Raw genomic sequence first — 72089 nt, 5'->3', positions numbered from 1 at the left:
CAGTTTTTTAAAGGTGGCTTACTATTTTTTTAGTTCGATTATTTTTTCATATTTATGATTTTAAAAAAAAGGAGAAGGTGATACCATTGCGAATTTTATTTATTTATTTATTATTTAGCCCATTCGCCTTTTAATGTTTTTGTAATTAAGTTTTTTTTATTTTTTTAATTTACCCTTTTATTTATTTTAAATTCCAATTTGATCCATTTGAACGGCGCCGTTTTAGAGGAGAAGGGAAAATTTTCCTTCCAGCCCCTCTATGTAATTCGCGCGTTCAAATTAGTCCTTTTACTTTTATTTATTTGCGGATTTACCCATATTTTTTAATTGCAATTCAATTTAGTTTTTTTATGTTCTTTTATTTATTTTATTAATTAATAGTGTAATTATTATTTTTATTTTCATTTTTTAAAATCTATATATGTATATTTTATGAACATACTTCTTTTTTCAGCTAATATTTTTCTCATATTTATATATATATATGTATATATACGTATATTTATTTTTTTAAATTAATTTTGATAATGTACTCATTATTTAATTTTTTTATCTATGTATATTCCTTTTATATGTACATGTATATTTTTTTAATCTAATATTTTCCTATATTTTTTAAAGAATATTTTCATATTTATATGTATATATTTACATTTTTTAAATGATTAAATACTCACTTTTTCTTTTTTAAAATATACCTATTTTTTATTATTTTATATATGTACGTATAATTATATTTTTTTCTTTATTTGCATAAGTATATTATGTATTGTATTTATATATAAATTCTATAACCTAAAATTTTATTTGTAAATTATATATATATATATATTTTAATCTTCATAATTTTCATGTGTATATTATATGTCTTCGATCTTTATTTATTTTGTTTGCTTTCCCATTCGTTGTATAATTGTATTTACATTTAATATTTTGCATGTCATGGATTACTATTTTTTATTTCGTTTATTCATTTGTTTACATTATTTTTATGTCATTAATGTATTTATTATTGTTGTTATTATTATTATAGCATTTGTATGTATAAAATCACATTACATCATTTTTTACTCAAATTTAAAGATAGAAAATTTTTTAAAATTGAGATAATGTTCGTATTTAGGATTTTCAAGGGAATTGAGCCCTAACGTATTGGGTTTCGATTTTCTTCGTTAAATCCGACAATCGAGCATTTCTCTTCAATCAAAAAAAAACTCATTATTGGGAATTCAACACGTTGTGTCCTAACGTATTGGATGTGACGCATTGATTTCTCGAAATGAAGATTTTTTAAAAAAATAATAAAGGAAATATTCCGAGTTTGGGATTTTAAAGGAATTGTGCCCTAACGTATTGGGTGTGATTTCTTAAATCTTGGATAAGTGAATGTTCTTTTAAAGTAAAGGAAATATTCCGAGTTTGGGATTCTAGAGGAATCGTGCCCTAACGTATTGGGTGTGATTTCTTAAATCTTGGATAAGTGGATGTTCTTTTAAAGTTTTATTGTACAAGTATTTTGGCCCAATTCATTTTGGGGAAAATTAGAATGCTGTGCCCTAACGCATTGGGTGTGGTATCTTCTTTCTCTGAAATAATAAGGGTCTTAATACGTAACCTTTTAAGTTTTGCTAAGGATTACGTTTTTTTCCAAATTCTCGACCTTAAGATACTAATTAATTAACTAGGTACCAATTTTGGGCGTTACGAGGGTGCTAATCCTTCCTCGTACGTAACTGACTCCCGGATCCGTTTTTCTAAAACTCGTAGACCAAAGCCGTTTTTTAGGTGATCCAATCACACCTCAATAAAAGATTGGTGGCGACTCCTAAATTTTCATTTTTTTAGAGTCGACAACCTAAAACTTTTATTTTTCAAAAAGATGGTTTCGACAGCTTGGCGACTCCACTGGGGAAATTTTTTTAAAAAAAGAAGAGAGTCGAACTTCATATAATGGGTGAGAATGGAGGAATCTGCTGGTTCGAGTACCTTTACCCTAGAAGCCAAACTTCATATAATGAACCTTAGGAGTCCACCCTAGGTAGAACTATACTGAACCCTAGTAGACATCCGATTAGGTGTTTTACTGTTTCTTGATTATTATATGACACTGACCTTTTGTGTTTTATTTTGTTTGCATGACATAGCATTTCATCATAAAAGGCGTCAGTTCAGATTCGGTTGCTAGATAGAAAGCTTGATATGGAAAAAGGGTTTCTTGATAAAGTGGAGGACAATGCGGCTGTCCGAACTTGGTCTGAAACAATGCAACAAGAAAAGGGTGATAGCCTGGCCGATGGGTATGTATCGGAATTATGGGATTTTACTCGCATCAGTGTAACTCAAAACAATTTGCAGGAGTTGAAAGAAATTTGGAATCAATGGAATAATGAGGCTAGGCAGTTATTTTACGAAAATTATGGGGACTTGCCTTATTTGCTTGATGTGAAGGTAGACAAACATTTGTTTCGAGCCCTCGCCTAGTTTTGGAATCCTGCTTACAGTTGCTTCACGTTTGGGAATGTCGATTTGGTACCTACGATAGAAAAATATGTGGCTTTACTCTGATGTTCAAAGTTTCAAGTGGATAGAGTTTACTCGAGAGCGGTAAATGTGCCAACCTTTTCAAAGAAGCTGATAGGTATAACAGGGATGAGTGAGTAGTGGGTCGCTGCACGAGTTAAGCAAAAGAGGGACAGCAAGTGCATTCCTTGGAAGAGCTAGAAACGGTGCTGCAAAATTGTGAGATCCAGATCAAGCACTTGAACGCAAAACGAAAGTAGTAATAATGAATGACTCCACCACTTTCAGAGTCAAGTTAGGAACAGAGATCATCTTATGAAAGAAGCTGTGGTCTAGATTCAAGAAGTAGCTGATTACGTACAGATTTTAGTAGTACAGGCTGACATGCTGAGTATGAAGTATGAATTAGAATCGGATCGGGGGCAAGAATTAGTTTTGTTACTTAGGAAGATCAGAGTTCTGGGTACTAGGGCAAAGTCTTATTTTTAATTCGCTTTATGTAAAGAAATTTACTTTCTAGTAAGGTTTTCTTATATGGAATTGAATCAAAATTGACGTCTTTTTGCATTCATGCATTGCATTACTTCATATGCATTTAAAAACATTAAAAAATTCTAATTAATTTACATCATTCCTCAGTTAATCTGGAAACCAACCAATCAACCGAACACCGTTATAGTACCCGAGCAAAGTCAGGAGGCATGGACCAAAGATTAGAGAGAATAGAGAAAATGCAAATACAGATGCAAGAGCAATTGACTGAATTTCAACAAGAAATGAGGAATCAGATGCTAGAATTCCAAATAAATATGAGCCAGCTAACCCAGTTATTGGGTAAAGGGAAAAGCCCAGCGGCTCACTTTGGGGATGATAATGAGGACCCTATATATTCTCCAGATTTTACCTTGATAAATGTCCAGGCCCAACCAGACGCATGTCCACAAGAGGCACTCTTTACTATTAGATCCCGACAATATCTGACTGGTACATCGACACCAGTATATCACCTGACAAACTCAAAATCCAATTCTGTTGCTCTTGACAATTCATCAGAAATAAAACAGGTGAAGGTAGAGCACCCAGATACTATAAAAGCCTCAAGGAAGAAAGGGAATAAGGGGAAAAATGAAGGCAGATATAACAAGGGCCACTCAAGACCAATCGCTGTGGGCCGATTAAAGACAGAAACCACCAGCCATCAGGTTTCTTTAAAGCAAGAATCATATGTGAAGCCAGGTACTGAAAAGCTCCAGTTCACGCCAATTTCAATATCGTACAAGGAGCTGTATCAAAGCTTATTCAATGCGCATGTTGTTGCTCCTTTACATGTGAAACCTCCACAGCTCCCGTATCCCAAATGGTACGACACAGGTGCACAATGCGATTATCATGCGGGAATTACGGGGCACTCAATAGAGAATTGCATTGCCTTCAAAAAGCTAGTTGAAAAATTCATCAACATGGGTATTGTCAAGTTGGATGACTCATCTAATGTAGGAAATTCGCTACCCAATCATGATTGATAATGGTATGAATGCAATATATGAAGAGGTGTTGAGAAGTGTTCACATACGGAGACATAATTGAAAAGGGACATTGTTAGATGTCTGCCCTTATAAAATTTGGGAGTGTTCTAAGTAATTGGATTGCGGAAGAAATCTCTGTAGTCTTTAGAGCTTGTTTAGAGTAATGTTCAGAACATTCTTGTTGCTTTTAGCCTAAAAACGATAGGGATTCCTTTGTGAAATAGGCTCATGTCTGAACATCATTATTCTAATAACATACATCTTTGCATTTGAGCCAATATTTTTTCATTCTTTGCGAGTAATTATTCTTTCATTCTTTTGGATTTTCTTCCACATCATTCTTTCGTTCATAATTATATTGTATAAATAATCATTCGTAAATTCACACATTCTTTTGTATATTCTTTTGCAATTACTATGGGTCCTCAGATATCAATGACATGAGTGACGCTGCTACTGACTCAGAATCTCCTTCTGAGCAAGACATGTGTTTAGAGGGATCTCATAACTTTGAAGATGTCATAGATCGTAACCTATTTCGAGTCATAGGATGGTAGAACAAGTCGGAAAATGGATCTCACCTTACAAAGAATTATCAGGGTACATGACTTCTCCTTATGTGGGGCATGGAGGTCATTTGGTCGATCTCGCCAAAAGAGTCTGACGGTCATCAATTCATCTTTGTGATCGTCAATTACTTTACTAAATGTGTGGAAGCTGCTTCGTATGTCAATTCTTGAAGAATCATATGGAACGCCAAAAGGATCATATCTGACAATGTACTAAATTTGAACAACAGCACAATATCAAAAGTTTACAATCTGTTCACGATTAATGCCATATTGCCCAAAGAAAAGATGACAAAAAAAAACTACTCTGCTGGGGCAATGACTTTCTCTTGGGCCCATCGTGGTTTTACCTATTGAAGACAAGATTCTGTCACTCTGAGTTTTTAGATCTAATTGAAGAGGAATGTTCAAAGTTGTCCATCATGGTCAAATGCGCCAAAAGAAAATGATGCGAGCTCACAAAAAAGGTTCACCCTAGAGAACTCCTTGAGAGGGACCTGGTATTGAAGGGGATCTTTCCCATACAAAAAGAATTTTATCCAAGATGGGAAGGGCCTTATGTTGAAGGCCTTATCTAAAAAAGTGTTGATTTTGATCAGAAGGGATAACAAGGACGTGCCTAATCCTATGAGTTTAGATTCAATCAAAATTATTTCGAAAAAAAAGAAAAGAAGAAAGAAAATGGAGAGGCCAAGGTGAAAACCCGCAAAGGGCGCCTTGAGACCAAAGGGGATTTGAGTTGAAAACCCGAAAAGGGCGGCTCAAATATTGATTAAAATGGGGCAAGAGGTGATCAGAGCAGTTCAAATTTTGACCAGATGGGGGCATGTGGTGATCTTGTTATACCTGAATTATCAGGAAAAGGTAGGCAACATCTTGGGGCATTGGCAGAGTATTGTGGATCTCTTAAACACATGTCAAACTCAGAAGGATCTTTAAAAAGTTTGTACAGAAAAGTTCAAGCTGCGATATCTGGGGCAGCCTATATTCATACTAAATTTGTTATTCTTGGAATACTTAATTCTTTTCCAATATACACATTCCCAATCAATTTCTTTGCTATCCTTGTTTACTATTTTTGATAATCTATTCCTTTCGAGCTATGCTCAGAACCAATTGTATTCTCATCCATTGTTATACCCTTTTTGCAAGCATGTTGCATTAAAATAATGATTAATGGACTAATAAAACTTTCACGAAGGAAGTTTTGCATATTACTCTATAAGTTTCTAAATAATACAGGAGCCTGAAACAGGACTATTATTTAGAACGCACCAAGTTTAAAGGTTGGAAATCTGAGAAGGAAGAGTCTAAATGAAGACTATCTCTTTGGATTTTGTTGTCAAAAATATTGATCAAACAAAATGACAGGATGTCAGATGGGTGACAAAGTTTAAATCACCAAACAATAAGAAGGGGTTTCCTTGGAGAAGAGAATCCTTCATTTGTGCGTGATCATTTGATATGACACCCTAGGAATGGTATAGGAAACCAAAGAGTTTCGCATTCTGTATCTTCGAATTGTGATAGCAGAGGATTGAGAAAAGGCCAGATATTTTTACCCTTGGGTCACAGTAGAAGAAAGAGGGTACAAATTTTGCATCCCAATGGATTAAACTCGGAGGTTCACAGTGGGGGACAGCCTGGCTAAATGTTTCTTCAGAAAAGCCAGTGAAGCAAGAAGGCGTTGTAGCACGTCAGTCACAAAGCCTTAATAAACTTCGAGTAATGACAACCTAAGAAGGATCATTCTCGGAAAAATAAATTTTACATTCATGCAAAATTCACACATGTCTAGTTAGGAGCATTTGATGCATTTTGATTATGCCATCCTAATCATTAGGCATAGTTAGGCTTATTATACAGGTCATGTTCCACAGAGAATAGATCAGTGAAAGAGTAGATCTTGCCTTCCTGCATTGACAGTGGAGCAGATCGAAGACGGCAAATCTTATCTTTCCAAGATAGTGGGAAGCAGATTTAAGCCACCAAGACTTGTCTCCTGAGCGGCGGAGAAGGTTGAAGATTGTAGATCTTATCTCCTAAGCGATAGAGTGGAGCAGATCGAAGACGGCGAATCTTATCTTTCCAAGATAGTGGGAAGCAGATTTAAGCCACCAAGCCTTGTCTCCCTCAGCAGCAGCGGAGAAGGTTGAAGATTGTAGATCTTATCTCCCTAAGCAGTAGTGGAGCAGATCGAAGACGGCGAATCTTATCTTTCCAAGATAGTGGGAAGTAGATTTAAGCCACCAAGCCTTGTCTCCCTCAGCAGTAGCGGAGAAGGTTGAAAATTGTAGATCTTATCTCCCTAAGCAGTAGTGGAGCAAATCGAAGACGGTGAATCTTATCTTTCCAAGATAATGGGAAGCAGATTTAAGCCACCAAGCCTTGTCTCCCTGAGCAGCAGCGGAGAAGTTTGAAGATTGTAAATCCTATCTCCCTGAAGTTGCAGTGGAGCGGATTAAAACCCCAGATCTTATCTCTCTGAAGTTGCAGAAAGCAGATCGCATCTAGTCTTATCTCCCTGAAGTTGCAGTGGAGCAGACTAAGTAAGCAAGTCCTATCCTCCTGAAGTTGCAGTAAGGCGATGAAATTGGCAAGTCTTATCTCCTGAAGTTGCAAAGTGGAGCAGACTAAAATTGGCAAGTCTTATCCCCAAGTTGCAATGAAGCGGACTAAATAAGCAAGTCTTATCCTCCGAAGTTGCGGTGAGGCGATCAAGATGGCACTAATTCCTATACTTCTGAAGATGTACCAAGGTTCAGCATGACCGGACAAAATCGGGCATTTTTAAAGTCTTTGCTTCGTCCTTGTTACACAGGAACGAGCAAAGAGGGACAGCTGTAATACCCAATTTTAGCCCGGGCTCACATATGGAAACATAATTTTTGAGGATATGCAATCTTAGATATGATATGCAATCCAAGATATGATATATGCAATCTTAGATATGATATGCAATCTTAGATATGATATATAATCTTAGATATGATATGCAATCTTAGAATATATGATTTTGTAATCTTAAAGATTTAATTTGTAGATACCCTTTAATCTCAGCCGTTGATGTAACTGATTTGTACCGTTGGATTTGGGGAGGCTCAGCTATAAATAGAGGCCTCTCCCTTCATTGTGAAAAAAAGAAAAAAGAGGAAAGGGAGGAATAAAAAAAGAGAACGATTGGCAGTTTTTTAAAGGTAGCTTACTATTTTTTTCGTTCGATTATTTTTTACTTATTTACGATTTAAAAAAAAAAGGAGAAGGTGATACCACTGCGAATTTTATTTATTTATTTATTATTTAGCCCCTTCGCCTTTTAATGTTTTTGTAATTAAGTTTTTTTTATTTTTTTAATTTACCCTTTTATTTATTTTAAATTCCAATTTGATCCATTTGAACGGCGCCGCCTTAGAGGAGAAGGGAAAATTTCCCTTCCAGCCCCTCTATGTAATTCGCGCGTTCAAATTAGTCCTTTTACTTTTATTTATTTGCGGATTTACCCCATATTTTTTAATTGCAATTCAATTTAGTTTTTTTATGTTCTTTTTATTTATTTTATTAATTAATAGTGTAATTATTATTTTTATTTTCATTTTTAAAAAAATCTATATATGTATATTTTATGAACATACTTATTTTTTCAGCTAATATTTTTCTCATATTTATATATATATATATGTATATATACGTATATTTATTTTTAAAATTAATTTTGATAATGTACTCATTATTTAATTTTTTTATCTATGTATATTCCTATTATATGTACATGTATATTTTTTAACTAATATTTTCCTATATTTTTTAAAGAATATTTTCATATTTATATGTATATATTTACGTTTTTTAAATGATTAAATACTCACTTTTTCTTTTTAAAATATACCTATTTTTTATTATATTATATATGTACGTATAATTATATTTTTCTTTATTTACATAAGTATATTATGTATTGTATTTATATATAAATTCTATAACCTAAAATTTTATTTGTAAATTATATATATATATTTTTTAATCTTCATAATTTTCATGTGTATATTATATGTCTTCTGATCTTTATTTATTTTGTTTGCTTTCCCATTCGTTGTATAATTGTATTTACATTTAATATTTTGCATGTCATGGATTACTGTTTTTTATTTCGTTTATTCATTTGTTTACATTATTTTTATGTCATTAATGTATTTATTATTGTTGTTATTATTATTATAGCATTTGTATGTATAAAATCACATTACATCATTTTTACTCAAATTTAAAGATAGAAAATTTTTAAAATTGAGATAATGTTCGATTTAGGATTTTCAAGGGAATTGAGCCCTAACGTATTGGGTTTCGATTTTCTTCGTTAAATCCGACAATCGAGCATTTCTTTTCAATCAAAAAATAAAAACTCATTATTGAGAATTCAACACGTTGTGTCCTAACGTATTGGATGTGACGCATTGATTTCTCGAAATGAAGATTTTTTGAAAAAATAATAAAGGAAATATTCCGAGTTTGGGATTTTAAAGGAATTGTGCCCTAACGTATTGGGTGTGATTTCTTAAATCTTGGATAAGTGGATGTTTTTTTAAAGTAAAGGAAATATTCCGAGTTTGGGATTCTAGAGGAATCGTGCCCTAACGTATTGGGTGTGATTTCTTAAATCTTGGATAAGTGGATGTTCTTTTAAAGTTTTATTGTACAAGTATTTTGGCCCAATTCATTTTGGGGAAAATTAGAATGCTGTGCCCTAACGCATTGGGTGTGGTATCTTCTTTCTCTGAAATAATAAGGGTCTTAATACGTAACCTTTTAAGTTTTGCTAAGGATTACGTTTTTTTCCAAATTCTCGACCTTAAGACACTAATTAATTAACTAGGTACCAATTTTGGGCGTTACGCGGGTGCTAATCCTTCCTCGTACGTAATTGACTCCCGGATCCGTTTTTCTAAGACTCGTAGACCAAAGCCGTTTTTTAGGTGATCCAATCACACCTCAATAAAAGATTGGTGGAGACTCCCAAATTTTCATTTTTTTAGAGTCGACAACCTAAAATTTTTATTTTTCAAAAAGACGGTTTCGACACACTAGTATCAATACATATATTTCTTAATTTTATTATTGATATTTTAATGTAATTGATTTTTCAATATCGCTTTTATTATTAATGAGTATCTAATAATAATAATAATAATAAAATTATTTATTTAAAACATACTTAACCCTAAATTTATAATAAAAATAATTAAATAAAATAACAATTTTTATAAACATAATAAGAAATTAACAATGTACTAATATTATTGTATTTTATTTTTAGTAACGTCACAAAATTACTTATTAAAAGAAATAAATTAGTTTAAATTAACTTTTGTGAATCAAGTTTCCTATAATAATGTGTAACACTGAAATATTTATGCATAACAAAATAAAATTTATAAATAATAAATAAAAATACATTTATGTACAAATTTAATATAATTGTCAAACAACCCCATATATATTAATAATGAATAAGAAAAAGTTACAGCTATTTTGTACTAAATATAAAAATATTTATAGTAATATGCAATTTATCCTTTCTAATTGACCAATAAAAGTTGGAATATTCTACACAAAATTTCGTTTATTTTCTTACTATTTTTTCATAATAACATTTAATTACATGTGTTCAATTTAAAAAAAACTCAATTCAATTTAACTTTATCTAATATTTATATTTCTATAATATTAAACTACTTTATAATAATGCTATGGGATTAGTTTTGATAAACAAATTAATTTAAAATAATAAAGTGTAAATTAATCATCTCAAAATGTTTTTATAATATTTTTATTTAACATATATAATGATTAAAAAATTATTTATAAAAACATTATTTAAAAATACAAAAGTTTACCCTGCAAGGTTACATTCCTAGTAATTTATGATTTTGGACGCTACCTGGTTATGGAATACTCCCACTTTAACTAGGATTTCCTAGGAACAAAATCATTATTGTAAAAAAATATTTTTTTACTACATTTTTCTTAAATTTTAGTTTTATTCCTTTATTATACTTAAATTTGAGATTTAATCTCTATTTTTAACTTCTAACCTAATTTAATTAATTCAAATAATTAATATCATTATTTTTTATTAAAATATTTCATGATTATATATAATTTGAATGTCCTAAGAGTATTAGAAACTAACATATGACTTCTCAATTCCTTTAGGTTTTTCATTGTTTTTCTTTTTAACAATATAAGTCAAAGATCAAATTTCAATTATGGTCTCTAAAGTATGTTGGAACTTGAGATTTAATCTAATCTATATACTTAAAATTTTTACATAATCTGGTCAATTTGCTTTTATAATGTCATTAGTTAGTCTAAATAACTAATATTGTTAACTATTTTAATCAAAACGCTAAGGTCAAAACACTATTCCAACAAAAAGACTATTTTATCAATACAATTTGAATGGATGTTTTAAGAAAAAAAATCCTAATCAATATTTCCAACGTTATTTTTATTGTTACATGACTATGTAGTGATTTTTTCTAATTTTAAAATTTCATATCGATAATTTAAATGAAGAATTTTTACAATATTAACAATTGAACTTAAATTTTTAAATGTTATAAAGTACATAAAAACATAAAATATATTTTTTAAAATTTTAATACAGATATAAAAGCTAAGAGTGTGAACCAACCATACTAAACTTATATAATTTTAGTAATTAAAATTTTGAATTAATCTTTTCTTTTATACAAGTAAAGTATTTTTGTCTATTTTAAGATTCCTACAATATTATGGTTGGTCAATTTCTTTTCATCAAACAAATAATTTAAATGCTCAGAAGTTTTGCTTATAAGGCTAAGATGTTATATTAATTAGTATTACATGTTGTGTAGTCTCAAACTTAAATAGCTCATAACGGCACGTGTATCACTTAATCTCTTCATAAAATTAGGTTTAATGGTAAATTTAGTCATTAATGTTTACATGTTTTATCAAAATGATCTTAATTTTATTTTAAGTCTTTTTCGCCATCAATGTTTGATTTTTTCAAATTGCTTTTTCTAATAGATTTTATTAATAAATTCAAGGTTTCAATCTTTTTCTTTCTTTTTTCCCAAAAAGTTTCAATCTTTAATATGTTTGTTTATTAAGAGATTTTTCCACCGAGTTAATATTTTTAGATAATTATCTTTATTTTCTTTAAATTAAGAGTTTTTTAATTTCATGTATTATTTATTTATTTTATTATTTTCACATGTAATTATCTTATAAGGTTATTTAAGTAATAGATTACATCTCATTAAAACATTCCACATATGAAATTTTACATCATCCATGTTAACTTCTTTTAACGGTAATTTCATTAAATCATTAGAAAATGCAGTTTGAAAAAAAAGTACAAAAGGTTGATGGTAAAAAACTCAAAAATACAATTATGGCCATTTTGACAAAACATGTAAATGTTAGTAGTCAAATTTGTCATTAAGCCTAAAAACTATAATGACATTTCCAACATTCCAATTATACTAAAAAGAAATATTTTAGTCTTTTTTTTAAACTTCAATTTGCCCTTACACTTTTAGTTTTTATCAAATTGGTCAGAATTAGTTGGAAAAATTAACATACCATTAATGTAACACCCCAAAATTTTGAGAATTTTAATTGTGGAACTTTGTAGTAATTAAATTTCTATATTTGTGGTTCTGTACTCTGCTTTTGTGTTTAAGGTCTGGAGTTTGAGTCGCATCGTTAAAAGTTTGTTATTTTAGAAGCAACCCTTAATCATGCATTATATAGTTAAGTTCAATTCAATGTAAAGTCATGTTAAGAATGAGTTTGTTGGTTTATTGGTTAAATATTTGTGTTCTGTTTGGTCTTGGGTTCAAATCCCAAAGTATACGATAAGGAAATATTTTTTGCTAAACGCTGGAAGACTGGCTGGTGGTTAACTTAAACCATTCTGAAATTAATTCTATCGTCGTTTTCTTTTTATTTTTTTTCCCTTTCTTTTCTCTCTAGTTCTTTGTTCTTTTTTCTTTCTTTTATCTTTTTGCTTGGTGTTATACTTAATTCTGTGTTAATTAAAATTTCTTTCGTTGCTTGCTACGCCGATTGTGCGATTATTGTGTAAGTTTTGTCATTATCTCCTTTCATTTTTGCGAGTTTCGTCTTGTTAACGTTTATTCTGTTGAAACAGGATTTTGCTCATTTACTTGAACGCTCTGTTTGAATGCTCTATTGATTACTTTTTAGGCGAGGATATTACGAGAGACGCTCCTTTGTCGCGTTAGTCCGATTTCCTCTATTACGTGTAAGGTAAGTGTGCAAAATTGAGTTGGAATTGCGTCGAAACATTCGACATAATTTTGACGATAGGTTGATCATAACAATATATTGAGAATGATGGTGTAATTGATTATTTGATGGTTGTGTTAGGTTTTGGAATCTTCCTATGTCGTTTCTGCATGAAAACTGCTTTAAGTGCGTGTCAAAAACTCTATTTTTCGTGAATTTTGGTCGCCGAAAAACATGGCTGCCGACACATGGGCGTGTGCCCAGGCTGTGTGGATAGCCGTGTAACTCACTGTTCATCGATTTAGAGCCACACGGCCAAGGCACATAGGCTTGTGTCCAGGCCGTGTGTGGCCATGTTAGTGCAGGGTTCACATGGGCAAAAGACATGGGCGTGTGTCTAGGCCGTGTAACTCACTGTTTGCGACTTAAGACAACATGGGCAAGTACACAAGCGTGTGAGTCACTCGAGCAAGGACACGGGCGTGTGTCCAGGCCGTGTAACTCTCTGTTTACGTTTTAGAACCACACAGGCAGAGGACATGGGTGTGTGCCCAAGCTGTGTAACTTTCTATTTATGTTTTAGAACCACATTGACAGAGGACATGGAAGCGTGCCCAGGCCGTGTGAGCCACACGGGAAAGGACATGGGCGTGTGTTTAGGCCGTGTGACATATAAATAGGACCTGAAACCTGTTTTTGAGGCCGTGAGTGTTGCCTGAGACTAATATTGACTTCCCCAATGTAAGAATGATCTAAGTTTGATTGTACAAGAATTCTCTGAGACTCTGTGACTGACGTATGAATACCATAACTGTATGTGTACTGTGATACTTATTCTGATATTGAACTGTGTTATCTACTTGTGAAACAATTTAGAATGACTGAATACATATTGTGGATATTTGTACTCTACATTTGCATGGGTTGGGATATTGTGAAGAAGGAAGTAATCTGCTTTAAATTAGTGGTTAAGCCACCATGTGTATAATTCTGATTTTGGCGCTTTGTCGCATTACGATCTTGCAGCTAAACTGAGTCTCTATAAACGTGTCAAACAGACACTCTATGGCGTGTAGGGTTGGTTGGGCATTGAATGCCCTCAACGGTGTGTTGGGATGACCGAAGTGTGTAGCGGATAAGGGTTAGGAAAATCTGCATATGAATTTAATCTGTTCTGTATATGAAACTAAAATTGTTTCTGCATATGTAACTAATTTGTCTTGAATCTGAACTGAAAATGCTTTTGTTACAAAACTGAACCTTTGAATTCGGAAACTATTTGATAAATGTGTTTTAATTGAATGAACTTCTTTTATGCACTGAGTTTACAACTTATTTTTTTATTGATTGGATTTCAGGTGGTTCTCAAACTTGAATGGGTCGGTGCCATGGGAGCTCTGTCAAGCTTTTATCTTTCTTCTAAATACTACTATTAGAAATTTCGGTATTCTATGATATTATGATGTTTGGAAAGATTATATAATCAGTTAATTGTTGTGTTGGATATTATGTGATGAATGATTCATTCTGGTTGTGTTATAAATGTGGTGTTTTTAGTATCGTTGATGTAACTTGTTACTATTAACTTGGATGGCTTAATGTTGAAATGGCAATTCACATATATACCACATTAGATATTATTAAATTTTTTTTTTGTAAAAATTAAAAAAATTATTTATTTATTTATTTATTTTAAAACTTTAAAACTTTTTTTTTCACTTCATTTCTTGTACGCTGAAAAGAATTTCTAGAAGTTGGGTGCTCCATTGTCGACATCTTTTCCGGCTTACTAACGATTTCACTCTCTTCTTTTCAAATCCATGATTAGTTGGCTTCAAAAAACCACTAGAAATCCATCATTAGACATTTTTTTTATGGAGAATAGTTCTACTTTGTTAAGATCACGTCTAATATGTACTTGTTTGAAACTTATTAATTAAGAATGTTGTTTCTTTAAAGAAGAAAAAAACATGGCCACAATTTCATCCTTGTTCTGATTGGTGGATCTTTCCTTTTGAGGCAAAACACCAAACACCGTAACTCCATGGGATCCTCAGTCACTGCTGTAAATCACTCACAACATCAAGAAATTAATCATTTGATGTCAGCTGAGAAAAGGATGATTGTGATCTATCTGTTTTGCACAAATACAAAAATTTCATTTATTTAACCAAGTCAACAAAAGCAACCCTATCCCATTCATATAGTAGGCAGTGGGATAGTTATGGTTGTGAACCCATTTAACATTTCCAGCTGTGCATTTTGACCAAACAAAAATCTGGTGGGAAGCAGACACCAAAATCATCTGTTTCACTATTGTTTTGCTTTTTTGGGTTCATGATGTCTCTCTCCTATTTCACACCCTTTGATTTGAGTTCTGTAATTTTCAAGTCAAGACAGATTTTACTTATTGCGGCTGTTGGACTCACACTAATGCTTATGTTTTCTGGATTTTCTTTATAAGTTTAAAAATATTTATATTTGTTAGAGATATGTATATGAAAAAAAATAGTGAACCACAGACATATATACCCTTAATAATTTGTAAAATTAACTATTTAAATGGTAATTTCATATTTTTTAATGTTCATTTTTGATAAGTAATAATATTTAAATGGTAATTTCATGTCTTTTACTATTTATTTTTGATAAGTAATAATAATATTTTTTTATTTCAACTATTAAATATTAATTTTAAAATTAAAATTTTAAGTAATAATAATTTACCTATTAAATATTAATTTAAATTGGATTTCACGTTTTTGGTTACGCAAGAGATGATATAATTGAATTTTAGTAGGAGTTAACATGAATAGATCAAAGTTCAAAAATGTAATAAATAAAATTTTAAATTCTTTTATGAGTTACAGATATAGTAATTCTCTAACTGGTTAGATGCTTTTAATTTCATTAACAATTGAAAATCCTTAATTCAAGATTAATTTTTTTATTTCAACGATTAAATATTAATTTTAAGTAATAATAATTTTACCAGTTTCTTTTATTTTTTAGATTTCCATATTTTTAATAATAATTTTCCATTTACTTCATTTTTTGGATTTCAACTATTAAATATTAATTTTAATTGGATTTCAACATTTTCTGATAATAACCAATCACTCCACGTTTTTGTCTATAGAAGAAGAGGGCGTAGGAATTAACATGAGTAGATAAAAATTCTATAGATAATAAATGAAACTTTTCTTTGTATAAACCATAGTGACATACTTGAAGTAAAGGAAATTATCTAATTGAATTTTTCTCAAGTAATTATAAAAGGCTAAATCACCTTACGAGTTACAAAACTGATTAAATGCTTTTTAATTTAATTAATAAAAAATGTGGAGTGTGTTTCGTATTTTCGAATATTTTTAGGTTTTTATCGCAACCCGTATCGCGACATAAAGATTTCAATATTACAACACCAAAGTCAACCGGCAACGTCACAACGAGAAGCTTTCTAGCGTTGCAATGACAGATGATGTCGTGACGATGCGAATGGAAACATTGTGATGTGACGACGTGTTTCCCACAAAAATTGAGTTTTTTCTCCTAGTTAAACTCTACTATTTTTACTCAGTCGAACTTTGAATAATTTAGAAATATTTTAGTCATATTAACCCACGAATTTCAGCCTATAAAAAAGGGGCCTTGTAACCCTAGAATTGATATCTTCATCACATTAAATTTAGAGAGTTTTGAGAGAGCTTTAAGGGATTTTCATGTTTTAGCCAGGGAGCTTTGTATTCGAGGTTTAGGGTTTGTTTTTGGGTTATCTCCATCTTGTACTTTTTTAAATTATTTGCTTATTTAGTGAAGTCTTATTTGCTCATGGTTTTTTATCCTCTTAACTGAGGGTTTTTCACGTAAATATTTGTGTCTAATTTTCTCTTTTCATTCTTGTTCGTTGCTTATATGGGTCTATCCCAACAAAAATCATGAACCCAAGTTGTGAGCTATTAGCTTGATATTCATCTTTTCCAAAAATAGTTACGGCTCGAATCATCGTTGTAAAAAAATTAAAAATCTTTAATTGAAGATGAAATTGATAATTTTATTTATTAGGATAAATTAATTGATATTTTAATTTAAGAGAAATAACACATTAATAAGAACTTTAATAGAATAGTACAACCAAAAAATTAATTGATATTTTATTTTAATAAAATAACTTATAGTTTGAATATTTGATTTTTTAAATTCTCACAGATATAATTACAATTTGAATAGTTAATTTTAAAATTACTACCAACCATCAAATAACTTTTGAGTAGGTAAATATTTTTAAAAGAATGATCACATTAGACTTTATATATAATTTCAAAATTTTGATATATTCTTTTAATTTTCTAAAGTTTCTTTTAATTTTGATACATTTACAAAAATTTAAAATGTCATTGCGACGTGAGGAGTTCCTCGTCGCAAAGTGACCGTCTGTTTTGCCTCATTGTGATGATGGGGTTCCTCGTCATGTCAGGGCCAAAAACCCAGATCTTGTTACGACAAACATCACTTGACGTCGTGACATGGACTCTGTTTTTGGCACAAAATAAGCCTTTTGGTTGCCCAAAAGCAGTATATAAGGCGTACCCAGTAAAACTTACAAGTAAACGAGATATAGAGATGGCGACTAAGGTTGCTGTTTCCATTATTATATAATTTCAAGATCACAATACGTCTATAATAAGATTGTTTATTTACAGCGAAATGATATACAAAGTCAACAGATCTCACTGAATACAAAATAAGATTTATGGCTACACAAACCGTTGAGGGTAGTTCTAGATCTGGTCCAAGACGAACTGTTGTGCCTACTTCAACCAACCAATGTATATTTGCACACTTGCACTTGCACACAAAATTAACCAAAAACTCATTCCAAAACATGCATTTAACCATTTACACATCACTCAATCCAGTATGTCACAATTTGACATCAATTCAAACCAAACAACTTCATCTATTTCAACCTACATCACAAGCCTTTAAACCATACAAACCAACCTTTAACAATGTCACATCAATACTTATTTATGCTACCAAATTGCCACACAAAATATCAATAAGTTACCAAACATACATTCTCACATTTGAGCATTAACACATTCATGATTCAAACATTAATCAAATTCAAAACAATTATTCATCCAAACTAAACTCATGTAAATATAACACTTATGTATATGCCACATAACCGAGTTTAAAACAAGCAAAAGTATACCGAGCTTATAGTTGGATAGTGTGAGCTTCGAGGTGATCTAATTGACGAGTTCCGCAAACCAACAATCTACAGAAAAGGAAAAAAACAACTAGGTAAGAATTTTGAACGCTTAGTAAGTTCATAGTTAATAAAACGAATAACGTACCATGATTTATAATCAAACATAACAATCTAATGAACTTGATACAATTTTCCTAACATTGCATTTCACAACGGTAAGGTGCATCGCCACATAACCGAGTCATATAACAATTCAACATTAATATGCTATTCAATTTAGTACAATTCACATAGAATTCACAATTCAATTCCATTTGCGATATCAAAACATCAAATTTCCATTTTGAACATCAAACATGTAACATTTTATTGTCATTTCTCTTTTGCGTTAATCATTTAGCCCGATGAACTCTAGTAATAAACTCGGATGCACGAGTAACTACACCATACCAGAGAGCACTGTAGTTCTAAACAGAGAGCACTGAAGTGCTAAACCCGTACAAGCGTGCAAATAACCCTATTGGCATTCGTATCCTAATCGTTTACTAAGTTCACACAGACATTAATACTGTATTCGCAACATTTAAATCACTATAGTGTCATCATATACATGTCATCTCATCATAAAACATTTCGTATCAACTTAGACACGTATAGCAAATATTATAATTTCTTTACAATTTAGTCCATATCTTATCTTTTTGTACCAAATCGTAACCAATTCAAAATTACATTTACACACAAACAAATTCATAATTCAAACATATTTACTTTACTATTATATATAACTACACCATATAAACTTACCCGCGAAATTACAATAACAAGATGTCTGGGACTAATATGAATTTTTCCTTTTCTCGATTATCTTGAGTTGATTCAATTCTTAGTTTATATGATAATTCATTTCAATTTATTAATTCTAAATGATTTATAAATTCTACTTTATGCATGTGGTAGTTCAATTTCATTTTTGAATGTTCCTAAATTTTTACATTTTATTCAATTTAGTACCTAAAATCAAAATTGCTATAACTTTCAAATTTGAGCATCGATTTCAAAATCGAACACAATTATATCCTTCTATAGCCCTCTAATATCTATAACTATAGAAATTTCACATCAATTTTGAATTTTTACACTTTAGTTCATATGTACAAAAACTAGCAATTAAAGTTTACAAACTAGTATTTTTTTTCATTTCTAAGCTTAAAATCTCACAAATTAACACCAACTTCATCAAGCATTCATCAATGAAAACTTTTAGAAACTTTAACAATTTTACAAATTGGTATAGGAGCTAGCTAAATCAAGCTCTCGGGACCTCAAAAACATAAAAATTACAAGAAAAATACTTGAAAACTTACCAAATGGAAGGACCGAAAGTTGAGTTCATAAAAGTGGCTTCCCTAGGATTGTTTTGAAGTTTCAATTGAAGGAGAAAACAAAATGGAAGATGAAAATTTTGATTTTAGTTATATAGCTTAATTAACTTATAAATAATCCTAATTAGTTTACTTAATCTTTAATTAATTAATATTAAACTTACTTATCAAATTTAATGGCTTACAACTAGCCTCCACTACCGTATAACATAAATGGATGAGTCCAATTGCTCAATTGGTCCTTTAATTAATTAAAAATCCATAGTAATTAATTTTTACCACTTTTACAAATTAGTCATTATACCTTAATTAACTATTCGATTAACAAAATTAATGGACTAAATTTTAATTAAACTCTATACCAACCTTGTAAATATTAAATATTAATATTTATGGACTTGAACATTAGAAATGGGGTTATGAAACCACCGTTTTTGATACCACTAAAAAAGGGCTATTACAAGAGAGTTTTCTTAGCATTATGCATGGTGTTAGCAAAAAAGATGTTGCTAAGAGTATAAGCAACACAATCAAATTGGTGCTTGAGTTGGTGGGCACTTCTCCAAGCACTAAATGAGAAACAAAAACACAAAGGAAACAAGAAAATGATTACGCAGTTCAGTTTCCCCACGTTTGTGAAGCCTAGCTTAGTGAGAAATATGCACTCTTTTCAACAAATACAAAGTGAACCTACTGATCATTTCCCTCACCCTTGTACTTTGAAGATACAATACTTTCACCACTATGATCACCCATTGTGATCACAGCAAGTAAAAACCTCAACAACAAGTTTCACTATAAATATAACACTCTTACAATAACATTCTCTCAAGAACAAATTAAGTCCCTAACTCTTTGTACAAATTCCTTGGCAAGTCTCTCAAATATGGATATTTGTTTTGAGACTTGCTTACAATAGAAGATCTAAAAAAAATCTAATAAAACAGTAATACCATAAAAGTAATACGATATAATAATAACATATGAGATAAAAATAGACTCTTGGCAGCTCAATAGAAGAATCATGGTCCAATCTAAAGTCCATAATCTAAGGGATTGCTTTGGGAGTTTCGATACAAATCAATTACCAATATTTGTATTCCAAAGCAAAAAGATCTTCCATAATGGGCTAAATATTCACCATGTAACTAACATAGCCCAAATATATGTTTCAATAAATAACCAACTTCTAAATATGGAAACCATCTCCAAATTGCTATTTTCATATTTTTCAACAATTTCAGCTTTTGGCCATTTGTTGAAAAAAACTCATAAGGTAAGAGGTAAGAATCATTAGTCTACATAAGCTTCCCCTTGGTACATACACATTAACTTAATCACTTTAACTTAGGAAATAATTAAGGAATCAATCATCAATGTTAGGATGAGTTTGCATCAATAACTAACTAACAGTAATTATAACTAAACAAGTTGAGAAAACAATGAATTAATGAAACTAAGCCATATCATAGCAGCAGTAAGATAATGTAGCAACAAAAACAACTTGCAATTATCTAAAAACTATAAACAAAAAGTTTTAAAAAATCCAGAATAACTCCCCCTCAAAAAGTAATACAATTTCCTCACCTAGTTGCAATCAAGATGCTAGAGTTAGATTTAATCTCTGTTGACAGGAGGATTACTAGTTGCAATCAAGATGCTAGAGTTAGATTTAATCTTTGTTGACAGGAGGATTACTATGACTGTGAAAAGGCTTTCTACATGGATATTCTTAAAAAGATGCTTTTGATCTTTCACAAAATCTTCATTGGCAAATTCCCACCTTTTAGGATCAATCTTACGGAACCCCTACATCAAAATTACATGCAACTATACTCAGATCATGTCTAGATACTGCAATCCTTATGCATCAAACCAAGCAAACTAGGGCTAAAATAAATCTTTACATTATTGTTTCAAACACCTATGACGGACAAAGTTTACTGCTTCTTTGTGGGAAATGCAAAGCAAAGAAAATTGAAAATATGAAAAAAATCATCTAGAAGAACCTTAAATGCTCAAGACTTAGGATACTCATGGCATTGCTTGAATTTTCCTTATCAATGACAATAGAAGACTTCTATTAACCTTAAAGTCTCGTGCCAGGTTTCGGCCAAGATTGATAGTCTTAGTCCATTTAAAATCAAACTTGTTTAACCAAAACAAAATTGTCAATTGCAAAAGAAAAGCCGGAATCAAATACAAATAAAACACTATATAAAACCCACAAGTTTCCATAAAATTCAATGAAAACCCAAAGTAAATAAATAAAGAAATGCTATAAAAAGAAATAGAAAAGAAAACCCCCATTGGTACTAAGTTGCCTGATGAAGTTGGAGAAATTATTATTAGCTTAATCACTTCTTTTTCTTTTAATAAAAGCATCCAAGTGTCTCTATATTTATATATTTAAAAAAAACCATACCCCCACCACATTTAAAAAAGCTACATAAATAAACGCTTCTCACTTACTCTTACTTTTTTTTGAGACTTGAGGTTAAATGGGAATAGCTCTTGATCATCAAGCTAAACATAAGACTTCAAAAAAAATGTACTTAAATGAGTTGGATCTTAATATTGAGCGAACCCATTTAAGTACAATTTTTTTTTTGAATTTAGAATCCAACTCATTTTATATTAGTATTCAGTTAATAAAATATATTTATTTAAAATTAATTATAATATTTTAAGTAATTCTCATAAAGTTTTGGGTAAACTATACAAATGGTCACTCACTATACTCACGTTTTGGTCAACCAACTTAAAGAATTTTCAATCTAGACACTAAACTTTGTATTCTTTCCTATTTTGGTTAACCACTCTTAAATTGATAACATAAATAATGAAGTGACCTTTTCTAACTGGTATATTAACACATTTAGTCCTCAATACTTGCATATTCTTTCAATTTGATCATAGTTATAAATAATTCAATAAATTTAACATTTAATATTTAAAAATTCTATCAATTTGATTCTCAAACTTTCTAACCAAAGTTTTCAGCTTTTAAAATAGAGGCATTCCACATCAATAAATTTGTAAAACCCAAAAAGAAAAAAAACCTTCTCCAATTATACAAATATAACATGTAATAAATAACACGTGTAAATATATTATTGCTTAGAAACCAAACAATCAAATTACCATTGAACATCCAAATCCAAACAACTAAGCTTAAGAAACATAAAATCTAGCAGTAGGTACTAATTAATTCAATAAAATACAGAATAATTAGCATCAAAGTTGCAGTTCTTTTTATGGATGATTTAGAAAATAAAATAAAATAAATTAACAACCAAAAATTCTATTTTTTCAATTTTTCCAGCAGCAAAGAACCTATCTTTGAGCTAAGGATTAAATTGGGTAACCATTAAATACAAGAAAAAGTAGAAATTTAAATGACCCAGAAACTAAAATCCCCATATAGTTTAATTCTCAAGAAACCTCGTAAAGTCTTTATATTTGCACAATTGGAGAAGTTTTTTTTTATTAGAGTTTTGGAATGTCTCTATTGCCAAATCTTTTTGAAAGCTTTGGTTAGGAAGTGTGTGGATCAAATTGATAGAATTTATAAATGTGAAGGGTTAAATTATTGAATTATTTAGAATGAAGATCAATTTGATAGAATATGTAAGTATTGATGACTAAATATGTTATTATACCAATTAGAAAAATGTCATGTCATTATTTATGTTATCAATTTAATGGTGGGTGACCAAAACATGAATGGATATAAAGTTTAGTGCTTAAATTGAAAAATTTTAAAGTTGGGTAACCAAAATAGGAACACGACAATAGTTGAATGACCATTTGTATAACTTATCTTAAAATTTTATATTAATATTTTTTATTTATGAAATAATATGTCAATATTTGAGGAAATCAATAAAGAAAAATTATTGTCCTTTAACATCTTTATATAGTGACAACTCAGAGTTTGGTTTGTTAATGCTGGACTGCCATCAACTAAAGTCTCAGTTTCGACAATTATCTTTCCATTAGATCCATGGAAAAGCTAACAGAGTAGCTCATGCCATAGTTAGGATAGCTTTATTCCATCCTTATTATATTACTAGTGATGCATTTCTTGATTGTATTGTCGATATTTTGGTGTTGGATGGCCATAAAAATAATTAGATTTAGGGATAGGTGTATGACGTAAGCCTCTTGACTTGAAGTTTAATGTGTGCTACTTTCTTTTGGTTATGTTTGTTTTTCGATTTTGAAGTTTATTAATATCACTTGATTTTCTTAAAAAAATAAAGAAAAATAAAACCTAAAACTTGATCACTTACTAAAAATCAATCTAATAAAAGTCAAAGTTTTTTTTTTTTTTAATTTGGTAGGATAGTAAATTTGGTCTCTAATGTTTACACTATTTTTACTTAGTTTTAGTTTTTCTTCAAATTATTTTGGTCCTCAATTTTTAAATCAATGTTTTAAGAACTAGATCGGTGGTGGAACCAACCAGGTCATCCATTCCTGATTTAATCAGTTCAACCATCAATTGATAAATGCTAAAAGTAACATGTTTTAATCTCATTCTTAATGCATTTTTAGGTGATTATTTGATGTTAATGGTGAATTTTATGCTCATAATCCTTTAAATTCATGTTTTTATACTTAGGAGAGCATTTGGGAGAAAAAAGTGCGAAATCGAAAAATTGGAGCAAGGTACAGGGCCACACAGGCTAACCCTTTCCACACGACCTGTACACATGGTCGTTTGAGCCACACATGCTGCTACACAGCCATATGGTAGGCCATGTCAATTTCACAAATTTGGACCCTAAATTGCAGGAAAACACGATTTTTAAGTTTTTTGGGCATTCTAAGACATATATATGAAAAGAATATGAAGATATGAGTGAGCTGTCATAGAATATTCGAGAAAACTACTCGAAAAACATCATTGAAGTGGATTCTAAAGTAGATTTCTGTCAAGATTGAATACTCCCAGTTGATTTCTTAGGAAGCCATCATGAGTTTCTTTATTTCTTGTGGTTATACTGTATTTTGGTTGTTTTTATTTGCTAACATGAACTAATTTTCTAAATACCTAAGGAGATGAACCTTATGATGGATTTTGTTGTTTGATTTTTATTTTATGCAATAAATTCTTAGATCTTGTTCTCAATTATTTGTGCTTAGTTCTTAGTTTAATATTTCTAGACTATTTATCAATGTTTAATGTGCTTAAATCAGAGGAGGAATAGACCCTGTTTAATAGTAGATCTAGCGTAATTGAGTGGAGTTGCATGCAATCCTAGAAATAGGACGAAATAAATATAACAGGTTAAAGTCAAATCTAATAGGAAAATCCATAGATCGAATTATTGCGATAATAGGAGTTTTAATTAGAAAGAAATTTCAATTAATTAACCTAGAGTCAGTTGCTATTATTTTTGAAACGAAATATTAGAATAAGGGATTTCTGCGGATCAAGATACTAAGTGAAGAAATTGTGTAATTTAGATTGATAATAACAAATGAAATCTAGGTGAATTTTTTCCTGGGTATTGTCTCATTTCTCGGTTGTTTACTCGATTATTTTTCTGATTTTTTTGTCGTGTTCTTTAGTTAATTTAATTAGTTAATTTTAGTTTTTAATCAATTACTCCAATTATTCGGTTGAATAATAAAAAGATAGTAATTACTAGTACTTTTAGTCCTCGTGGGAATGATATCTTTGCTCATCGTAGCTATACTATTAATTGATAGGTGCACTTGCCTTAGTCGGATTTTTAGTTGATTTACGACTGCATCAAGTTGTTGGCGCTATTGTCGGGGATTAAAAATTAGGAAAACTTTATTTCTATTAATTTAGCCATTTTTATTTTTGTTTGTAATTTAATTTTTACATTCTAATTTTTCGTTTGTTTGATTCTGACAGGTTCTTTTGGTTTATGACTAGAGGAAACCCGTCGAAACCGTTAATTTTTAACAGTGAGATTGAAAAGACTACTCGCAGAAATTAGAGAGAAGTTAGAGAAGCAAAGCAAGGTCAACAGGTTTTATTATACAATCAAGAGGAAAAGGATATTACTATGGAGATGAATGATAATCAAAATAATCATTCTGCTCTTTGTACTATGTTTGATTATGCTAAGCCTACTTTGATTGGGGAATCGAGTATCATCAGAACGACTATTGTTGTAAACAATTTTATGTTGAAACTGAACACAGTTTAGATGGTACAACAATATGTTTAATTTGATGGGTTGCAAGATGAAGATTCAAATGCTCATTTGGCTAACTTTGTAGAGATTTATGACACTTTTAAGATTAATGGCGTTTCTGATGATGTCATATGCTTACGGTTGTTCCCATTCTCTTTGAGGAGTAAGGAAAATTAGTGGTTGAATTCACTTCCACAAGGCTCTATCACGACTTGGGATAAGATGACTGATAAGTTTTTATTGAAGTATCCCATTGACTAAAATAGTTAAGTTAATGAAGGATATCTCTTCTTTTTGTCAAATTGATTTGGAAACATTATATGCTGCATGAGAGAGATTTAAGGATCTTTTGAGAAGGTTCCCTCACCATAGGTTACCTTTGTGGTTACAAGTTCAAACCTTTTACAACGGTTTGAATCCCTCGACTAGGCAACTAATTGATGCAGCAGCTGGCAGAACATTGAATAGTAAGACATCTAAGGCACCTCAATAGTTTATTGAAGAGATGACATTGAATAACTATCAGTGGCAAGTCATGAGAATGAAATCAATTAAAGCAACCGGTGTTTTTAATATAGATGCAGTTTCTATGTTAGCAAATCAAGTTGAAGTTCTTGGTAAGAAAATTGATGGTTTGAATTTTTCTAAGCAAGTAAATCTGGAAGTGCAATGTGATGCGAATGGAGCAATGATGATTAATTTAGAATGTTTACACTTCGGTTCTAGCATGGAGCATGAGCAAGTCAATTTTATGGGTAACAATTCTAGATCTCAAAATAACCCATATAACAATAACTATAATGTAGTTTGGAGGAACATCCAAATTTCTCTTAGGGTGGTCAAGGAAATCAAATGTTACAACCCCCTTCTCAGGAGGCAACCCGATTGTTTTTATTTTACTTATTTATTCATTTTAATTTCATGTTATTTAAAAAAAAATTGAAAAACATTAAGAAAAAAATTTGCAAAAATAAAAAAGGGTCTATACAACCTGGAAACACGATTGTGTGCATACTGGAGCTAATTTTTTTAATTTTAATTTAACCCACACGGACACAGAGAGTTACATGGGCTGGAGACATGGCCATTTGAGATACACGGCCTGTCACACGGGTGTGTGAGAAGCGAACAATCATCGCACACAGCCTGACACACGACCATCTATGACACACAACCTGGACACGGGGGTGTGTCTTAAACAGTGTGGATACTGGCATATTTTTATTTTCTTTTCGACACATCACACGGGCTAAGATGACCCAAATGGCTTGGCGACACGGCAGTATGTGGCACACGACCTAGACACACAGACGTGTTTTAGGCTGTGTGAGTCCTTGAACTTATTTATTTGATTTTTGAATTGCCATGTGGGCCAAGAGCAAGTACACGGCTAATGGACACGGTCGTGTGGCCCAACACGAGACTTTAACACTACTGTGTCCCCCTTTAAAATCAGAAACCTTAATTTTTTTTATTTTTTTATTCCTTCATATTCCTCAATTGGCTGTCGTTCCTCACAATCGCCCTAACCCTAGCTGCCGACAAGTTCCCATCATCGCTGTTCTCCCTATTCCCTTTTTTCCCTTTTCTAACTCTTTTCCTAACCTCCTCCTCTTCTTTTTTCTTCTTGTTCGAACTACCCTCAATCTCTCTTATCTTATTTCTCTTTGTAGATCGGCCATCGTTCCTTAAGCCTTCAACATAAACGGAGCTTTTAGCCCAAACGATCCATTTTTCTCTCGTTTTTTCATCCTCGTTGCACACATGGTGGTTCACATTGTTTCCTCCACCATCCATTTCTTTTCCCCCCATTTGGCCACCTTCTCCTCATGCAAGTACCAGCCACAACCCCAACCGTTAACTTGCCGACTATGAACCCCCCATCTCTCCCTACGTCGACCGCACCTACACCACCGTCTACCCCAACCACCATTCGATCATTTCCATTTCTTTTTCTTATTATTTTATTATATATTTATTATATTTAATTGGTTCATTATTTTTATTTATTATTATATTATTATTAGATTTAGTTATTATTTTATTATTATTAGCTTACAAGATAGTAGTAATTATATTGTTATGCTCATCGTTATTCTGCATGTTTGGATTATTATAATTTAGACTTTTATTTATTTATATATTATTGCTTTCGTATTAGTTAAAGTTGTGTTAGTGAATCAGTTATTATTGTGAGATGCATTGCAATTGGTTTATTGTGTTTATATTTTTCTTCTTGCATATGCTTTATTAATCTATTTTGATGCTAAAATAGTTGTTTTGTATCTATTCTTTCAAGTACATTATGACGAATACTAGAGGAAAACCTAAGGTCACGTCCCCACTTCTAAAAAGCAAAAGACACTAGGGTTGACCTCGCCCTCGGCTTCTCCTCCAGTTGCGAGACAACTATGTCTCCAGTCATTCCTGGGTCCATATAAGGACCAACATCAACATTTACATGAGCGACCATTGGGTTTAGGTCATTGCATAGATTGGGAGGCATTACAGGTGATCCACTTAGCTGATAGAGTGCGAGCACTGATTGATACAGTTCATGGGATTAATTTTTCACCATCATCGAGCCTACCTAGTCAGAAATCACACTGGAGTTCTGTTTGACTTTCTCTTTACAGCATGTTATGTCGCAGTGGGATGAGCCGCACACTATTTTCTTTAGTGTCGATGGTATGACGCGTTATTTGAGTGTCTCAGGGTTCAGAGTTGCCCTTGAACCCTATTCCGAGGAGTTCATGAGTACCTTGGAGTTTTTGACATTATCTCAGCACATCTATCTCCCACATTCTCTTTATTGGACTGATATTGCTGTGACTAGAACACTGTACAACCCAAGTCAGTTGAAGGCAACTTCTCTACCTCCAGCACTGCGCTACATTCATGTCATTCTGGTGCACACATTGATCGATCGGAGGGAGAGTATCGAGGTTGTTGGTACATATGACGCATATTTCCTTTGGAGTATGGCGATGTAACGCCCCATCGACTTTGCATATTTTTTTAGCCCTATCTTTTCTCCACTAGTCCGACCGAAGTAGGAAGGGTCCCATCTGTTTGAGCCCTTACATGACTCGACTAGCATAACATTTTGGACTACTGGATATTCCAGAGCAGGTGTCCTCATTTACATTAGTTGGACAGATGATCCCGCAGGGATTATCTATTATGAGTCATATGAGGATAATCGAGCGCTAGCTTGGAGTGGATCCTCGTCGATACACTTTGCCTCATTTGGATCATCAGAATAAGCACGAGGAGTTTCCGGATGATGATCCTCCTAGCCATGTGGACACACCTCGTTCCCCTCTTCCTCCTAGTCACCCTACGGCTGCTCCCGCTATTACACTTGAGGATCTCTCTGAGCGGTTTGACCACTTTGATCAATTCGATAGCATTGAGACGTATTTGCATTAGATTTGCCAGCATCTCCATATCTTTCATCCTGATCATGCTCCTCGCGATCCAGAAACCTCGCACGATGTCGATCACTAACTTGATTTCATTTTTTGCGTTATTTATTTTTATATTCGGTTGTACTTTTATATTTAGTTGTTTTTATTTTATTTGTGAGACTTATTTGCTTTATTTTATTTTTATTTTGAACTTTATATTTTATTAGTTGTTTTTTATTTTATAATCTCTTTATCTTATTTATTTTTGTTTATTCTCTTATTAGTTTGTTTGGAAAAATGTACTTCATTTAGAATCGTCTACAATTCTGGTTTTCACTATTCTGGAGAATCATCCATATTCAAGGCAGTTTCAGTTCTCTCCCTCCCTTATGATATCATGCTTATTCTGTTTATATATGTCTATACATTGTCCTCAATGTACATCTTAAGTGTGGGGAGGTTGTTTATATTTTTATGCAATAAAATCCTTGAATTGTTGTTTGTTTTTAAGTAATGTTCCCACATCTACCATTGAGGTTAATTTTTAATTTAGAGTTTGTATTGATTTTGTTTTAGAATAATTTGTGAATTGTGCGATTTATACTTTAAAACACGAGAGAGTCAAACATGATAAGTTGTTTTTTAGAAATTATTATTTTAGGTTGTCTCCCTGAATTGAAATATTATTTTCAAATTTTAAATTTGCAAGTTTGACATCGAAACCATATTTTTTTTTGAGTTTTTGAGCCTATAAAGCATATATTTATTAGTGCTCATTTTAGTTTTCGTTGTGAGTCTGTCGACTTGATTTGCTATTCTAGAACTTGTTTCGATTATAAATGTCAAGACCACATTATTGATTTGAAATATTGATATGATAGAGGCACTTAGGATTTAACCCACCTAACCTTTAATAATCTTACTTGTTGTATTATCCTTTAGTAAACCCTATTGATCCTAGCACATTTTTTTATTCTAACCCGTAAATATTAACCATAACTCATATATTTGTTGTAAAATTATCCTTTTCATTGACGCTCTTTGTCGAGATTTGTTTTGGTTAGTTACCTGACTATGTTTCATTAATTGTATTGCTAAATTTTACTTTGTTCTATAAAAAACAGAAATAAAATCAAGAAATAAAAAAAAATTGAATTTTTTTTTATTGAGCTTGAATCGTTAGTTTCATATTGTGTTAAAAAACTCATAAATTCATTTAATTCAACAACTAATTTTTTCTAGTTTGGCAACTTATCAACTCGACTCTCGATTATAACCAACTTTTCTGACCTTTTCCATACCCTTAACCTAAGCCCCATTACAACTTGTAAAGACCTCTTGATTGGTGTGCCATCTCATTCAATAGTGGTGGAGATTTGATTTTCAAGCAAGCCTATGGTAATGACATTTCTCGTTTGACTATTGAGTGCATATTACTTGAACCTTAAACACTTCGAGTGAATCTTTAGTGAGGATGTTATTTCTTATTGAGTTTGAATTTCAAGTAATTTTTGAGATAGGGGAGATGCCTAATGTTTTTAAACCTTAAAATTATCTGTTTGGATTGCTTGTGTTAGTCTGTGTCATTTTAGTTTAAATTTTCAATGCATGATTATCTGTAAATTATCCTGAGACATTATCGATGATAATAATAAATTAAGAGAATTTAACTTTATTGTGGGTTAAAAATTTTACTTGAGGATAAGAAAAAGCTTAAGTGTGCGGATATTTGATAAGTGCTAAAAGTAACATGTTTTAATCTCATTCTTAATACATTTTTTGGGTGATTATTCGATGTTAATGGTGAATTTTATACTCCTAATACTTTAAATTCATGTTTTTATACTTAGATGAACACTTAGAGCAAAAAGAGTGAAAAACAAGCGAAAAAAAAGCGAAAATCAGAAAATTGGTCACACGGGCTAACCCTTTCCACATAGCCTGTCCACTTGGCCGTGTGAGCCATACGGGCTGCCATATAGCCATGTGCTAAACTATGTCAATTTCACGAATTTGGACACTAAACTGCGGGAAAATGAGATTTTTAGGTTTTTGGGGCATTCTGAGACATATATATGACAAAAATATGAAGATATGAGTGAGCCGTCATAGAATATTCAAGAAAACAACTTGAAAAACACCATTAAAACATATTTTAAAGTGGATTTTCGTCAAGATTGAATACTCCCAATTGATTTCTTAGGAAGCTATCATGAGTTTCTTTATTTCTTATGGTTATACTGTATTTTGGATGTTTTTATTTGTTAGCATGAACTAATTTTCTAAATACCTAGGGAGATGAAACCTATGATGGATTATGTAGTTTGATTTTTATTTTACGCAATAAGACTTAGATTTTGTTCTCAATTATGTGTGTTTAATTCTTGGTTTAATATTTCTATACTATTAATCCATGTTTGATGTGCTTAAATCAGAGGAGGAATAAACCCTGTTTAAAAGTAGATCTAACGTAATTGAGTGCAGTTGCATGCAATCCTAGAAATAAGACGACATAAATCTACCGGATTAGAGTCAAATCTAATAGGGGAATCCATAGATCGAGTTAATGCGATAATAGAGGTTTTAACTAGAAAGAAATTTCAATTAATCAACTTAGAGTCAGTTGCTCTTATTGTTGAAGAGAGATATTAGCATAATTTAGGGATTTCTACGGATCAAGATACTAAGTGAAGAAATTGTATAATTTAGATCGATAATGACAGATGAGATCTAGGTGAATTCTTTCCTGGGTATTGTTTCATTTCTTGGTTGTTTACTCGATTATTTTCTTGATTTTTTTTGTCTTGTTCCTTAGTTAATTTAATTAGTTAATTTTAGTTTTTAATCAATTACCCCAATTATTCGGTTAAATAATAGAAATAAAATAATAAGTAGTACTTTTAGTCCTCGTGGGAACAATATATTTGCTCCTAGCTATACTATTAATTGATAGGTGCACTTGCCTTAGTCAAATTTTTAGTTGGTTTACGACTTCATCATCAGTCCAACAATAATCAAATAAACAAATAAAAATGCATACTTTTTAAAAAATATATATTTTAAAAATGTATAAATCGGTTGCATACTTTTTTTAAAAAATATTTTAAAAATTTATAAATTGGTTCAACCATTTTAATTACTAGTTTTTGTTTCAGTTTTCAATTTTTTACCGATTCCAAATGGTTCACTCACAGGCCGATCCAATCCCTTTGTTTGGATTGATCCAATTAGTCCAAGCAACCGATCTAATCCAATTCCAACAACAATATTTAAAATTGCATCAGAATGTTGTATTTTAGATGAAAAATGATAACTAATTCATTAAAAGTTAACCATAATAAATGATATGACATCATCATAACATTTTTTGGGTATTTTTCATGTTTGGGATTCAAGGCCATCCTTCCCAATTATTTTATTTCTATGGTTGGAATTCCGTTCTCCCCTTAAGAATGCAATGCAACTATAACATTATAATATAAAAAAATAGGAAAGTAGATAGTAGATCCATTCCCCAAATAATAGAATCATGAAGAAAATAGAAATGACTCAGAAACTCTGAAAATCATACCTTAATGACCAAAACTCTTACACTTGCATGACTCCTTTTCGTGGAGATTCACACTTTGTTCACTGCATGTCTACATTCACATCTTTCAACGAATTTTCCAATGTATGAATACATTCCATTTCAATATCTCACACCATGCCAATGCATAAATTCTCCTTGATTTTGATTCCTAAGTTTTCCCATGTCTCATACTGATTTTTATTTTTTAGGGTTATATTATTTCGGGAATTGATTTTTCCGGTTATTATGTTCTGTTTAAAATTTCATATCAACATTTGGAAGTTATTTTTTCTTCCAAAAAAGCGATGTTGATTTGTGCACCTAATTCAAAATATTACAAATTTCATGCCATGTTATCACGTTATTTTTTAATGGTTCAATTAGCATTTTCATCCAAAACACATTATTTGGATAAAATTTTAAGGATTGAGGGTTAAGATGATAAATAAAAGAGACTTAGGGTCAAAGTAATAAAAGATTAAATATTAGGGCTAATTTTGTCACTATGCCTTTTATTAGGGTTAATATATTATTTGATACGGCTTCGATGTTATATTTGATACTTGAGTTTTTTTTTTTTGTCTCAATTTGATGCTTGAGTTTAACTTCAATGTTTAGTTTGGTACATGATTTTTTTAGAGAAAAAATTGATACATGAGCTTTTCTTTGTCCTAACAAGTACTTAAGTTTCGTTTCAATGTTCAATTTGATACTTGAGTTTTTTCTTTTATCTCAATTAAGTACTTATATTTTTTATTGGTGTACACTTGTTAAATATTTACCAAGCATGTCATTTGGTTTGGACACCAAATTGAACATTGAAGTTAATCTCTAGTAACAAATAATATATTAATCATTTTCAACAAAAGAAACAAAATTGTATTTTTTATGAAGGCTGCATTTAAGATCTAAACAATGAACGAGAATAACGTCATGAAATACACCAACCGAAATAACAAGTTTGCTTTTGAAACACGTTTTCTCTTAGGTTTCAGTTTTTTCTTCTCTTGCCTTTTGCCATTTTGGTTTACTTTATAGTTTCTTTTCCATTTTTTGTTATAGAAAATGAAATCCATTGAGGATAGCGAAGAGGAACCTTGGCAAGGAAGAATTGGGGTATATCTATGTTCCATAGGTTCCATTGTCAGATACATGATCTCTCCCAAGGTTTATTGCCTAAGCAATGACAAAGAAAATGAATACAGGAGTCGCCACCAATCTTTTTTAATGAGGTGTGATCGGGTCTCCTCAAAAAGTGGTTGTTTTTAATAAATGATTTGGTTTTATTAAAACAATGATTTTGATCCACGAAATTTAGAAAAATAGGTTCGGGAGTCGGTTATGTACGAGGAAGGTTAGCACCCTCGTAACGCCCAAAATTGGTACCTAGTTGCTTAATTAGTGTCTTAGTGTCGAAGATTGAAAACTTTGAAGAATTTTAAAAATACGATCCTAAAAAATTTTCGAATAATATGGGTTGGAATTTAGGATTCTCTTGTTCCGAAAGAATATCACATCCAGCACGTTAGGATACGATACTTTAAACTCTCGAAACCAAGATCACCTTATGGTTTCCAAAACCCATACTTTGAAATTTTAAGAGGGTATTTGGCTATTTGGTCAAACGAGAAATAGAAACCCAGCGCGTTAGGGCACGTTTTCTCAAATTTCCAAACGCAAAGTATTGCTTTATTTAGAAAAAAATTTCCTTTTGATGTATGGTGTTAATATGCATAACGGAATAACAAATATAATAATGTAAGTAAAAATAATACGAACAACAAGAAAATTAAGATAAATAAATAAAAGAGACAAATCAATTATATAATAACAAGTAAATAAATGAATAGAATTAAAACGTTTTAAAATAATAAGAGGCACGTAAATAAATAAATAAATAATAATAACAATAAAGAAAATAAATAAAATTATAAAATATAAAAATATATATGTACGTATATATATACAACAAAGTTTGAAATTAAAATAATAAATAATAATATTAATAACAAAATAGTGAATTAATCTAAAATTTAAAAATTATAAAAATATATAAGTAAATAAATAAAATATATGGGAAAACCAAAATATCTTTAATCCGATACATAAATAAAAATAGAAATATATAAATAATAGCAACAATAATAATAGTAATAATAATATTAATTAATTAAAAAATAGCAAGTATAAAGGACTAAATCGAACTAAAAGATAGAAATTTGGGGCGGATTCGAAATAAATAAAAAAGAAATGGACTATATTGAGTGTGCGAATGAAATGGAGGGACCAAAATAGTAAATATCCCGCCCTCCAAAACACATCACTTTGCGTGGGACTAAAATGAAACAGAATTAAAACTATGCGGCTAAATTAAAATAAAAGAAAAGAAAGAAAAAAGGACCAAATCGCAACACGTTGCAAAAACGGAAGGACCGCGCACGCAAATAGCCCAAAAGTCGAAAACGCGCGGATCATCTGGCGGGTCCGGTCTCATGCGCGGGTTGAGGGGCTAAACGACGTCGTTTTGGGCATTTGAGGCGAGTCCCAAAACGACGTCGTTTTGGGGGCCTATAAAACTCAATTTTTTGACAAAAAACTTCATTCTTTTCCTTCTAAAAAAAACAAAAAAAATGCTCTCCCCTCTTCTTTCTTAGCCTGATTCGACGAAGGCTCGTGGCCGGGACCATGGCATGGCGGCCACGGCTGTTTACAGCACTTAGCAATCCACAGCGTGAGAAAATTTGAAAATGTACCTTTTTTTACTCTATATTTATGTGTATATATATATAAAAACATAAATGTATAAAAAAGGAGTTCGAAAAGAAAATAAATAATAATAATAATAATAACCTTTGGGTTTTCTTTTTTTTCAAATCTGTTTCGTTGCTTGCTTCTTTATTTTTGTTTTTTTGATGCTTGAATCTCTACTTTTTTTATTTCTCCAAGAAATTTTTTTTACAGTGGTTTATCATGGCTTTTATAGCCATTTTTACAAAGGTTTTTTTAATCTATTTTATTTTTGCTGTCACTTCCATTGCAGGCACAAGTGGGCAAGGGAGCGGCGGAGCAGGTGGTGGTAGAGCTAGGGCGGCGGCAGTTGGGTCTGAATACCCTAGGTGCGGCGCACCTAGGGTTAGGTTTTTCCTTCTCTCTTTTTTTTGTTTGTTTTGGGCTGCTGGAAATGAGTTTGGGTAATTGGGCTTGTATTTGGGCTGTTTGGGTTTAGTTATTTTTGGGTCTGAATTGTAATTGGGTTAATTGGGCCTCGGGTCAAAATTGGGCCATTACACCAACAATTAAACTTGTCCCAACTATTTGTCTGGGCTACTTCAGATCTTATTTGTTTTAAATTTATATATTTATTTATATCAAGTCTTTTATTGAGTTTATATCATTAAACACTAATTCAGTAGTAAAATTATTAAATTTTATATGATTTATGAGAGTATTTTTATCTTTTATAGTTAATAAATTAATAAAAATTTTAATTCTAATAAGATTTTAACTTAAAATACAATATATAATAAATATTTAATTTTATTGATTGATTTATGGATATATACTGAAAAAAATTTAAATTTGGTCATCTATGCTTTTTTTTTTTGAAATTTACCGATACATGTTTTTTTTAATAGAGAAAATGAAATTGTTGTTTTTGGCCATCTATGTTGTCTTCACTGAAAACGTGTCATACAGGGCGCGCTTTCAATAACGTTAGCTTAAAACGTGCCCTATAAGATGCGTTTTAACTAAAATTGATAGCTTAGCTCCTTTGGTTAAATGGATAAATGTTAGTGCTTTTGTCCTTGAGTTTCGGGTTTGATTCTTCTCTTTCACATTTGTATTTTTTATTTAATGTTGTTTCAATCTTTTTTTAATTAATATTTTTAACATGTTAGTTCTTTTGGTTACATGGTTAGATAATTGCAATTTAGTCTTTGAGTCTCGTGTTTAATTCTTCTTATAAATATTTTAATATGTATTTTTATTCCATGTTGTTTTAAGTTTTGAATTAATGTTTATAATTAACAAATATATTGTTTTCAATTTTTTATTTTTAATTAATAACTCTCTTATTTATAAAATCAAATAATTATTGCAAATATCATTATTTTTAGTAAATATAATTTTATGTATAATATTTAATTTTCAATCCATATTATAACTCACCATACCCACAATATAGGTGAAGAAAATAAATATTTGACATATAAATATTATATATAAACAAAATATATCAAAAGAATTAGTTGATGTTTTTAAAAATAATTACATATTTATTATTTTATTTTATAAATAAAATATTTATTAATTAAAAATAAAAAATTAAACAAATGAAATAAAAATATAATAAAAAGCTTATAAGAGAATTGAACACAGGATTAAGGACAAAATGAAGCTTAAAACAACATGAAATAGAAAATACAAATGTGAATAGGAAATAAATTGAACTTGGGGACTCAAGGATAAAAATACTAACATTTAACCATTTGACCAAAAGGCCTAAGTTGTTAGTTTTAGTGAAAACACTACCTATAAAATGTGTTTTCATTTTTTCTCTAAAAAATAACATATCTATTAAAAAAAAAACAGCATAGACGACCAAATTTAATTGTTTTTCACTATATATCCATAAAACAACCTAATTTTATCATTATTATTGATTTTTATATAAATTTTAATTTTACTCACACATATATTTAGTATTTTTAATTTGTGAAAATATATAAATTTTAGATAGATTTGAAGGAATTTAGAGAAATAAAATTTTAGAAGTGTGAGTGGACCCGGTCATTGACGCAACAAGGACGACAGCAGCGAAAAAAACAGGCAGGGTTAGTGTGAGGAAAAACAGGCGGCGGCCTTCACCGGTTGATGCCTGGCCCACAGGTTTTGTGGGGAAGCGCCCAATTCGGAAATTCCATGTTGATGTCCTTTCCTTCACTTGTAATTAAGTTGAAGGAATATATTAACATATGTGAATTTCATGATGTAATAATAAAATTAAATTTACTATTACTATACAAAATCAACTTGGAAACTCTAGTCAAAGGTCACTTCCCCTTAATCTATCTACTCGTTTCAAAACTCCTTTGATTGCCAAATCAAATGCATCATCTTCAACACTCTCCACTCCAGACCGTCGATCCCCATAAATAATCCTCGGAATCAATCTTATGACCTCTTCTCTCATCGACGCTACTTCATCCTTGGAGACTGTAACCAATTTCTCCTCGATTCTAACTTTTCCAAGTTTCAAATCTGTCGCCGATATAAACACAGAATAGTTGGAGTAATTCTTGGGCAAATACCATAAATATTGTGTGTAAGCACTCCCTGGATGGAAGAACACTGGGATACAACCAGCTAAAATGGAATCAAATGTTGATCTTCTCGTTAATGAATCCCCTGGTGGTTGTAAACAGAAGATTGAGCTTCGAAACAAGTTCATCAACTTCAAAGGATCATCACATTCATGTCCCACTGAGTTACAGTCAAGTAATTTGCAGAGCTTGTTTGAAGATTGGCAATGGCGGATGATTTCCTTCCTTGTTGAATTCTTTTGTCGGTTCCTTGAGGCACCTGCGAAAGAGAATAAGTAGGGCCTGTTTTGGGTTCTCATCAGATTCTGCCATTGAAGAACTTGATCATCACTTGAAGGGTGGAAGCTAGTCGGGTATGGAACAGCTATGTCGTTTTCCCAAGGACCTGATTCGATTGTTAACATCGACAAGTTCTTAGATTCCGGTAAGAATCTGAAGTTGCTTCCCCAGTCGGATTTCCTGTCGGATTTTCTCCTGAAATCACGAGCAATCCTGCTGGAAACCAAGAAATGATCTTTACCCCACATCGTTTTCCATTGGGGTTTTTGTTTAAGCCAATTAATCAAATCGAAACCCGAAGAATCTCTCATGGAAGTATTGAAACCCCATAGATAGCGACGAAGATCCAAACCAGCATAATACGGGACGAAAATGGCCGAAGCAACGAGTGAATCATTAGTTAAACACTTGTATTTCTTCATCCTGTCATGGAAAATAACTTCTAACATAAATTGATTCGTCCAAAACCAATTGCTGTTCCATAAACCCGAAGCCTCAGAGCTTATAATCCGAGGACCAAAACCAGAATTTTGTACATATTCACACATACTGGTTTTATCAATGGACCTTGTAAGAACCTGACAGTTGGTGAGCAAATCTTGATTGAATCGCATGGGAAGATCATGAATATAAATATATCGACCCAAGCAAGAATCTTGACTTGAACTTTCACCAACTAAACTATGAATCTTCTTCTTTGAGTGGTGGTGAGATGAAGGTCGAGCATCGATTGAAAAGAAAAACAGGTGACGAAGAAAGATTAATAAAACAATGGAAAACATAAGAAGAAAGCACAAATATTTGCTGCAATTTATTCTCCTGGATTGATTCCTCCATTTGTTTTTGAGGGGTTTGGCAACACAAAACTCACTTATCAGTGCATGGAATTTCATAGCAGCCAAGGGAATCAAGAAATCAAAGAAAAAGAATGATATAAGATAAAGCAATAATCTACTAAGAACCAATGGCAGCCAAGTTGAAGGGGACAGGTATAACGTGTGATGGAATCGTGTTTTACAAGTTGCAAGAGAGTTGAGTGAAGTTTGATTCGAAATTCATTTCCAGTTCAATTATTACTTTTGAGTTCAAGTCTAAGTTAAGATAAAAGTTGGGCTTACAAATAATTTCTTATTTTTAGAAAGAAAAAAAAAGAAAATCTAGGGGGATATATATAATTCATTAAAAAAGTAATTTATGATGTGGGTAGTTGAGGGGTTCACAAATCAACCAAGAAAATTATTTGGGGATGTCTAATCGGACAAGAAAGGAAAATAGATTGATAAAGACAGAGGACCGATCGCAGCAATTGCTACTTTTCATGTGATTCATTATTCACAAGAAAGGAAAATAACAAGTTTAGTATACTTAAAAGATTTTTATTAAATAAAAATAATATCTATATATTTTAATTTTCTTTAAATAATATTTAATATTGACAAGTATATGAATTAAATATTTAATAATAAAGTTAATATTTGATTCTACTTTTTTTATTTTACAAATAAATTTAAAAATTGACATGTATATCTTTGTTTTAGATATTTATTTTTAACATTTTACTATACCCTTATATGGTATACTAAGCAACTCTTTAACCATATTTGTAGAACCTAAAACTTACATTGGTAGTATACCAAATATTTTTTATTTAATAATAATGTTTTCAATCATCTTTATTATGGGTTAGTATTTTGTCCACTACTAATAACCTTTTTTAATTCCACAAGTAAAATTTAATACAAGACAATGTCTAGTTTAATTTATTTTATCAAAATCAATTGTAGACATACATTTGAAAAATAACTTGCAATATTGTGAAAATGTAGGATTTACAAAAAAAAAATTCTCATTACATTGTAGGATTTACAAAATTTTTATACTAAATATTGATTTAATAAAAAACATTTCAAAAATATTTATAACAAAAGAAAAATATAAATATGTACTTTGATAAAATGAATTTAAATCCTAGACCAGAGAATAAGAGATATGTTATGTTTTTGTTTTTACGATAAGGAAAAGTTAATATCCTAAAACACAAATAAAGGTAAGGGAAATTATTTAGTTGGTTACACAATTTTTAGAATATTTTTATTTTTGTTATTCTAAGCGTTAAATTTTAATGGTGGTTAATTGTACATACCACATTATATTTATACTTTCATTTTAGTCACTTAGAAAATATTTTTTAAAGTATTGGTTGAGGTAAAACAATTAAGGATTAAAGTGAAAAAACAGTAGAAACTAAAATAATACACAAAATTTGTCAAATTGTATTTGTTTATCCCATTTTGAAAAGCATTACAATTAATTAAATTAATTGTTTGTTCTTCGTTTAGGTAAAAATTAATAATAAAAAAACTATGAGTTTTGTTTGGCATGGAAGATAAAATTAATTATATTAATTAATTGCAAAGATTTTTCTTTGCTTTTAGCTTAGCATTGAAGATTCAAGATCTTATAAACAAAAGAAATTTGTGTTTTATAGAAAATTATTAAAAATGAGTTATTTGAGTTTCTTTTAATTTGAAAAATAAAATAAAATTTAAACTTTTAGGAGGAGATTAAATTGATTAATTTCAATATTATAGTAATAAATTAGTTGACATTATCAAGGGATACAATTTTTCAATAAGTTATTTAATTGATTTTGATGTTTTAAAATTTAAAATTTTAATCTTGAAAAAAATTAGAACTTCTAGAAATGGGGTAAATAAGTACAATTTGACAGTTTTTAATACATTATTTTAGTTTCTACCGTTTTTCACTTGAATCACTAATGCTTTTTACCCCGATCAATAAGTAAAAAAAATATTTTTCGGGTGACCAATATGAAAGTGTAAACATGATGCGGCATGTATAGTTAACCATCATTTGAGATTTAATGCTTGGGTGACTAAAATGAAAGCACCTTAAAAGTTAGGTGACGAAATTGCAATGATTTTATTTTAGATGGCCAAAATGAAAGCACACTAAAAGTTTGGTGGCTAACTAGGAAGTTTACCCTAAAAGAAAGGTTATTTTTATCTTAACAGCCCTTTTTTACTTTTCATCTACATGGGAAAGTTACTTTCTTACAATTATCAATGAAATCACTTTCCATAACTTGTGAGAAAGTAATTCCTATTGTCGGGATCGAGTTATAGAATGCTATGGTACGAAACAGAATAGTTACAAATAATTTATGATCAAAATTCAATAACTTTTATCAAATTAATCATTTACTACAATTTAAAACTTTTTCAAGTCTCGTACAAGCTGAGCTCTAGAGTTAACTCGGGAACAAGCAAGAACCAACTTGTAACATTTTCAAAAGATAAGGACATTCATGCAAAACAGGGGACACAAGGCCGTAACTCTCTAAGGCCGTATGGCACAAAAATAGCCATGTCCTTCAGTAGTCACACAACCATGTGGCTGGCCCGTGTAACAATCGGGAGCCGTGCGACCCTAAAAATTCCTTTTTACCAGAAGTTACACGATTGTTCCACCAACCTGTATCTGTCATATGGTCATATGACCAGCTCGTGTGATGTAAAAATAGGTCATTTTGATCTAGCTTCCAAATCACTTAAACTTCTAACATAATGGTGCATACATGCACACTTAAACCTGTACCATACCAGACCAAAACATGTGCCAAAGTATTCATTCATCTATGCAAAAGAACTTTCATGCCATTATCAACAATTAGACATTAAAACATCACTTATCACATTATGAACTTTCAAGCATTCAAATAAGAATTGCAAACCAAATTCAACATCTCATTCAACTATATCACATCCAAACATTTACCATTTATGCATTTCAATTATGGCTCATCACAATACCATACACTTGAGTACCAAAGCCTTCCATTAAGCAGCATTCCATATGCTAATATACCTAGGTTACCATCACATTTTCATAACCGGATAAATATGCCATTTCAAACATATTAACTCAATCTTTACACAATCAAATTTTACCATTCAAATGCTTCAAGAATAACTTGCCAATACAAATTCTTTTAAAACATCATACTCAAACATCCAAAATCAATATCATACTTGACTCAAACTCAAGAGCATCAACAGTAAACATAAGTACAAAACTAGTCCTATTTACATGCCACATAACCGTATTCAGAATGTTTAAAAGACTACCGAATCAGAGGCTTGATAGTGTGTGCAACGAGTTGATCCGTTTTAGGAATTATGCCAATATTGTAGTAAACATGTAATTATTTTTTTATGTATTTGAATGATGAATAAATAAATAAAGTTAATTTCACATTTCAATATTATGTCTTTAGTAATGATCTGATAGTAAGGGGTGTCGTAAAATGTAGTTTCGGGACTCTGTTTTCATAAGTCGGACTCGTAAATATTTAATTTTTGGAATAGTGAATTTTTCGAAATTAGGAGTTATTAAGGTACAGGGACTAAATCGCGTAAGGGCTAAAAGTTGAATTATAAATGGAAAGAAATAGAAGGGACTAAAGTAGCAAATTTACCATTTATTAAAATGGTGGGAGGTGGCCGATTATGGTTTAATGAATTTTCATGTGTATATGTTATATATTAAAGTAACTTTAATAATAATGATAATAATAATAAAGATAATAAAATGAAAACATAATAAAGAAAGTGGAAAGAAAGATGAAACAATTGCATGCAAATTAAAGAAAATAAAAGAAACAAAGAAACAAAGTGGCCGACGGCACCAAGGGTTCCAAACATTTACATTTCAATTGGTTAGTCAATTTAGTCCCCTTTTCTTGTAATTTTTATATTTTTGGAATTCGGTACTTAGGGCTACCCGACCCATATTGTAATTTTTAGTATTGTTCAAGATTTTAGATGTTGACATTGTTGAATATTTTAAGTATTAGGGATTAAATAGATAGGTTTTTAAGTTAGAAATGTAAAAGAACTAAATTGTGGAATTAATTGTTGATTTTGAACAATAGGGACTACATTGTAAAAAATAAAAATTAAGGGGTCGAATTGGAAAAGAGGAAGCTAAATGTGGTCTAGAGTGAAATTAGTATAAAAATATGAAGTTAATTGTGAAGGTTAAAATTAGTCTCGATTTAGGGACTAAATTGAAGAATAAGCAAAAATAGTGTGAAAATTAAAAATTAAGGTGAAATTGAAATGTGTAATATTAATGTGATTTAATTGTTTTATTCCGTAGCTAACGTCATACTGGAATCCTCAAGTAAAAAGGGGAAGGATAAAATTGACGTCGAATAGCTCGAAAATCATGGTTTGTGTTTCTATAATCTGAATTAAATAGTAGATTCTTGCATATAAAATTATTTGCATATGGTAAGCATTTGAGGTGAGTACTTTGGTACTTGGGAATTGAATTAAATTCATAATTGAAATGAAATGGATTGATTTTGTATATTATGAAATATATTGATTATGAATATATGTGTATTGAGAAAAATGTGATTATTATCAAATTGAATATATGCTTATATGTGATGATATATATTCATGAAATTGAGACATTGGTTGTATTGAAAAGTGAAATGAACCCCTATTAACTGTATCGGGCTGAGTCGGATATAGATGACATGCCATAAGATAGGAAGAGTTCACGGATTACTTCAACCTCGAGTCGATGAGGCACTGGGTGCCAGTTTGTTTCGGTTTAACCAATTAGATGTTAAATGTCAATTTATATAGCGTTGGGCGCAATTATTACTTCAGATTTATCCGATAAGGCACTGGGTGCCAAACTGGTGTGTTGGTTGGATCCGTGTATCTATCTGAGTTCGTGTCATGTTAATAAGGAAAAGTAAAATAATAATTTATGTGACTGATATTGAAATGTTAAGGATGAGAAATGAATATGAGATGAGAAAATATTGAACTGACAAATATGAGAATTGATTATGACATGAGAAATAAGATATGAGATGATGAATTGAGATGTGAAACTTGAATGAATTCAAGTATTGATCAAAGATATGAATCATACCGTTGCATGAGTTGATGAATTGAGATGTGAAACTTGAATGAATTCAAGTATTGATCGAAGATATGAATCATGCCATTGCATGAGATGATGTATTCAAATGTTAAATGAGATGTCATTGATATATATTTGTATATTTGAACATGTGAAAATCATAGTAGATGTGAATAAGGAATGAGCAAAAATTATACTATTGAATTGAAACACATGAACATAGGTTACTTGTTGCATTTTTCATTTCAAATACTTATATCAAGTTTATTTTATTCGGATTATAGAAATACCACTGAGTTTTACTCAGCATGCGGTTTTGTTTTTTATGCACAAGCTAGGTACTGTTCGAATTATTGCCTACTCAGCATCAAATCACAAATCCCGAGCTCAAGTGTGGTGATAATTCATTTTGTAATGGCATGTACCTAGGGAGTCTTTTGTTGGTATTTTTTTTTATAAAATGTTGTTAACTTAGTTGCTAGTGAAATGATGGTTAGATGTGTATATGGTTGTGGTTGAGGCTATGTTGGTATGTTAGCCTAGATTATATTTTGGTATGTAATAGTTTAAAGTTTGGTAGCTTACCATAATGCTTAGTATGTGCTTAGCTTCATATCTGGTAACTTTAGAAGTTGAAAGTTAGTTCAAATATGGTAAATGTGATATAAATGAAAGTCTTGAATATTTGATGTGTTGTTGATGTATTTGAACATATAAAATGTGGTACCAATGAGGTACATTGGTTAGGCATATTAGGTGATGAATTTGGTGTATCTTGGGCATGTTTAATCATGTTTTCAATAGGTTAAATGATTGGTAATTGAGTTGCTTAGTGCCAAAGTAAGTAGGAAATGATAAACTTGAATTTTAAGGTACTTTCGGGTGCACACGGCTTGGCCACACGGGCGTGTGTCACGCACGGGCAACACACATGGGCGTATGACCCAAGTCAAAGAGTTACACGGCCTGAGACACGGGCATGTGTCTCAGCCGCGTAAGGCACACGGCCTGGCCACACGAGAGTGTGAGGAAAAATTTTTGTAATTATTTCTTAAACTTCCAAAATTATTTCAACTTAGTCCCTGCCTATTTGTAAACTACTTTTAGGGTCCTGTAGACTCGTAATAGGGGCTGAAGAGTAAATTTTTCTCTGAATTAGGATGGATTAGCAAACCTAAATTAAGTGCATTCCACTAACATCATTGAAGATAAATTAAAAAGATAATCGTAGACGGAGTATGGACTAATACTCTAATGCTAATAATTGGAATAGTCTTGTATGTATTTGAATTCTGGCATTCAAGAAGGGATAAATAGTGATAAGAGTGTAGACAGTGGAAGACTAAGTTTAACAATGTATAAATAGTGATAAGAGTGTAGAAAGTGTAAGACCAAGTTTATCATTGCCTCGTATGAATCATTATTCGATTGTATAATATTCTAGTATGATATGATCTGATTGTTTGTGACCTGCACCTGTATATTATATTGTTATTGGTTAGTATATACATGTGTAATTATGATTGATTAATTGTATGACGTGTTAGTAATGCCCGTAACCCTAATCCGACTACAGAGAGGGGTTAAGGGTGTTACATCTTTTGTGTTTCTCTCTTTCATGTTTTGCATGCATAGAAAAATTGTGACAAGTAACTATTAGCTTATTGATTGTCTAAGTTCAAACTAATGATAAGTGGCACTGTAAGAATGTTCACATTGCAATAAAGACAACTTACTTCAGTAGATAATCTAAATGAGTTTGAGATCCCGTAAAAAGAATCAAAGTGGGCATTTGATTCAAATGCTTAGAAGGATTATTATGTCGTCTACAATTCCAATTGGGAAGATGGTTAGTGTTGGCTATCAGAATAGTTGACTCTAAGGGTAGATATATAGATGTATTGATTGAAGAATGATACATTGGACTAGACTTAAGATGAATCAATTTTGAATCCGTTTGTGAATTAATTCACTTGTGATGTTCACGGTGTGATTTACCTAAATCCTGAGTTAGTCACAGACCATGCATATGTAACTCATGTGCTTTGATATAAGTGGAGGCTTATGCTCTAAAGATGATCGATCATATAGTCGGTATGTTGGGTACATGACTTGTGTATGACATGGCTTTACTAGCAACAATGGAATTCATAGCTCGATTAAAGAGTTAACAATATCCTCTTATTGACATTGTGTGGATTGATAAATATGGAACGTGACCACTGGTTGCTTGTTCTCGAATGAGCAATTTATCATAGTCATTTGTTGACACTGATCATATTAATCATTAAGAGGACACAATAGTGACAATGAGATAAAATAGAATTGTATTGAGTGAATGAATTTAACTCAAAGGAATCAAGGATATCATATGAGGGTAACACACACATGATAAGGTCATTGGAGAAAGCAATTGGATGAATTGCTTTCGTAAAGAGTATAAAATAAAGAGTTTTCAATCATGATACTTCTTGTGGACTGACTCCATGATTAAGTAAATTGTGAATTATCGGAATGATGCTTTTGAACATAATTGAAATTACCAAAGCCTAATTGTATATGTCTGATTGGTCCCTCCACTAGCTCAATAAAAGCTCAATTAGACTACATTTGAACTAGAAGAAAATTCTACGACTTTGAAAATAATTTAATTGAGTCGATTTATTCGATGTGGAATTAAATTCGGCAGTCTTGAGAATTGTTCGACTAGAAAATTTAATTAAATAATTTTCTTGAAAAATTAATTTGAAAAATATAAGTGATTTTTCGGAAAATTAAATTAATAAAATTATTTGAAATTAATATGATATTTTTGGAAATTAATTTTCAAGTTAGACAATTGGCCCAATGGGCAATTGAACTTGAAAATTGGACCTGAGATCGAAAATTGGGCCCGAGAATCCAAAATTGAGATTGAGATCCAAAAATTGGTCGAATTGGGCTTGGTATGTGAAATCAAGCCGATGGTCCAACCGATGGCTGGATCGGACTGATCGGGCTGTCACTAGGCCCGAACCAGCTTAGGGTGCCGTGACGGTGTCGCATTTGCGATCGCACCACCGGCACAACTGGTCTTGCGATTGAGAGACAATGACATTCAATGGTCGGCAAGTGGTTCTTCGATGGTTGAGCAGTGGAATAATTACATTTCTACTAGGACTCTACCAGATAATTTGATTTCAAATTATCTATTCCAAAATTAATATTATTTTAATAAATTTAATATTAAATTAAATTTAATACTTATCTTTATAGTATTTTATTAATTTAATATTAAAGTGATGATCTTAATATTAAACTTAATTTAATATTTATATTGTAGATAAATATTCTATTAATTTAATAGATTTAATATTAAATTTAATCTAATATTTATCTTGATAAATATTATATTAATTTAATATTAAAGTGATTAAGTTTAATCATAGTTGAACTCTTCAAACTATCTTTATATAAAGAGAGTTATGAATCATTATTTTACACACACTTGAATTTCAAGAGAAAGTTGTAAAGAGAAAATTCTCTGAAGAAATTATTTCAGAAGATATCTAGAGATATTTTTCTTATTTACAACTTGACCTAAAAGTCTAAAAAAATTGCAAAATTACGCCACTGGAAATTTTTGTAAATTTTTTTTGATTCGAAGCGAGCCCACACCCGGTAAACGTGAACTTGAGGATAATGGAGAAAACTACTCGGTCGAAGCGTTCACCCTAGACAAATCGAAAGGTAAAATTTTGATTAAGTGTTTATTACTTTAGATATCACAACCAAGTTCTTATTTTTGGAAAAAAAATTAAAACTCTGATTTTTCCTCAAATCTATTTTCTATTGCATTTTCCAAACCCGATGTTCCTACAATTAGTATCATGAGCTAGGTTGTGCTCTATCTATGAATATAAACAAATAATCAAAATAGATTTCTCTTATTGAATGATTTGATTACATAGAAAGTGGTATTCTTTAGATCTTATGTATGTTTTGAGTTATATATGAGAATAGATGCGATATTATATATTTTTTATATAACTTTTATTTTTTTGTCAAGGTTGTGGTTCTTAGGAAATAGATCGCGGACTATCATCTCCACGTAGAATTTTTTTTAAATTCATAGAATTCTTGTGAGCCGAAAACGAACATAGAACATAAATGTAATTTTTCCAAAAGAAGTCCATGATGATGAGAAGATGGAGCGATGGCAGTTGAAGACCCAAGGAATTCTTTCTGGTGAAAAATTGTGTAATTTTTTGTTTTTCATTTATTTTCTAGAAATAGAACCATGTAAACCTTGGCTAACAATTTTATTTTAATTACCCATCTCCTTATATTTATGTTTTTATAATTTTTTATAATATTTATATTATTTTATATTATAATTTTGATATACATGTATCAGATGATCCATAGTTGAACGATTAAATAATAAGTGTGGTGATGAGAAAAGACATGCATTATATTGTTCCATTCACTTTTTTAGGTTATTCGATTGCTAAGAGAAGTGTGGTAATGAGAAAGTGCTGTCTAGGATTGACTTTGCCAAGAAAAGACTTGGTTTTGAAGTGGTCAAATATGACTCACATTCCTTTCTTGGGACCCTACCTGGTGCATGGTTCACATTCACTTCTTCGATTTTTCCCTTAAAAGAAAAACTCTGGAGAATAATAATTATTTATTTTATGATTGATTGATTCTTATGAATAAATGATTTTGAATATTATAAAATTGACATAGCATGTCATGCATATATTGGAAACATGTCATGTAGATTAAGTAAGAATGTCACTAGGACTATTGTATGATCATTCTTGAAATCTAGGATAAAAACCTTGCATGTTTTTTAAAATGTTGAGTGGAAAAATGTCCTTGAACAATACCTACGGCCCCTATTGATGGCCCTTAAGTGATAGCATGATAAAATTTTAAGTCGATTCCTACCCTGGCTATACCCCAAGGTAAACTTTATCATGTGGGTTCGTTGGATGAAATTTCCTTTTAATGACAACTAGTCATACATGACTCTCAGTGAGATTGTCCCGAGATGACTCACAAATGAAAGCATGTTCATGATGGCTATTGAGTCAATGGTTACACACTCAAGATCGTCTCTTATTAAATAGTTCCCCAAAAAACCATATTTAAGCTAGAGATGATGGTTAAACGTTAAATGATCGTTGATTCGTGTGGAGTCTTGAGAATCAAGATTCACGAATTGATTGGATGTAATTCATGTTCTTACTAGTTAATCATGGGACCCCAAGGCGACATGGTTGATGGGTGTGAGAATGATCGTAGCAACGGAAAACTGTTTTTCAAGATTTTGATACAAGGCACATGCATTCTTTCTGAGAATGGTTGTTGGATGTAATCCATGTTCTTGATATGTTGCTAAAATGAAAATATTTGCTTAATACAAATATAGTAATTAGTGAATTTTTATTGTTTTTAGTTCAAATATGTCTCCTACTCCTCTTATTAGCATTCTTATTGAGAATAAATTGAATGTTTAATAACAAATTTGGTCACCAACGTTTGCATGTTTTGTCAAAATGGCCCTAATTGTATTTTTGAGGCCATCAACCATTGTTCTTTTTTTTTTCAATCTTCTTTTTCTAACAGATTTAATGAAAGTAACATTAAAAAAATTAATGGCGATGATGTTGAATTTCATATGTGAAATATTTTTAATGAGATGTAATTTATTACTTAGACAACCCAATAAGATAATTTCATGTGGAAAATAATAAAATAAATAATACATTAAATTAAAAATAAATCTTAATTTAAATGAAATAAACGTAATTATTTAAAAAGAATTAACTTAGTAGAAAAACTTCTCAGTAGACAAACGTATGAAAGATTGAAACCTTTTGAAAAAAAATTGAAACCTTGAATTTATTCAATTAATCTGTTAGAAAAAGCATATTGAAAAAAAGAACAAAGGTTGATGGCCAAAAAAGGCTAAAAAATACAATTAGGGCCATTTTGGCAAAACATGCAAACGTTAGTGGCCAAATTTATCATTAAGCCTAAATTGAATGGGGATAACTTTCGAGAATGAGAACGAAACTTGCTGAGAGTTTTTCACTATGAGAAACACAATTCGCCTTTGATAAATCTTGCCCACCTGAAGCTCAGCCCAGAGCGAGAAATTGCTAGAGAGATTCTACCTCGATTGCTTGATGTTACATGTTAGTGAGCATGAGTAGTGTTGTAACACCCCAAAATAGGGCTTAGGAGTTTTAGGGGCATTTTAAGAATTTCAGCCTTAAAGTGTCCAGAATTTTGCGACATGATATACCAGTAATGTTTTCAATTATTGTTTTTAGAAATTAAATCAGTTTCTGAGAATGAGTTCTAAATACCTTTAATTTTTCAAAAAAGTACTGATTTGTAAAAGAGTCAAAACTTAGAATTTTATGAAGCAATTTAACCAAAATTTAAAATTCAAGCTAAAACCCCCAATCTCTAAATTATTTCATGTAAAAACAACCCCCCAAAACTAGTGTTTGTCGTCCCTTATTCTCTCTCGCTATTCTAGTCAATTTTGAACTCCAAATCATAAATCCTTTTGATTTCTATCACCTCTCAAGTTGCAAACCTCTATAAAAAGACCAAGAAAAACACCCAAAAACACCATAGTTCCTCTATTGTCAAGCTTTCGAGTTTTTCAGTTTTTGATCAAATGCTTGATTTTTCGTCATCTAAGGTAACGATTCAACTTCTAATTAGTTTTAAACGTTATTTAGTCTTTAAAACAAAACATTTATCCACCAAATCGTATGTTTTAAATAAAAGCAAAAAATTAGGTCGTTAATGGTGAAATTCGAGATTTTTAGTAAAAACGTGGTTTCAAATGTTTTTCAATTAGTTTTGACATGATTAAGAGGTTTCTAAACTTACTTTGAAGTTTCGATAAATATTTCTTAAGTTTTAATGAATTTTCGAAAAATAGCCATAAAACATGTCAAAAAAATTTGGTATTATGAATTGAGTATTTTATTGTAGTTTAAAGGTTGAGAGTTAGTCGTAGGTGAATTATAAGGTGAATAGAATTGGTTTTAGGTTAAAATATTAAGTATAGATTGAGATATTCGAATTTAAAGTTTACTATGTTATAAGTTTCAGTTACATGAGAACTTAGTTTAGGCTTTTGTCTTGTATGCTTGTAATGAGTCCTTGGCTGATTTTTGAATGTATTGTTGTGTGAGTTTGTTGTGTTGAAGTTCTAGATTTGATAGAACCTTCTACGAGTAGAGATAAAGGTAAGGAAAAGCTAGTTTGAGTTTTCAGCTTTTTCAACGAAAGTGTAATTGGTGAGTGTTTGGAATAATTACTTGTAGACATGATTCAATGCATTATTTGAGAATTTAGTAGTATCCTAAACCCTTACTTTAAATTTCGAGTGTAAGCTTTCTCAACCTATGTTTATCTTGTGATTTATGTACTTATGTGAATGTGAATTGGGATGAGATGCTATAGCATGTGATATGTGGATATGATAACTATTGTGAAAGTGCATATGTATACATGATATATATATATGTTATATGACAGTGATAGTGTTTTGCTAAAGATGCAAATATGTAGTGATAGTGCACGGATAATCGGTAAGTGACATGTGTTTGTTTCAGATATTTTGGCCTTGTGCTCTTGAAACCATTGGAGATAGTAGGCATGTCATAGGATTGTGAGTACTCACCTATATGTACAGTGATTTGGGGCGTTGAGGCCCTAGGACGTGTTAGAGGGATAAGGGAATGTGAGCTAACCTCCGTTCAATGGGACATGTGAGGGGAAATAAGGAGAGTGTTAGCTTTATGCTTCACTTTTGGGACATATTTGACTCTATGAGTCTATGTTTGGTGTGTTAGACATCCACGTATCTGATGAGTGATGATAGAGCTCACTTTTATGTTTCATAGCTCAAGTGTCAAATTATCTTAAAATGTATATATGTTTAACGTGATGTATGCCTAAATGAGTATATGACCATTGTGCAATTTATCTGTAAAGATGTTTTGAATATTGTGATATATGCTTGGATGTTAGGTGATTATATGTGTAATAGGATATATGCTTAAAAGTGAATATGTTTTCTATGTAAAAGAAATAGCAATAATGCATAAGTAAGTATAAAATGACACTAGAGTTGGAACTGTTGAGGTTATGCTATATGGTTGTTTCGTTGATGCTTGGTGAATTGTTTGCGTTGTGGTTATTTTGAGTATTCACTGAGCTTGTTAAGCTCACCCAGTCCTTTTAAACCATTTCAGATTGGTAGAGTGCCGGTGTGAGCGATGTGGTTCCGAGAGGTGATCCAAGCAAGACTTTTGCATTATTTCGTAGGTGTTCTATATTTATTTATGTTTTGGACAAAAATGCAATGTGGTAGACTTATTTATAGCCATGTTAACTTCTAGGCATTTTGCTGGTTTTTGGTTCGGTTTATAAGGATTACATGTTTTTGTTATGCTTGAGTTCATGAACATGAGGATGGATTGACGTTAGTTGCTCGAACACGATTTTGTATCAATACCTTTGCTAGAGTATCGATACTCAAGGTTAAAGTATTGATATTTCATGACAGGTATTGATAATTTTCGAGACTTCGAGTTTTTAATCAAGAAACATATTACAAGTTTGATATCGATTTTCCAGGTGGTATCGACACGACTTAAGGAAATTGTAACACTCCAAACCCGGCCTAAACGTCTAGACCAAATCCGAAGAGTTACATTGACATTACTAGAGAAACCCATTTTATAACACAAACAAAAGAAACCATTCGACAATTTGTAATAGTTATAAAGGCCAGCCAATAATCCAAAAACATTAAGGTCATATTACTAGAGAATGCTGAAATGACAAATAAAAATCATGAAGGGTAAAAACGAGTTGACCGAGCTCCCACCACACCGACCCAATCAAGACTGTGGGTTACCTGAAATTCAGTTAGTAACAAAGTGGGTTAAGACCTCAGCGTATAATCGTAATAGGTTCAACTAGAAGCACAATTACAATAGTAAACTATTGAATCTCATATGTCAATCAATATCATAGAATAACCAGTGCAGATTTAATGTATCAATTATGTGTCAGAACGATTCCAGTTCATATACGGTACATATAAAAAATAGATGCAGTTATTCCTACCCTCACCGCTACACACCATTTCCAACCATCCCTACACACCATTAAGGTCATTTAATACCCATCCAACCTTACACACCAGATGTGTCAATTTGACACGTTCAATCAGGTGCAAACTGGCTACCAGATCGAAATGCAAAAAAATGTCAAATTCACATATAATCGTGACTTAGGCATTGAATCAGAACAAATCACTTCCTCCTTTACAAAATTCCCATTCCACACTATGTAGGTTACAGATAACAAGAACATATACTCAGTTATTCAGAAACAATTTATAATTAAGTGATATAGATCAATATCATTGACAATTTTCACAATACACATACATTTATTTAATCAATACCTCAGCCTCAGAACATCAGATAACACTCATACAATCTAATTCAGATCATAATTACACTGTGGAAGACCAATTTTTGTGTTAGACAACAATTCCTTTCTCAAAGACATGTTCTGGAGTTTATCCACACCCCACACGACCTGGCACACGCCTGTGTCATCTGCCTGTATGGTCCTAAATCGTAAATAGTTTGTCACATGGTCTAGACACACAACCGTGTCTCTAGCCCATATGGTATCCAAAAATGACAGTGAGTCACATGGCCTGGGCACACGCCCGTGTCCCTAGCTCGTGTGTTTCTTATTTTGTACTTAGTTACACAGCCTAGACACACACCTGTGTCTTTGGTCCATGTGAACTTTGCACTAACATGACCACACATGGCCTGGACACACGCCCGTGTGACTCATATTTGGTGAACAGTGTGTTACACAACTTAACACACGACTTGGCACACGGTCATGTGGTGTCAACAACCATGTTTTTTTTAGCGTCCAAAAATCATAAAAATAAGGGTTTTGGTACACACCTGAAGAGATTTCGAAACAGTAACAACGTAAAGGATCTCCGAAGCCTAAAATGAGCATCCAATAACTCAATCGACCAACTTTATCGACAATATGCACATTTACACAGAATACTTTATGTCAAAAGTTTCAACACGAAACCTTCAACGAAATCAAACTTACTGGAAAGTCAATAACGATTACTCAAATTTTTGAGTTGAGGTTCGCTACTCCCGATATGCCCACCTAAGAGGAAACCAAGCGACTAATTATTAGAAATTACACAAAACGCTCAAAATGCCCAATTCATAACATTCTATGAAAAACAAAAAGGAAACCGCAGAATTTTACGAATTGATTGTGAAACTTACTTAATAACCTTTCGATCGATGCAATTAACAACATATAACTTCGACTAGACCCATACTCATTTACGAAAGTAATCGAAATAAAGAAAAATAAAAGAATCGAAAAGAGAAAATGAAAGGAAAGAAGAAGAACAAGAAAAAGAAAGAAACAAATAGAAGATGACGACTAGTTTTAAATCTTAATATCTTCCAATCAGATTTCTAGCACTTAGCAAAAATGTTCCCTATCGCATACCATGGGATTCGAACACAGGACCAAACAGAATACAAAAGCTTAACCAGTGAACCAGCATGCTCATTCTTGACACAGGTTTACACTGAATTAAACTTAATTATATCATTCAAGGATAAATGTTATCTTAAAATAAAATAACAAAACTTCTGAAGATGCGACTCGAACTCTTGACCTCGATCACATAAGCAAAGCAAACAACCACAAATACAGAAAATGCATTACGATGGAAATCCAATAGTCAAAAATTAAAATTTTTAGGGCATTATAGAAAATATCGATACCCTAGTGTTAGTATTGATACATATGTGATAGTTTTGAGATTTTGTTAAATGGACCTTATGCTTGTTTAATTATTATTTTAAGACCTTTTGATGTATGTTCAACATGTATAATCAACAATATTTTGTATAATCGACAATAAGAATATGTTCTATCAAGAACCTATACAAATTATAATATGAAAAACGTTTCGTTTAGAATGAGCTTTTACTTGTTGTGTATAACATGAGACGGTGGTGTGGCATCCAGATATTCAGACTTGGCGACTAGGCCGGGTATAGGGTGTTACAAATGTGTTGCAAAAGCAACACAAGAATTTGTGTCATGAAAAATTTGGAAGATTTGCTAGGAGGTCAAGTCACATTGGCTTGACAATCCGCTATTATAAATTTGATGAACTCTCAGCAAAAACTCGACACTCTGGTCAAAGAACATATGCTTAAGCTTATGGGATTCTTTGTGGAAGCGAAGGACAAAAGGCTAAACTAGACGTGAACACTTAGATTGAAATAGTCTTCAATTCTTTGACCAAGGATTTTGTTAGCTTTAGGACCACTCACAAATTGGGGAACAAGGTGCTTACTTTGACTCAGCTCATGAAGGAATTACAATTTATGAGTTGATGTTGAATGGTGGTAAGTCAGTTCAGGAGAAGCCTGAGGCAAACTTAGCCGTGGGCTCTTCATCCTCTAAGGGGAAACAAAAAGCTAAGGGAAAGAAGAAACTACCTAAGGCAAAGTTAGCCAACCAAACACATCAAAACTGTGTAAAAACACCATAAGCAAAACTCATTGATGTATAAAATAAGATTTTCCTATTTTATTTATGTATCCCGTACTACTCTATTGACATAGGAAACAGTGTGTCAAAATGATCCCTTTTCTTTAACTAAGAATGTAGCTGCTATTTCATCTGAGGCTACTAAGTAAAGCTATAAATTAAGGAAGGCATGGTGAGAAATAGTGGTGAGCTTAAATAAACTTTTAACTATTCAAAGGATTGCTAACAAGCCTCGTTCCATTGAAAAGGGAATTTGAGGGTTTTGAATAAGGGAAGGTATTTGTCCACCATATTGGAAACAAATCTATTAAAAGCCACAATCCTACTTGTCAACCTTTGTCCCTAATGTGTTTTTCTTTAAGCTGGGGAATCATATTTTAGACAACTTGTATTTTTTCGGTTTTAGCTTCTATCCCCATATTAGAACTCTCAAAGCCAAAATATTTCCCTACCCAACACCAAATGAGAATTTAGCTTGTTTGAGTTCCATATCATGCCTTCTTATGACTTTAAAAGTTTCTTCTAAATCTATAAGACGTTGTTCCTAGGAAATACTTTTAACTAACATATCATCTACATAAACCTCTATCTTTAATAGGCGCCACTGCACTTGTTTAAACTAAACGATATGAATGTAACAAAATAAAACACTTTCTATAATAAAGAAGGTTCTTTTCTCTATCTTCAAGTGTTATTAAAATTTGATTGTAACCTAAAAAGCATCCATGAAACTCAGGTAGTAGGTCATGTATATTTACCAAGCCTATTGTGAGGCTAATCATGCAACTAATTTTATGACTAGTGCCTCAATCAATGAAGATTAAAAGCTTTATAAGTTTATCTATCCGCTAAAGAAACTTGAACATATCCAAATGGGTAACATAATGGGAATTACCTATTGAAGACTTGTTGATTAATAATCATTGTATTAAAGCTTATATATTCTTTTTATCTAAAAGAAAAATTGAAATGTTATGTTGCTCTTCATTATTTTTATTCTAGCGTGAATAGAAGCTAATTTTAGTTATGATTTGATTATACCTTGTTACATTTTAACAAGTATTTAGAATATGCAATTGGAAGTTTGGGGTTCAATTAGTATGTTTATTAAACCTTAAATTATAATGCTACGTTTAGTAAGAGTGTTATTTTTTCACATGTTTTAATCATAAGTTGGTTATAAACTAAATACAATTCGTAATTATTAGTGTAATGCCCAAATTTAAGGTTATCGGAACAGTGTTTTCGCGATAACAAATCCGATGAGAAAAAAATTATTTTTATTATATTTTTATGGCCTACAATTTCACGAAAAAGTTTCGTGAAAATTTCGTTCAAAAAATTTTGACGTTTGGGCACTTAATTTAGTCAAAAGGACTAAATTGTAAAAAGTACAAAAGTTGAGTTCTATATGTTAGAGGTGTCCAATTGTTATGAAATTTTAAATTGGAGGTCTTTATATGGTAATTAGACCATTGGTTAAGTTGGTGGACAAAAATGGACATGGTGAGGCATGTTTCCAAAGTTTTTCATTAAAGGCATTTTAGTCATTTAGTTATTAAAATGAATTAAAAACAAAATTAAAAGCCAATTTTTGATCTTCTTCATAAGGTCGAATTTAGCAAGGGGAGAAGCCATAGTTAGGGTTCTCAAGCTTCCAAGCTCTATAATCAAGAAGAACGAAACTCGAGGTTAGAAAAAGGAAAGAATAAAGTTGAAGGCGAAGTTGGTGAATTTGGCTATATTTTGTACCGAGGTAAGTTTACGGTATATAAATGTAATATTTCAATAATTATTATTAATATTGTTATTTTCCAGCAATTATGCATTTATTTTATGAATTTATTTAATGTTGACTCAAGTATGAAATGATAGAGAATCGGTGTTAAAAAGCCCCGTTGAAACATGAGGAATGTATCAGATACAAATGTCATGACATTTGGGTAAAGAGGTCCATGTAAGACCATGTTTGGGACATGGCGTTGGCACCAAGATGAGATGTCCTTCGTAAGACCATGTCTGGGACATGGCGTTGGCACCGAGATGAGATGTCCCTCGTAAGACCATGTCTAGGACATGGCATGGGCACCGATATGAGAACATCCCATGTAAGACCATGTCTGGGACATGGCTTTGGCATGTTATTATCAGAAAAGACCCAAGTATCCTTATTATTCCAACGTGGCTCAACGGGCTAGTAAACGGATCATGTTAATGAAAATTCATTTAAAAGCATAAATGGCAAACTCAGATGAGTTATAAGAGTTAAGAACTTACTCTATTATCAATTGATACTTAATGTTTCAGCAAGAGAAGAATAAGTTACGATCACGAGTTAACTAAGTAAACCAGCAAGAGAACGAGAATGAGATTAAATAAAGAGCAAACTAGAGATCTTGACATTTGAGTTTAATTATTTGTGTTAAATGTTGTTATTTATTTGCTAGTAAACTTACTAAGATTATGCTTACTTCTTTTATTTTTATTTCTCTCATAGTATTGTAAAGCTACTTTCGGGAACTTAAAGACGTCGGAGATCGTCCACACTATCAATGACAACAACTCGGTATTTTATGATGAACCATGTTTGGGTTATGGCATGTATAGGGAGTTAGTTATTTTGAATGTTTGTATTTATGATTTTGCTAAAGAATGATATGTAAGTTTTTGATGATGAATGGTTGTTAAAATGGCTAAGTATGAAGGTGTTTGTTGTTACAAATGTTTAGGTGATAAATCATGCATAGAAATCATGAAAGAGTAAAATTTGTAAAGAAACAGATTTCAAGCAGCAATAGTGACGTGAATTTGAAAAATCACCTAGGATAGCATAAAATGAATTATAAGGTGAATGATATATAGAATTAAATCTTATTGAGTCTACTTTCATAGAAAAATAATGGTGTAGCAAAATGAATTTTATATTTTAAGATATGTGAATTTTAGTGAGACAGGGTCAGAACTATTTTTGGAGTCCTCTATTATGAGTTTAGAAAATCATTAAAAATTGTACAAAAATGGTTATAAGTTTTAGTTTATATGTATAGATTCCTTATTGAGTCTATTTTCTGTAGAAACAAGTGAGAACACCATATAAAAATTACACAATGAGAAAGCTTATTTTTAGTGACATGCGGTTAGGATAGTCGAGTGGTGAAATAGGGGAGACTTTAACTAATAAACCGTACTAATTGGCTGAACCAAAAATTCTAAAAGATTTATGGTAAAAATACATATGAGTCTAGTTTTAGGGAAAATTTATGGATTTAAATATTTAATTTTGTAGCTCGAGTTATAACTAAATTAGTAATTGCTACGCAGGTGGACAGCTTTGTTGTGAATAGTGAAATTAATTTCAAAAATAAAATTTTATGCCCTGAATTTTTAAGTTAAGTAAAGTAATGCCCTGAGCTCGACTCCGAAAACGGTCTCGGGTAAGGGGTGTTACATTTTGTTGGTATCAGAGCAGGTTTAGTCGGTTCTTGGAATACTCAGTATGAATAAGAGTCAACCTATACATGCCATACTTATATTTTGATAGTGTGATGACTCTTGACGATTTTAAAATGTTTTCTTTTATAGTTATGGATCCCGAACGAGTTGGCACTGATGAAGTAGAGAGTAATGCGCCCGCTCCCGTAGAAGGGACGGTGCCTCAGATGTTAATGCTAGTGAAAGACCCATATCAGTTAGTCAGGGAGGAGGAGCTAGAGAAGCCTTCTTCCAAGCTATGAATGATTGGTTTACCGAGTTCGTTCGTACGAATCCGGCTGTGACACCTCCACCCCCTCATGATTCTCAGGTTCCCCATTTAGCTTCCCCAGCTACAGGTATAGTTATCAGAGAGAGACCTCCAGTTGATAAGATACTAAAACAAGGGGCTGGAGAGTTTTGGGCTACCAAAGACGATGATGCCGAGAAAGCTAAATTTTGGCTCGAAAATACTATCTGAGTTTTTGAAGAATTACCTTGTACACCTGAAGAATGTATGAAGTGTGTTGTTTCACTTCTCTGAGATTCAGCCTATCACTGGTGGAAGACTCTCGTGTCAGTGGTACCGAGTGAGAGGGTTACTTGGGATTTCTTTTAGGAGGAGTTCCGTAAGAAGTATATCAGCCAGAGATTTATAGATAAAAAAAGGAAGGAGTTTCTTGAGCTAAAACAAGGTAAGATGACCGTGACTGAATATGAACGCGAATTTGTCAAACTTAGTAAATATGCCCGGGAATTTGTGTCCACCGAAACTAACATGTGCAAGAGATTTGAAGATAGGCTTAATGATGACATTCGACTTTCAGTGGGTGTATTGGAAATCAGAGAGTTTGTTGTTCTGGTGGAAAGAGCCTGTAAAGTAGAAGATTTGTTAAAAGAAAAAGAGAAGGCCAAAGCTGAAGTTGAAGTGCAAGATACAAAAAAGAGGCAAATGAGTAAATCATTTCAGTCTACATCTAAGAGGCCTAGAGAGCTCTCTAGTGGATCAAATTTTCCAGCCAAATATTCTAGCTGAAGTAGAAGCAGAAGATTTGAGGGTTCTAGAGCTCAAACCACTACAATTGCAAGTACGGGCAGTACTCGACCTTCTAGGCCAGAATGCCCTTAATGTGGTAGACGCCATCCCAGAGAGTGCTGAGCAAGTGAAAATGTTTTTTTAGATGTGGTGCACCAGATCACTCTATTCGGGATTGTCCTGAAACAGCTAAGAGAGAGGTTATACCCAGTGCGAGATCAGGAAATGTTTCTACCAGAGGTAGACCACAGAGAAACCCAGGAGTTGGAGCGAATAACAGGGGTATGTCCAGAGACTCAGCAGTTAGATCAGATGTTAGAGCACCCGCAAGAACATATGCTATTCGTGCTCGTGAAGAGGCATCCTCCCCTGATGTAATTACCGGTACATTTTCTCTCTATGATACTAATGTTATTGCATTAATTGATCCTGGCTCTACACATTCATACATATGCACAAAATTAGTATTTGTTAAAAATTTGTCTGTTGAACCTACTGAATTTGTGGTTAAAGTCTCGGACCCCATGGGCCACTTTGTGGTGGTGGATAAAGTTTGTAAAAATTTTCCACTAATGGTAAAAGGTATTTGTTTTCCGGTTGACTTAATGTTATTGCCTCTCGATGAGTTTGATGTGATATTGGGCATGGATTGGTTAACTCAGCATGATGCAGTAGTAAACTGTAAATAGAAATATATTGTGCTGAAGTGTCAGAATGGAGAATTACTTCGGGTTAAATCTGATCAGACAGAGGAATTATTTGATGTGATTTCAGTGATGACAGCTCAGAGGTGTGTCAGAAAGGGGTATGATGTTTATTTGGCATATGTGTTGGATACTAAGGCATCTGAGTCAAAGATACAGGCAGTGCCAGTTGTATGTGAATTTTCTGATGTGTTTCCAGAAGAATTACCGGGGTTTCCTCCAGAAAGAGAAGTGGAATTCTCTATAGATCTAAATCTGAGAACTACTCCAATTTCCATAGCTCCGTATCGTATGGCTCCTATAGAATTAAAAGAGTTAAAGACGCAATTACAGGAACTTGTTGATAGAGGTTTTGTTCATCCGAGTCATTCACCCTGGGGTGCTCCAGTTTTGTTTGTGAAAAAGAAAGACGGGTCTTTGAGATTGTGTATCGACTATCTGCAGCTCAATAAGGTAACTATAAAGAATAAGTACCCGTTGCCTCAAATTGATGACTTATTTGATCAACTAAAATGTGGCACAGTATTCTCGAAGATTGATCTTCGATTGGGTTATTACCAGTTACGGGTAAAAGAGCCAGATGTGCCAAAGAAAACTTTTAGAACCTGGTATGGGCATTATGAATTTCTGGTTATGCCGTTTGGGCTGACTAATGCACTTTCAGTATTTATGGATTTGATGAACCGGATATTTAGACCGTATTTAGACAGGTTTGTAGTAGTTTTCATTGATGATATTTTAGTCTATTCTCGAGAAGAAAATGAGCATGCAGAACATTTTGAGAATAGTGTTGCAAATTCTGCATGAAAAGAAGCTTTATGCTAAATTCAGTAAATGTGAATTTTGGCTTCGAGAGGTGGGTTTTCTCAGACATATTGTATCTGCAGAAGGCATCAGGATTTTGTATCTGGGTTACCGATGTCTCCGAAGAAGAAAGATGCCATTTGGGTAATTATCGACCGATTGACAAAGTTCGTGCACTTTATTCCGGTATGTATGGATTATTCTTTAGATAAATTGGCTGAATTGTACTTATCTGAGATTGTTAGACTACATGGAGTGCCAGTCTCCATTATATCAGATAGAGATCCCCGATTTACGTCTCGTTTCTAGGACAAATTGCAAGAAGCTTTGGGTACTCAGTTGCATTTCAGCACTATATTTCATCCTCAAATAGATGGCCAATCTAAGCGTGTAATTCAGGTATTGGAAGATATGCTTCGATGTTGTATATTAGAGTTTGAAGGTAATTGGGAAATGTATCTACCTTTGATTGAATTTGCTTATAATAATAGTTATCAGTCCAGTATTAAAATGGCTCCATATGAAGCTTTGTATGGTAGAAAATGTAGAACACCATTATATTGGACAGAGCTCAGTGAAAAGAAGATACGTGGGGTTGATTTGGTATGGGGAACAGAAGAAAAAGTAAGGCTGATTTGGGATAGTCTAAATGAAGGTAACATGGGATAGTCGACGTAACTTGTCGTTTCAGCGAATGAGGTAAGTTTGTATGTTTAATAAGCATTAAATTATACATGTTTAAATGCTTAATTGAGATAATTATGGTGAATGCTTAAATATTTAATTTAATTGTGATTACAATGATTTGGAAATATTCGACGGAGATTTGACAAAGTAAAAGTCCCGGTTGAACCTTAGGAATATATATGATACAAATGTCATGACATTAGGGTTACCGAGATTACATGTAAGACCATATCTGAGATATGACATCGATATGAGAATCGTGTAAGACCATGTCTGGGACATTGGCATCGATATGTGATTTCATGTAAGACCATGGCTAGGCTATTGGCATCGATATGAGATTACATGTAAGACCATATCTGGGTATGGCATTGTTACGGTACTATGTGGATGAGATTCCCGAGTATCCTTTAGTATTCCAAATGGTTCAACGAGAAAAGTGGATGAAACATGATTATAAGTGATGGTACAACGAAAGCAAGGTATTCGTGACAGAAATCAACAAGTAAGTGAAAGTTGAGAATGAAAGTACGATTGAGTTAAGCAAGATAGGTACGTACAGAACCTATGTGAGAATTGAATGAAAGTGAATTAGTAAGTTCATACCGTTGAATTGAATGTACCATAATGTGCTCATTTGGCTATATGGAAGTATGAATTGAATGTTATATGAGAATTAAATTGATTAAACTTGTGAAAGCTAAGGTTAGCTATGTAAATGATTATATGATTGAGAATGAAATGAAATATGAGCTATGTGAATTGTATAAATGAAATATGATGTGTTATGAGGACGTATGGAACTAGAAAAGAAATTTTATGAAATGTATGAAAGAAATCATGAAAGAGTAAAATTTGCAATAAAATAGTTTTGGACAGCAGCAGTTGTATAAATTTTAAAAATCACTAAAAGTTGTGGGAATTGCAGTAGAGGTTGAATAAGATATGAAATTAAAGCTTATTGAGTCTAGTTTTACATAGAAGAAACGGTGTAAGAAAAAGAATCTTGTATTATGAAATATTTGAATTTTTGTGAGATAGGGTCAGAATGATTTTGGAATCCCCTGTTCTGAATTTGGAAAATCATTAAAAATTGTATAAAAAGAATTATGGGTTAGAATTTGTATGATTAAAATTATTAATGAGTCTATTTTCAAGAGAAAAAGACAAGAATATCATCTAAATCCCGTACTAAGAGATAATTAATTTTTAGAGAAGAAAGATCAAAACTGTCAGACAGCAGAATAGGGACAACTTTGAAGAATTAACTGTACTTATTGGCTAAACCAAAAATTCTAAAAATTTCATGGTAAGAAGATATGTAAGTCTAGTTTTGGGAAAATCAAGCAGATCTTAATTTTGAGTTCCGTAGCACAATATATAAATAATTTAGTCACTATGACTTGAGTAGATAGCTTGATGTGAACATGAGTAAATAGTGAAACTATGTGCAATTTTGATTGTATTATCTTGAGAACATGTTGTGAGGATTGGTAAAAGTAGGTTAACAGATTACTTATTATTGACATATCAACTTACTAAGCTTTATAGCTTACTTTGTGTTATTTTTCTATGTTTATAGTGTTCCGAAGGCTCGCTTGGGTTGAAAATCGTCGGAGATCCCATCACACTATCCAGCTATGGTTTCGGTACTTAAAAGGTTTGTAATTTTGGTTATGTGGCATGTATAGGCTAGTTGGTTTGTTAAGTGTATAAGTGATTTTGGCTATTGGTGCCTATATGTTTGAAATGTATTGAGCCATGAGATTTGACTTATTTATAATGTGAGGTTTGATATGTAGATGGTCTTATAATTGGAATGTGCTTGTGTAGAGTTGACCCTTATGGTTGGAAAATTGGCCTTGCAAATGGCCTATATTCGTCCACGCGGCTGTTCACACGGGCCCGAGACATCTGTTACTTAGAAAATTCTTAAAGTTTCAAAAAATTTTATGTGAAACCAGTTTAGTCCCGAACCTTCTTAAAAACATGTTTTAGATCTCGTAGACCTATTTAAGGGACAATGTGATTATGAATGAATGTGATATGATGATACATGATCAATCTATATGAAATGTTTGTATAATAATGTGAATTGTTCGGTTATGCCTCTTAACCTTAGTTCAGCGACGGATACATGTTAGGGGTGTTACATCATATCTGCAGGATTTTCATGAGTACTAATTTTGCTCACAACAATATCACCAGAGCAATATATCATGAACAAAATGATATCGAACATCAATGTGTTTTGTTCTCTCATGAAACATTTGTTCTTTTGTAAGGAAGATGACACTCTAACTGTCACAAAATACTGTACTGATTTGAAGGTCTTCATTGAGTTCACTAAAGAGTCACTTCAACCAAATAACTTCTTTACAAGCCTAAGTAATCGCCATGTACTCAGCTTCAGTGGTAGACAAAGCGACTGTAGTTTGCAAAGTGGCTTTCCAACTGGTTGCACAACATCCGATTGTAAAGACATAACCTGTGAGAGATCTTCTTCTATCAAGGTCTCCAGCAAAATTAGCACCAACATACCTAATGACTCCATCTATAGTTCTTCCAAACTATAAGAAAACATCAGTAGTACCTCGCAAGTATCTTAAAATTCACTGGACTACTTTCCAATGTTTTTTTACCGGGATTCGCCATGTATCTGCTAACTGCACTAACTGCATATGATAAATTTGGACGTGAACAAACCATAGCATACATGAGAGACCCCACTACACTAAAGTATGGAACATGTGACATATACTCAATCTCATCATCTGATTGTGGAGACAAAGTTGATGAAAGTCTGAAATGGGCTACTAAAGGAGTACTAATAGGCTTAGCACTCTGCATATTGAACCTACAAAAAACTTTCTCAATATACCCCTTCTAACTTAGGTACAATTTACTTGCTTTTCTTTCTCTAAGAATCTCCATACCAAGTATCTTCCTTTTTGGTCCCAAATCATTCATCTCAAATTCTTCACTTAGTTAGGCTTTGACCTTTCTTACCTCTCCTTTATCTTTTGCTGTTATCAACATGTCATCAGTATAAAGGAGTAGATACACAAAAGAACCATCATTGTTTTTCTTAAAGTAAATGCAACTGTCACAACTACTTCTTTTGAAATCATGAGAAGTCATAAAGGAATAAAACTTCTTGTACCACTGTCTTAGTGACTGTTTCAAACCATAAAGAGATTTTTTCAGCAAGCAAACATAGTCCTCTTTTTCTAAGACTATAAAACCCTCTAGTTGTTGCATGTAAATATCCTCCTCATGTTCTCCATGTAAAAATGTAGTTTTTACATCTAACCGCTCAAACTCTAAATCATGCATGGCCACAATACCAAGCAAAACTCGAATCGAACTATGCTTCACAACTGGGGAGAACACATCTGTGAAGTCCACTCTTGGAATTTGAATGTAACCCTTGGCAACAAGCCTTACTTTATATTTGGGTTCTTCAACTCCTGGAGTCCATTCTTTTTTTTAAACACCCATTTACAACGAACAACCTTTTTACCTTTAGGAAGTTTCACAAGATCTCATGTTCTGTTTTTTTTGTAGTGATTCCATCTCCTCTTGCATAACAAACATCCACTTTTTTGAGTCTTCACAGTTAACCGCCTTAGAATAATTAGACGGCTCTTGGTTTGCATCTATATCTTCAGACACATTTAAAGCATAAGCAACTAGATTAGCCTCGGCATACCTTTTTGGAGGTTTAATTTCTCTTCTACTTCTATTTTTTTTGGAGGTTTAATTTCTCTTCTAGATCTATTTTTGGCGATAGAGTATTGTGGTAAAGAAGCAAATCTATTCTGAATTTTTGTACTAGCTTGAGGAGTCGACTTTGTTGTAGATTTTGGATAATTTGATGCTCCACCTATTTTTGATTTACTTTATTGGAAGAGTCTTTAAGAGATAAGTTAGGTAGCATAGCAGTTTCATCAAAAACATCTCTACTAATCACAACTTTTCTATTTTCAGGACACCATAACTTATACCCTTTTACACTAGCTTTATAACCAAGAAAAACGCATTTAATGGATCTCGGTTCCAATTTTTCACTATCAACATGAGCATACGCAGGACACTCAAATATCTTTAAATCAGAATAGTCAGCAGGATTACCAGACCATACCTCTTGTGGGGTCTTTTTCTATATGGCAACGGATGGAGATCGATTGATCAAAAAACATGCAGTAGAGGCTGCTCGGCCCAAAACGAATTTGGTAAGTTGGCATTTGACAACATACATCGAACATTCTCCATGATTTTTTTGTTCATTCGTTCTACAACACTGTTTTACTGTGGAGTATGACGAACTGTCAAGTGTCTCACGATCCCTTCTGACTTGCACAGTTTATTAAACTCATCAGAACAGAACTCTAAGCCGTTGTCTATGCGGAGGTATTTTATTTTTTTCCGCGTCTATTTTTCAATCATAGTTTTCCAAGACTTAAATGTGGAAAACACATCGCTTTTCTGCTTCAGAAAGAACGCCCAAAGTTTTCTAGAAAAATCATCAATAAAAGGTAGCATATAATTAGCTTCACCTCTTGAAGGCACTCTGGATGGCCCCCACAGATCAGAATGAATATACTCTAACGTTCCTTCGTGTTATGGATTCCTCTAGTGAATCGAACTCTCTTTTACTTCCCAAAAACGCAGTGCTCACAGAACTTTAGTTTGCAAATTCCTTGCCCATCAATAAGTCCTCTTTTGCTCAATTCTACCATGCCATTCTCACTCATATGCCCTAGGCGCATATGTCAAATTTGAGTAATATCATCATCTGACAGGGAAGAGGAAGTGACAGCTGCATCACCAGTAACAGTAGAACCTTACAAAACATATAACTTGGCAGTCTTTTGCTTCCCTTTCATCACAACGAGGGAACCTTTGGAAATCCTCAAAACTCCACTTTCAACTATGTATCTGTACCCTTTTGAATCAAGAGTGCTCAACGAAATTAAGTTTCTCTTCAATTTTGGAACATGTCACACGTCACTAAGTGTTCTGAAAACTCCGTCAAACATCTTAACTTTAATCGTTCCAACACCTGTAATTTTACACGAAACATTATTTCCCATCAAAACAACACATTCAGACACTATTTTGTAAGTTGTAAACCAATCCCGATTGGGACTCATGTCGAAGGTGTAACCCAGATCAAGGATCCACTCCTCGCTCACTTTAAAATTGTTGACAGAAGTGACTAGAAGTTCACCATCATTGTAGTCTTCTACAAAATCAGCTTCACCGAAATTTTTTGGTTATTTTCCCTTTTGATTCGTAGTCTCCCTTTTGAAGACTTCGATCTACCCTTAGATTTACCACGAGGATTTTGTTCCTGTGTCCTTCCACGATTATCATAACCATGCCGTTCTTGTCTCCCACGAACAATGAGACTCACTCTCTTAGAGTCAGGTTTAACCACAAGATGCTTCATCTTATCATACGAGGTCAAAGAATCATAAAACTCATCAATTGTGAGAGACTCGCAGCTATGTAAAATCGTGTCTCTAAAGGTTGAATAAGATAGGGGCAACGAACAAAGTAGAATCAACCCTAGATCTTCCCTATCACACTAAACCTCCATGGCCTCCAAGTTTGAGAGAATTTCTTTAAACACTATTAAGTGTTCGTACACAAACGCACCTTCCTTGAAACGATGAGTATAAAGACGCTGCTTCACATGCAACTTGCTGGTTAGAGTTTTTGACATACATATTTGTTCCAGCCTCTTCCATAATGCAACGGCGGTCTTCTCCTTCATCAGGTCCTGCAAAATTTCATTAGAAAAATGCAGATGCAACTGTTAACGCCTTTCGATCCTTACGCTTCTTCTCTTTATCTTTTAATGTCGAAGGCATCTTATCTATCCCTAGCAGGGCATCCTCCAGATCCATCTGCGTAAGAACTGCTTGTATCTTAATCTGCCATAACACAAATCTATTGTTGCGATCCAACAGCGAAATTTCATACTTCAAAGACTCCATTACCGTGATCAAGATGAACAACCCAGAAGCTCTGATACCAATTTTTAAAAATAGAACGTCGATAATGATAATATATCGTAAAGAAAAGAGAAATAAAGAACACACAGATTTTTACGTGGAAACCCTTTCAGGAAAAAAACCACGGGCAGAGGAGAAGAAATTCACTCTGTCAAATTCGAATGATTACAAGAGGAGTTTCGACTACATCTATTTATAGGTTGAAAAAACCTAATTATAACCAAATTCAAATATATTATGCTAATAAATGCTAAATATATTATATTCATAAATACTAAATCTTCTAGAAAGAATATATATTTTGTTTAACTTGACTTGCAAGTAATCTCTTAGAATTTTGGTCACACAACTCTAACAGAAGAACTTGATCACCTCTTGAAGGGTGGAAGCTAGTCGAGTGTGGAACAACTATGTCATTTTCCCATGGACTTGATTCGATTGTTAACATTGACATGTTCTTACAGTCTGGTAAGAATCTGAAGTTGCTTCCCCATTCAGATTTCCTGTCAGATTTTCTCCTGAAATCACGAGCAATCCTACCGAAAACCAAGAAATGATCTTTACACGACATGGATTTCCATTAGGTTTTTTTGTTTAAGCCAATTAATCAAATTGAAACCCGAGTAATCTCTCATAGAAGTATTGAATCCCCATATATAGTGAGAAAGATCCAAACCAACATAATACGTGACGAAAATAGCAAAAGCAACGATTGAATCATTAGTTAAACACTTGTATTTCTTCATCCTATTATGGAAAATAACTTCTAACATGAATTGATTCGTCGAAAACCAATTGTTGTTCCATATATCCGAAGTGTCGGAGTTTTGAATCTGAAGACCAAAACCATAATTTTGTACATATACACACATACTGGTTTTATCAGTAGGCCTTGTAAAAATCTGACTGTTGATGAGCAAATCTTGATTGAATCGCTTGGAAAGATCATAGATATAAATATATCGACCCAAGCATGAATCTTGACTTGAACTTTCACCAACTAAACTATGAATCTTCTTATTGGAGTGGTGGTGTGATGAAGTTGGAGCATCCATTGAAAAGAACAGGTGATGAAGAAGGATTAATACAACAATGGAAAATATAAGAAGAAACCACAAATATGTGTTGTAATTTGTTCTTCTGCATTGGTTTCTCCATTTGCTTAAGATGGGTTTTCCAACACAAAACTCTCTCATCAGTGCATGGAATTTCATTACAGTCAAGAGGATGAAGAGATGAAAGAAAAAACAAATGGCTTGTTCACAAACTTGAGGATGCCTCGAACAATTGAAAACAGCAGCCATTGTTTCATAAATTATTTTTTGAACGAAAATCCGGCCTGCATTCCTGTGCACATCCTTGCCCAGTGCAAAATTTTCTTTAAAATTTTTTAAGCATAGTTTTTGATACCGTTGGTACCTCTGTCTGGAGTAAAGGAAAGAACCAGTTGATCTATGAATCGGTATGAACTGATTGAATAGTAATAATAAAATCGGTTGAGCATTGGATGGCTGGTATGGTGTTTGAATGGGAACTGGGGCTCTATGTCTGCTTTGTACCACCAGATGCTGTCTTGAGAGTTTTGCATAATGATGATTTAGGGGCAACATTGCCTTTGTTCTCTGTGTTGTTTACAAAATAAATAAATAAAATTGGGAAGATTCAAGATAAGAAGATAAATGTGCTTCAATATACTTGAACGCATGTATTCTTATATGAACAACAATATTGATGTCAAGCATCAACCAAGCTAAGACTATGGATTGAGTTTTCTTTCTCCTCAAATTATATTTTATTTTATATTTCACATTATATTTTTTAACGGTTATGTTATTATGTTTATTCTTTAGGTATAAAATATATAATATTTTGTGTATAAATAATATATACACATATATTTAATTTTAAGCGAGTTAGTATCACGAGTCAACTAAACACCAATTCAATTGGAAAATTATTGAAAAATCATTCATTTTATAAAGTAAGTTATATTATTAAGATATTTTTATATTTTATAATTCAATAATAAATAATGCATAGTGATATTTAAACTTGAAACATAATGATTGTTAAATATTTGATTTTATCATTTCAATTAAAGCTTTATCTATTTTTTATCTAAATATTTAATATATTTATTAATTAAATATTTTTCACCATATTCTGAGCTATAATCTAATAATATATTTGAATTTAACCATTCTAACTTATCTTTTAAAAATAAAACTAACTATTTTTTTCCAAATGTATTTTCCTCAATTGTTTGATTCAAGTTGAAATAAATATGTTGAATGGAAAATGATTGCATAATTTGGCATTATAGATTTAATTCAAAATTCAACTCATAAACATATAATACTGAATAATCCCATTCTATTTTCCCTTTCTTTACAATTTTCTCGTGCTCCTTTTCTATTAGACTCGGATTTAATGAGTTCAAATCGAAATAGGTTGGATCTATAAAACTCAAACTCAATTAAAATTCAAAATTCAAAGCTTTATTTCAACTCAATTTAAATTTACGGCTCAGTTTTATTTCAACTCAATTGAACTTCAAGTTAAAATTTAAGATAAAAATCAAGTTAAATAAATGTAAGCTAAATAAGATGTTTTATTTAATAAAATGAATTTGATGTGCAACTTGAGTATTTACACTTAGGTTACTATCTTCTGTTTACACCCATACCTACATCACAATATACATCATGAAAGTTTTAAATATTTTGCTCTTCTTCGTTACAATGATAAAATGGTTTATCTTTTTTTTCTCTTCTTATTCTTGTTTTATCGATTTAATTTGTTTAATTTCTTACTTTTAATTTTTTTATAAATATAATAGAAATTAAAACTGAAATTTTATTTTAAATCAAACAAGTTAAAAAGAATTTTAAAAAACATCGCATATTTCTCTTTTGAATTTCACATATTCTTCTTGGATGAGGCAAGATGCTGGGGCACAAGATTTCCCCTCTAATTTATTTATGGGTTCAAGTATAAAGTATAATTGTTAATCACATCTTTATATTATTGGTATTCATGTTCAAGTCCTATCATATGTGTTCTTTTATGTAGTATAGTGGTTAGATTTTGTTTGAAATATTTCTATTTTTTTTATTGTGCGGTCTAATGATTAAATTCCATTTGTAGCCGATTAAGTTTTAGCTTGGTTGGCATTGACATTATTGCCAGTGCAAGAGGATGTGGATTTGAGTATACTCAAGCGCATTTTATCCTCTTATTTTGGGATTGGAGAAGGGTTTAGGGTAGTTTCTAGGCATTGTATAAAAAAAAACTATTTCGGAGTTGTTCAAACATGTATTTTGTATTTATGTTGCGGTTTGAGATTGTGTTGTATATACTCTAAACGTAGTATAGGGCCTAATCAAAGGCGAATCTAAAAAATCTTTTAGGAGGACTGGAATTAAATTGTAAATTTTTGAGAGGTCAAAATATAATT

At 32.0% G+C, this 72089-nt stretch overlaps 2 protein-coding genes and 1 non-coding gene across 3 annotated transcripts; all 3 read right to left on the bottom strand.

Annotated features, from left to right (window-relative positions):
- Nucleotides 1-25963: 25963 nt before the first annotated feature.
- On the bottom strand, nt 25964-26070 carry LOC128034295 (small nucleolar RNA R71). Its single transcript, XR_008190425.1, has one exon. It is a non-coding gene; the product is annotated as a small nucleolar RNA R71 (small nucleolar RNA).
- Nucleotides 26071-37595: 11525 nt separating this feature from the next.
- Nucleotides 37596-39295, bottom strand: LOC105778253 (probable xyloglucan galactosyltransferase GT14). The gene has a single exon (XM_012601919.2). It carries the CDS (start codon nt 39170-39172, stop codon nt 37724-37726), a length of 1449 nt encoding a protein of 482 aa, XP_012457373.1. The 5' UTR covers nt 39173-39295; the 3' UTR covers nt 37596-37723.
- Nucleotides 39296-67384: 28089 nt separating this feature from the next.
- Nucleotides 67385-69846, bottom strand: LOC105775382 (probable xyloglucan galactosyltransferase GT14). Its single transcript, XM_052622420.1, is given in 4 exon segments — nt 67385-67431; nt 67938-68064; nt 68997-69224; nt 69226-69846. Coding segments are annotated over 4 exon segments (1023 nt in total).
- Between the last annotated feature and the right edge of the window lie 2243 nt (nt 69847-72089).

The sequence above is a fragment of the Gossypium raimondii genome, chromosome 10, assembly GCF_025698545.1.
Source record: "Gossypium raimondii isolate GPD5lz chromosome 10, ASM2569854v1, whole genome shotgun sequence".
Lineage (NCBI taxonomy): Eukaryota > Viridiplantae > Streptophyta > Magnoliopsida > Malvales > Malvaceae > Gossypium > Gossypium raimondii.
This window is presented reverse-complemented; position numbering and strand designations above follow the sequence as displayed.

Coding starts and splice junctions, on each gene's coding strand:
- LOC105778253 (XM_012601919.2), bottom strand. CDS start 39,172: ATGAAATTCCATGCACTGATAAGTGAGTTTTGTGTTGCCAAACCCCTC.